The 72,089-nt window shown below is 25.4% G+C and overlaps 8 protein-coding genes across 13 annotated transcripts; 4 read left to right on the forward strand and 4 right to left on the reverse strand.

The window, feature by feature from the left end:
• Positions 1 to 596: 596 nt before the first annotated feature.
• Positions 597 to 6,263, reverse strand: Bm14755 (the record flags this gene model as incomplete). Of its 2 annotated transcripts, none has more annotated exons than XM_043076191.1 (14): positions 597 to 897; positions 1,178 to 1,283; positions 1,367 to 1,495; positions 1,655 to 1,834; positions 2,272 to 2,421; positions 2,520 to 2,673; positions 2,943 to 3,041; positions 3,231 to 3,335; positions 3,446 to 3,556; positions 4,129 to 4,232; positions 4,461 to 4,626; positions 4,912 to 5,110; positions 5,290 to 5,489; positions 6,198 to 6,263. In XM_043076191.1, 14 exons carry the CDS (start codon positions 6,261 to 6,263, stop codon positions 597 to 599), a joined length of 2,070 nt encoding a protein of 689 aa, XP_042932125.1. The 2 variants fall into 2 exon arrangements, with proteins under 2 accessions (XP_042932125.1, XP_042932124.1); XM_043076190.1 differs by having other exon boundaries at positions 4,437 to 4,626.
• Positions 6,264 to 8,873: 2,610 nt separating this feature from the next.
• On the forward strand, positions 8,874 to 20,309 carry Bma-cua-1 (E1-E2 ATPase family protein; the record flags this gene model as incomplete). The annotated part of the gene is made up of 23 exons (XM_043076192.1): positions 8,874 to 9,045; positions 9,631 to 9,795; positions 10,059 to 10,154; positions 10,557 to 10,778; positions 11,076 to 11,239; positions 11,839 to 12,000; positions 12,107 to 12,183; positions 12,447 to 12,621; positions 12,867 to 13,009; positions 13,470 to 13,677; positions 13,811 to 13,943; positions 14,413 to 14,537; positions 14,709 to 14,834; positions 15,338 to 15,523; positions 15,731 to 15,913; positions 16,033 to 16,219; positions 16,552 to 16,713; positions 16,914 to 17,125; positions 17,508 to 17,642; positions 17,872 to 17,989; positions 18,601 to 18,709; positions 18,969 to 19,181; positions 20,240 to 20,309. 23 exons carry the CDS (start codon positions 8,874 to 8,876, stop codon positions 20,307 to 20,309), a joined length of 3,543 nt encoding a protein of 1,180 aa, XP_042932126.1.
• Positions 20,310 to 22,325: 2,016 nt separating this feature from the next.
• On the reverse strand, positions 22,326 to 24,695 carry Bm9209 (Uncharacterized protein; the record flags this gene model as incomplete). 3 transcript variants are annotated; one of them, XM_043076193.1, is made up of 6 exons in its annotated part: positions 22,326 to 22,441; positions 22,669 to 22,817; positions 23,082 to 23,256; positions 23,868 to 23,993; positions 24,283 to 24,367; positions 24,651 to 24,695. In XM_043076193.1, the coding sequence occupies 6 exons, from the start codon at positions 24,693 to 24,695 to the stop codon at positions 22,326 to 22,328; spliced, it is 696 nt and encodes a 231-aa protein (XP_042932127.1). The 3 variants fall into 3 exon arrangements, with proteins under 3 accessions (XP_042932127.1, XP_042932128.1, XP_001891681.2); XM_043076194.1 differs by lacking the exon at positions 24,651 to 24,695 and having other exon boundaries at positions 24,283 to 24,292; XM_001891646.2 differs by lacking the exons at positions 24,283 to 24,367; positions 24,651 to 24,695 and having other exon boundaries at positions 23,868 to 23,985.
• Positions 24,696 to 27,126: 2,431 nt separating this feature from the next.
• On the forward strand, positions 27,127 to 32,969 carry Bma-mrg-1.2 (the record flags this gene model as incomplete). 2 transcript variants are annotated; one of them, XM_001891647.2, is made up of 11 exons in its annotated part: positions 27,127 to 27,171; positions 27,551 to 27,691; positions 27,909 to 28,001; positions 29,848 to 30,016; positions 30,376 to 30,461; positions 30,821 to 30,931; positions 31,414 to 31,536; positions 31,754 to 31,846; positions 32,135 to 32,189; positions 32,325 to 32,421; positions 32,813 to 32,969. In XM_001891647.2, the coding sequence occupies 11 exons, from the start codon at positions 27,127 to 27,129 to the stop codon at positions 32,967 to 32,969; spliced, it is 1,170 nt and encodes a 389-aa protein (XP_001891682.1). The 2 variants fall into 2 exon arrangements, with proteins under 2 accessions (XP_001891682.1, XP_042932129.1); XM_043076195.1 differs by lacking the exons at positions 27,127 to 27,171; positions 27,551 to 27,691; positions 27,909 to 28,001 and having other exon boundaries at positions 29,854 to 30,016.
• Positions 32,970 to 38,128: 5,159 nt separating this feature from the next.
• On the forward strand, positions 38,129 to 41,447 carry Bma-amph-1 (Variant SH3 domain containing protein; the record flags this gene model as incomplete). Its single annotated transcript, XM_043076196.1, has 7 exons — positions 38,129 to 38,185; positions 38,596 to 38,826; positions 39,264 to 39,446; positions 39,877 to 40,065; positions 40,388 to 40,651; positions 40,857 to 41,123; positions 41,253 to 41,447. The coding sequence occupies 7 exons, from the start codon at positions 38,129 to 38,131 to the stop codon at positions 41,445 to 41,447; spliced, it is 1,386 nt and encodes a 461-aa protein (XP_042932130.1).
• A 2,170-nt stretch (positions 41,448 to 43,617) lies between these two features.
• Bma-col-14 (Cuticle collagen 14, putative) lies at positions 43,618 to 44,936 on the forward strand (the record flags this gene model as incomplete). 2 transcript variants are annotated; one of them, XM_001891649.2, is made up of 3 exons in its annotated part: positions 43,618 to 43,782; positions 43,977 to 44,724; positions 44,881 to 44,936. In XM_001891649.2, the coding sequence occupies 3 exons, from the start codon at positions 43,618 to 43,620 to the stop codon at positions 44,934 to 44,936; spliced, it is 969 nt and encodes a 322-aa protein (XP_001891684.1). The 2 variants fall into 2 exon arrangements, with proteins under 2 accessions (XP_001891684.1, XP_042932131.1); XM_043076197.1 differs by having other exon boundaries at positions 43,977 to 44,652.
• A 1,918-nt stretch (positions 44,937 to 46,854) lies between these two features.
• On the reverse strand, positions 46,855 to 49,590 carry Bma-bbs-5 (MGC85231 protein, putative; the record flags this gene model as incomplete). The annotated part of the gene is made up of 8 exons (XM_043076198.1): positions 46,855 to 46,986; positions 47,324 to 47,413; positions 47,560 to 47,694; positions 47,987 to 48,145; positions 48,385 to 48,558; positions 48,828 to 48,963; positions 49,186 to 49,341; positions 49,535 to 49,590. 8 exons carry the CDS (start codon positions 49,588 to 49,590, stop codon positions 46,855 to 46,857), a joined length of 1,038 nt encoding a protein of 345 aa, XP_042932132.1.
• A 3,101-nt stretch (positions 49,591 to 52,691) lies between these two features.
• Positions 52,692 to 59,391, reverse strand: Bma-arrd-17 (Uncharacterized protein; the record flags this gene model as incomplete). Its single annotated transcript, XM_043076199.1, has 9 exons — positions 52,692 to 52,791; positions 53,474 to 53,634; positions 54,094 to 54,333; positions 54,889 to 55,075; positions 55,613 to 55,818; positions 56,563 to 56,763; positions 57,250 to 57,353; positions 57,851 to 57,941; positions 59,311 to 59,391. 9 exons carry the CDS (start codon positions 59,389 to 59,391, stop codon positions 52,692 to 52,694), a joined length of 1,371 nt encoding a protein of 456 aa, XP_042932133.1.
• Positions 59,392 to 72,089: the final 12,698 nt, after the last annotated feature.

Here is a 72,089-nt window from a genome sequence, read left to right on the forward strand (position 1 = left end):
TGACTACATAGCTATAAAACAAAAAATATTAAAATAGCATCATAGCAACTCTATATTTTTCAAAAAATATACATCAGAATAACTATGTACAAATAGCCCACAAAAATTATAATTCACCGTAAGAAAAAAAAAAAAAAGAAAGTGCGTACAAGAAAAAAAAAAAAAAATCCCAGCTAAGTTTGACATTTCAAGAGATAATGAAATCACAAAAAGGAAATAAGAGGTGAAATGATTATGAAAGGCAATGACAATGAAAAGCTCATAATTTTAATTCTTGAATCCTAATAATTTTTGAAATATTAATGAAAAATTCATTTTTTATTTGTCCAGTGATTTTTTTATTTCAAAATTCATGTAAAAAATGAAATTTCTTATTGCTTTCATCATGTTCAATTTCATAACATATTTTAAGAAATTGTTATAAATATAGAGAATATATAGCAAATTTTCAAAGATGGAAATAAGGAACATTTCAAAACTAACTATTGAAGTAAATTATTGCTAAAAAGACTTGGTACTTTCTTGGAATCCTAACTTCCCTTAAAGTGACTACATTTTTTGTAAATGAAGAAATTAAGGCACAGTATCAATCAAAATTATCTACGAGAGACGGATGATTGTTGCTGCGGCTGCATTGATGGAAATCGTCTGAACTCTTTCAAAAGATATTCTACTGTTTGTCCTTGCATAATCATATTATAGGCAAGATGCGAATTGCTTTGAACACCGGTTGGTTTTTCTTTTAATTTTTTATTAGTAGCTTTTCCTTTTTTCGAATTATTTCCTTTTTTGTTATCACTACTAATCTCGTTAGTGCCACTGCTGAAGAGAGATGGACCAAACATAATTGCTAAATTGTGAATTTCCATCCGATTTTTATCTGCATGATTTGCAACTCTAAAAATATCAAGATACTTTAAAAAAAAAACTTGAAATCAGTTATAATCTAATTAATGAATGATACAAATGCATAAATATTACAACTTCTGAGTGATTTCCTCAACGAGTGATCCCTGGTTAGTAAATAAAGTTTCAATACTCTAAAATGCATGCTACAACATAAATGATATGTAAAATGGTGTTAAACTCGTGCTATTGCAATTCAAGCATATTTTTAACTCAGGTAATACTATTTTAACTATACTTTGCTAAGAAAAGGAAAAGAAAATTGAATCACCGTATAAGATGTCCGAAAAGAACCTTGAGCGTTTCTCGATTAATCAACGGTAGTTTATTTAATAAATCATCAAATGCTTTTAATTTTCCTTCTCCTTTAGGTAGTCCTGAATTTCACATTTGAGTGAATCAGTAAAAGATGATGGTGGAAAGAAATATCTATAACTCATAACTGTAACAGATAACTTACGGTTGGCGTAAATGAAATCCTTAGCCAGATTAGATGGAAAAATTGGCTCTGATAATTCACGAAAGAACAGCTTTAAAGCTCCTGTTAAAACATGAACATCATCTTCTGCCAATAAAGCAACATATTTTTCTGAAATTTTAATGCTTAATGAATTATGCATTTTCATTAGGTCATTCTCTATCGAAATACTTAACTATGCAGAAATAACAATAAATAAGCAGTACTAAAACAATGTACGGCTTTTAAAAAGGATACGATAAAACTTATACTTCAATTTATAGCAATTACCTTGATCAACCTGACATCGAATCCTTTGAATTGATGAAAGATTACCACTAACTCGGTAAAGACCATCTGTATCGAGACCTTTCGATTCGACTACTTCTGTAACCAGTTGAATGAAACGTGGAACTGTCGTCTGTTCATGATGACAAATAGCAGCCAACGTACTTCCGAAAACAGGTTCCGCTATAAAATATAATACAAGAAGCTTTGGAACATTTATATCTAATTAAGCTTAAAATTTAGAGTGATTACATCTCTATAATATAAAGATTGAAGTACTGTTCCACAATATTTGGAGCATTATCCATCATTGTTATTATCATCACTTATATAAAGAGCTAAGTGAATGCTTAGAATATCATATGCCCCTTCCTCAACTTATATGGTCATTAAAAATTGATCAATGGTGAACGATTTAGTCTATCAAAGAAAAGGTCATCATAAAATTTAGTCCAGATTATTAGGTATATCACAAAGGATGAGTAGCTGTGTTTTAGCTGCTGTTATAATTTCAACAGTACATCACTGTTTGTAATATCAAATTCACCTACATATATATACAAAACATAAATTAAAAAAAAAAAAGTAAATAAATGATATAAATAGTAGAAAATACTAACGCTTATAAATGCCTTTCTCCTTCAAACTTTCTATGGATGGTCGTGATCGAAAAAACCGTTTTAATTTCTCAATGATAGATTCACGTGTTAGCCTTGCTTCTTCAATATCAATACGCTTTTTTTCATCACCTGTTACCGCAACCTCAGAACCTAAAATAACAGGATAAAATGGACAAAAAATATTTATATGTGTCTTTCAGGAAACTTTTTCAAAAAATTTCGATTTTTAGTATGCATCAAAATTTAACCTTTTCCTGAGATTTTTGATTTTTTAAAAGAACGTCGAGTTTGTCCGATACTAAGTGACCTTGAGGAATGTGACAAATTGCTTGGATTTCGTATTAAACCAGTGGAAGTTAAACCTCTCTCTAAAACCGGTGTTGGATACGCATCAGGAAGTGGCTAAAAAGTTAGCATCCCATTAATCATGAATGAAAGTCAACAATGAAAATTTTCAGCCACTATATATCTCATATATTTTTTAAATTCTATATTAAAACTAAAAGCAATCCACATAACATTTTTACTTCGGCAGGCATTTAGCAAGGCTCAACACAACGAAACTATAACTGATCAATTTAATTACTGTGCTAATATGACAGATATGGAAAATATTCAAGTGAAAAAAAGAAAAAAAAAGGCAATCCATTTTAGAAAAACTTTAGACGTACCAATTTTGATACGACTTGACGCATTGCATGGAACCATCCATTCACATCCTGCGTATCTGATGTACTGAAGTAATAAATCGTACCATCTGTTAGTCCAAGCTTTAATATCATACAGTTATTTGATTTGTGATATGTTGAAAATTCAAGTCGTACATGATGATAAATTGGCACCTCACTAAGACGAATGCATAAGAAGCAAGAAATCAATGTTCGTGAAATTGTTTTGTAAACTGCTCGAAAAATAAGGGGGAAATGGAAGCAGATGGCAACGAAAGCATATATACTTACTTGAAAAATGTGTTTCCTACGTTTATCTTTTTCATTCGCCCATTTTACGCATGCACCTCGAAGATCACACATACCCAATGGTGCCTCATAATGACGACCTGATTTCTATAAAATCATTTCAATGAAATCAATTCATGTTATGCAACAGTTTGTTCCAGACATTTATTTAGATGCCCGATTAAAAATTTTATATTTGCATAAACAAAAAAGCTTACTTCGGCACTTCGTTCATCTTTGTAAAATATAATATGAGCTGAAGAAAGAAAAAGATAACAGGATGTCCATTCTTTCTTTTTAAGTCGTATTCCTGCATCTGCTATTTTACACTGAAAAATTTACTGAGTTAATGTAAAATAAAAAAAGCATTTTGTAAATAGCACAAAGAGAGAAGGGAAAAAGAGAAGTAAAGAAAAAGGAATGAATTAAAGAATTTTAAGCGAATTGTTTCAAAAATCTCAGTGGTGAAATAGCAACATCTCATCAATTTCACTAGGTTATTGGTATCGAGAATAAATGATCTCTTAACTAATAATGATACTGCGACTGAATATAGGAAAAAAAAAAGTATTATCAAATGCAATAATCAGTTCATTTAATTTATTTATCAGTTCATTTAATTAATTTATTGTAAGTTGTAAATAAATTGAAAAATTTAATTTTTGCTACAAAGCAATACTTTTTCGACTTATTTAAAGTTTTTGGAAATATTTAGGTGTGCTTCATCTTATCAGTACTGTTCCTACATCAGCGACTAAATATGTGGATTAGGATTAGTAGGAATAAAATGCAAATTAAAACAAATAAGCATTAAGAAGGAACACAACTATTCTTAACATTGAAATAAAATTATTTATGTAGTTATGCAGTTGCCAACTCCAATTATCAATATAATATAAACCTTTTCCACTGTTCCACATCTGATCGATTTCTGCGCAATATTTCTGGAAGGCAGGCGATTAGGATAATTACTGGAACACGGTTCAGTGCCAAGACCTTTGGAAACTGCAAAATGGAAGTGATGTTTCATTTCGAAAATAAAATAAGCGCCAGGAATATAGCTTACACAGCAAATAGCGAAAGCAGCAACAAGATGTATCAGAAAATAATACTTAATTGTTTTAATTCGGAAGGAAAAAAAAAAAGTAATTTTTCAATTCGAATGTTGTCAACATAAAATTATTTCCAGATTTTTGAAGCGAAATTCACCTAAATGAATATTCTTATCAATACCAATTTCCTCGTTTGATTTATGTGAATATAAATGTCCAGTAGCTTGAAGTTCTTGAGCTATCGTTTGCACCGACATTCGTTTTTCCGTAATTTTGTTACGTAAACTTAATGTTGACCAAACTGCATTTGATTTACTATTCTCATCGCTATTAACATCGGGTTTTGCCTAAGCAACAAAAATTATATAAAATAATCTATTCTGATTATTACATGATTACAGTATTACAGTTAAAAACAAGTTCAAGAATTTTGTAAAAATAAAATAAAAAAATGCATAAACAGCACTTTTTGAGATTAAATTTATATAAAAATTTCGAGATTAACACACATTTACCAGAAGAATATAAAAGTTAATTAAATTAAACTAATCATGCAATAATGCAATTTTATGTTATTTACACTTAAAAATGACTAAGAATACATGATGTAACCTGTAATAGCAAGTACTCACAAAACAAACAGCAGATATAGTTGGATGAGATTCCAAGCATGATCCTGAAATATCTTCACAAGATTCTGCTTCACTATGAAGCGGAATATTTTGCTGATTACTCAAGCCATTTAGCGTATCAATAACTTCCAAAGGTGGTTTCAGAAAACGTGGTGGTTTCCAGTGACAATCACCTGTTTCATGATTGTAAAAATACGATCTGCAAGGAAACAATAAAAAGAATTTATAAAATTTTGTGAAATTTCATCCTAGATCTCAACATCACTTGTCGATATGCTTTTGATCTAACCAATAATGATATTTAGTTTGGTCTCAAGAAAACAATTTTATTCATAAAACTTTCAATCATTTCAAATACAATTTATGAGAATATCAAACCTTCCAGCATCTGTGAGATACTCATGCCAACCGCTCCCAACATTGCGAATTGCTTCATCAACAGAATCTGGAATTGGTGGCTGTCCTTGTCGGCGACTTTCTTCTTCCATTTCTTGAACATTTGCATAGATATGCTCATCATCATTTGCTGATCCTTCTTCGATGGTACTTCGTGAATCATTCATTTTTGTTTGGTCAAACTAAGAAGTACCATAATTATAAATCATAAAACTTCATATTATGTGAAAATAAATTTTTTCAAATGCCGGAAAAGAAATACAAATCTGGCCATTGTAGCAAAGAGTTCTAATTCTGATTCATTTATTCTATAATATGCAGAGATGCAATTACTGTATCTAATAGCAAAGAAGAAAAATACGCAACCTTAGTTATAATTCATCCGTTGACAAAGAGAAAATTAAGTTTATTCATAATATTTTGCTATGCAGCCTATCATAATTGTAATTCAATCAATATTATCCACCACACAATAACTACAACCATTACAAAAGAATTCACAACATAACCCACTCAGTAGCATCAAACTATGCAAATGATCGAACAATTGGATCATTCAGAAAATTTTTTTCCGATCAAAAATTACAAACACTATAATTTAATGTAACATCCGATCATAAATCATAAATCATTTGAAGTCCAATCAATTGTAATGACAATGATATGAATTCGTTGTGCTAAATTTTCTTATGTAATATATAACTTATTTTTTTCAAAAATTTCATTTGGCACATACTACAATTTTTTTTTTTTTTAATCCACAATACATAATTTAATGTGCGATTCATTTTTTTTCCTTTTTTTTTTTTTTTGAAAACAACAATTTAGATATAACATTTTCAATTTCAAAAAACAAAAAACAGAGAGAAAGAGAAAACAAGAAAACATACCTGATTGTTAACATTATCAAATAATAAATTCTGCTGCAAATTAACACTGTAAACACCACTTGTCATTCGGATATTTCAACTAATTTTATTTAGTCGATGATGAGTACAGCATTAATGCAATTCTCGACAAGAAAATATATCATCCTGAAATTTTCGGGGAAATAACCCATGCATTTACCCATAATTATTAGCTACAAATATTAAATGAAACATTTATGATTTGAGAAACTTCTTGCAAATAACTGAAATTAACAAACGCGGTCCGCCCAAAAATATAACAGAATTTTTGCGGCCGTTTTGAAAAATTTTTCCATATTTCAGTTTTATTATTTTTTTTTTTATTGAACCTGGGGATTTTTCTAGTTCTCATAATTGTTTAATTTATTAAATTTCTAATTAAAAATTCCATTTTTGAAGAAAAAAAGAACGGAAAAACTTTTTTTTTCTTCATTTCAATTTAGCTCTTTTTTTTATTCTTCTTTTTATTAACTTTTTTTTTTTTTTTTTGGAATCGATTGAGCTTTGAAATTATTTACAACCAAACATTTTGAGTTATCAATAATTTCCACACAATATAAGAGCATCCATTCTCAATTATGTATTGAATCCTTGAATAAATGAAAGACTACTTCTTTTCTGATAAGCGTAAAGGACTGAGAGAGAGAGAGAGAGAGAGAGGGAGAGAGGAAAAGAAAAGAACCTGAAAGAAGTATAAAAATTATTCTTTTTGTTTACTTCTATCATTTTATCTCCTTAATCAGAAAAATATTATTTACTTAAGATGCATTTTTTTTTCTTTTTTTTTTAGTTCTTGAAATAGCATTAGCATTCTTTTGATATATCGTAATAAGTATAACCGGTTTTATTCCATTAAAAAAAATACATTTCCTCTCTCACCCTCTCTCTCTCTCTCTTTCTTGACCAAAAAGAAGATAGAGAGAGAGAGAGAGATATTCTAAATTTTTTTTTTTTTTGAGAATAAAAATTTATTAAAGTACAGTAAAAGGCATCCATTATTTGCTAAAAATTTTCCTTCTTACAGCAATTTTATATAATTTACCACTTTAAATTGCTATAAAAAAACAATAATTTCATTTCATTTTTTTTTATCAGTGAAAGTGCTTTCTTTCTTTTTTTGTTGTTGTTGATGTCATTAATAAAGAAAAAAGAAAGGAAAGATTAGAACAATTGATGGTTTTTAGTAACATTCAAAAGTGCTTATATTCATCAGCATAGAATTTATTTACTTATAATTTAAAATAGATCGATATTTATAATTTGAAAGTAGTGATTACTCCATAAATTAAGTCATTGATTGCAGATAATTTAAAAGTGAGAAAATGTCGACTAACAATTATAATTTGAAATAACAATTATTTCAAATGAACCATAACTTACAATTTTTTTTTCCTTTTTTTTTTTTTTTTTTTTTTTTTTTTCTCGATATATTTAATTCAATGTGCTATTTATTTTCGTATGATTGTGGGAGAAAATTATGTAATTTCCACTGATAATATTTATTATTTCTTATTAGAAAGTATTTTCACATTTTCACTCTTTTTTTGTTCTATCAAATGTAAAAACTTGAAATTCAAGTATTCTCTCTCATTAATAGCAGACATTTTATTCAGGTTATATCTATATTCCATCTCAATTTTAATTAGCTATTTGAATTGTGCTATATATGAACTGGTTTTTAGCATTACTCACTTTCTGAAACTTTCACCACAAAATGATGGGTAAATTTTTGATTTTTGTCATTTTCAATGGTTTTTACCTGCATGTCATCAATAAAAACTATAAAAATTCATTTTTCTTTTTTTTTTCCTTTTGCTTTTTATTTTACATTAATATGCATTAATTTCTATTTTATATTTTATTGATATCATCATTTGTTCTTTCCTTCGTTCATATCACTAATCAATTTTCATGACTTTTATCAGTTTTCATTTCATTAAAATTATTTCAAATTTTCACTAAACTTGATAAGATTGTTGATAAGATTTAAAAAGACAAATAAATATGATTCATAAATAATTGATTGTAACAAAAGATTGTTGTAAAAGATTATGCAACTTTGTATAATGATTATTCTGTTTCAAATTTTCTTTTGTTCTCCTTTCTTCCTGCTCTAGTTTTTCTTTTCATTACAACTCATTTAGAACTTTTATCTCTCTGCTGATTCCTTTGTCAGTAATTCACAAAGAAATTGAAAAAAAAAAAAAAAAAATGCGATCAAAATTTGTAATTTTAAACTTTCCATTTTAAATTCTGTTCTTTTTAACCCTTTTCATGGTACTTTTTTGCTGTTTTTGAATCTATGAATAATTTATGTTTTGTTGAGATGGAATTTTTTTTTTTGATGTGAAATATCTTGTTGAATAAATCATTTTGGAATTTTTCCGATTATTTTTTATCCAATGATTTAAGATTGAAGTTAATAAAGAATCTGTTCCAATACACGTTTGGTATTACTTCCAAAACTTTTCACGTTAACTTACATGTTAGCTGTTTTTTTTTTTTTTTTTTTTTTTCATTGTGATAGGAACGTTTTTTTTTAAAGTCGAAACTGCTTCCATTTGTTTTTTTTTTTTCAAAAACTTACATACATAGCGTAAATGTTCACTTACTTTAAGTGGCTAATAAATAATTTCTAATTTTTTTTTTTTTTTTCAGATGGCCGATCATATGAAATTATTTAATTTTTTAAGTCAGCAAACAGATAAAGGAGTTGTGATAACTGATGCTGAAGGAATGTCATCTCATTCATCAGCGAATAATATTCAGGATAAAGTTTGTGAAGTGGAAGAAATCTGTCAAACAAATTTGTCAAACGATCACAAAAAAGGTTCTTATTGCATTCTGTTACGAAATTTCAATATTTCTTAAAGAGAATTTTAATTGAATCAAACTTTAATTCTATTGGTAGAACGGAATGTATACAGAGCTGAAATGCGTGTAAAAATACGTGAAATACTAATACTTGACACGTATATGTTCGGTAATACTAGTAGCATTATAGCATTATACGTAAAATCCTACATATTTGTTGGAAAATTTGTCCTAAGTTTAAATTCTGTAATTGCCCAATTAAATTCATCGAAATGAATTGTTAGTTGTATTGCGGAAATTTTAATATCTTATCCTATCATACAATAAAATGAATTATGGATGAGGTCAATGACACTTTTTTTATTTGATATTAAGTTGGCTCAAATTTTTTCTTCAATTTTATCTGGTAAATTTAAATCGAAGAATTATTATATACGAAGAATTTTATATATATATATATAAGTCATTTTTTTTTTTTTTTGACAGCCTTCTTTTTTTGTTTGGTTTCTTGATCTCATATTTTAAAGTTATGTTCTGTTTTTATATCAGTGACTAAATTTTTTTCTTTTTCCTTGAAAAATGTTCAAGTTTTCTCTTTCAGATAATGAAAAATATTTGAATAAGAATCCAATAACCTCGAAATTTCACGAAGCAATAATTGAAATCAAAGGGATGACATGTCATTCATGCGTAAATAATATCGAGGAGACTATTGGAAGAAACGACGGCATAAAATCAATTTCCGTTTCACTTAATAAATCTCAGGGTTATTCATTACAGTTTGTGATTTTCTAGATCGATATAAAAAATTTTTTGTAATAAGTAACTCAAAATAAGAACAGTCTAACTTCATTTAATTGCGGAAATTTAGAAAATGTTTGACAAGTGAAAATTTTGTATGCAAAAATGCTAAGCTAATCTTGAATGAAACATTTACTGCTTTTGCTTCTTTGCTTCACAATTAAATTTATTTGTTAAATTTTTTTTTTATTTCCTTTGATTCCAATTCAGTTTTTTAAATCATTTAAGGGCGAATTGTATATGACACTTCTAAATGGAACATTCAGATGGTTGTTGAATTGGTTACTGATATGGGCTTTGACGCTCAACTGCTACAAACTCAGGGTTTTCTTTCCTGTTTTTCAAATTTTTAACGTAAAATCCACGAACATAATTATCAAATTTTAAGTGGTGTAGTTGTTTACTATTTACTACTTGTTTTTTTTTTTGATATTACTAGGCAGAAAGCCAGTTTATGCAGAAAATTTCGAAAATCACAAAATATGGCATATTTTTTTCAGTATGCTATTATCTAGATGTATAAAATGTATACAGGAGCAGAAGAAAACTGAGAAACTCTTTTAAAATAATATAGATTCTCTGAAGTGTTAAAGTCTAGTTTATTCTTGAAAGGAATCAATGAGATTTTTATTCCAAAGATAGCTTATTTTTGAAATCTTCACTGAAAAGTCTGAAATTATGCTCTTCAAAATAGTCATGCTTTTTTATGCCAGCGTTATGTTTCAGATTATTCCGAAGAAAAGTTAACTGATCAATCTTCATCAGTTTTACTTAAAAATGATGATGGCATGTGTAAAAGTGAGGAATTCACGGTTAAAATTGGAAAAAAAAGGGCGAAATTTGGACCGACAAACGATGATTCCATCGAGAAACGAACATTTTCCGTGGAAGGAATGACATGTGCTTCATGTGTTGCATATATAGAACGGAATATTGGAAAATTGAAGGGTTTTATTATTTTTTTTGATATTGATAGTTAGGAAAATTGATTAAAAGGAAGCATTTCTAGTTCATAATTTTTATTTACTAAAAAAAATTACAGATTTAATTGTGTAATATAATATTTTATTGATTAATAGGCGAAAATTTCAAAAAAAAAAATTTTTTTTTTTTTCTTTGATTTCTTTTGCAGTCTTAATTTTAATCGAAAATTAACTCACACTTTTATGAATTTTCACATCAATTAAATAAGTTAGAGCTCAAAGATTGAAGAACAACAATTTTATGAGAAATATGAAATTGCAGGTGTGCATTCTGTGGTCGTAGCTTTGATGTCATCAAAAGCGGAAGTGGTATATGATTCATTGGTAATCGCTGCCGAACATATAGCTGATGAAATTAGTATGCTTGGTTATCGAGCTACGATAATCGATGATGGATTTAGAAATCATTCTGTGTTAAATTTGTTAGTAAGTATTATCTAAATACAATTATATTAGTTGATTATCTTAAATTTTTGCGCTGATCAATTTCAATTGCATCATATTTTCCATATTATTTTTCTTATTGAATTGTTTTGTTCCATGCAAAATTATTCAATTCGTGAGCTAATGGTTGGTACAGTGATCAGAAATCATTCAAGCCTTCTTAAGTGTATTTTAATCTGCTTTGTTATTATTAGAATCGTGATTCTAATAACATGGAGATGATAATCGAACTAAATTATAGTTTATAAAATAAACGATAGGTGTAGTAGGAAAAAAAAGTTATGAATTTTTCAGATTTTGTCCAGTTTTTATGCCTTAGTTCCTTATATTGTGTCATTTTTTCCATGTAACAACAAATTACTTTTAATTCATACCAAACCAATAGGAATATTTATAGCAAATTCAAGCACTATCAATTAAAATATTGCGTATGTTTCAGAGTGATGTCATTTTGTGTTTTGAAACAATATCTTAATAAGTGATAATTCTCCAGCGATTCATTGTTTTACACTTGTTTGAGTGATAAAAATTTTGATTCTGATTATGATCACTAATTGTTTAAATAAAGTTATTAATTTCAGATTACTGGTTTATCATCAGGAACCTGTGCGCAACGAATTGAATCACATGTCGTTGCAAGAAAAGGAGTTGAATCATGTTCTGTTTCATTAGCTGCATCCTCTGCAAAAATTGAATACACCCCTACATTTATAGGTCCACGTGATATTATCAAAATAATTGAGGTAAGAAGCACTGATCAAATTGATAAAGATTTACATAATAATCTAAATTAAATTCTTCTGCAATTTCATATCATTGCTTTTATAATTTATGACAAAATTTATTCAGGATTTGGGATATTCAGCAACAATTGCATGTCACGATGAACAATTAAAAAGACTCGATCATTCAGCTGAAGTAGCAAAGTATGTTAACTTTCAAACGAATGTGCAATACATAACTCAGTTATAATTTTACTACACTAGTAATTGACGATGTTTATTAATACTTTGTAAGTAAACCAATTTATGCCATAATCACACCTGAGCTGAATTTTTATTGCCTATTTATAGATAACTTTTCCAGTAATTTGGAAGGTAATATTGGTATTCCAAGTCTAGTTTAGATATATAAGTTGATTAAATGTAAGGTTACATGTAAATAATCATTCATTGAAATTCTGTTTCAGATGGAGGACTTCACTGTTAGTATCACTATTGTTTGGAATTCCGGTGATGGGTGTGATGGTTTATTTTCATTGGTTTCTCCATACACCAATGCATCCTGAAGTGCAGACACCAGTATTTACTCCTGCACTCAGTTTGGATAATCTCATTTTATTTGTTTTATGTACACCTGTGCAGGTACTAATTAACAATTTTAGCAAACATTTCTTTAGTTTATATTATGTTGTCAAAACTGCACCATTTGCAACATTTTCATACAATCACTAAAGTTTTATTCTTAATAAAATTAGTAATTATTAATTACATCTCAGTTTACTTTGATCCTTACTTTACTCAATCACTTAATATAATATTTATTTGGCAAGACACTTTAATATCTGTATAAATCCCATTGTCATTGGTACTTTTCGACTTTTTTTCAGTTATTTGGTGGGAAGTACTTTTATTTGCAAAGCTGGAGAGCTATGAAGCATCGTTCAGCGAATATGGATGTTTTAATTGTGCTTGCGACGACTACGTCATATTTGTATTCTGTAACAGTTATTGTGACAGCTATTATTTTAAGGTAAATATTTACAGAAGCTCAATAATTTCCGAAAAACGGAATGTTGTAATAGTCGAATTGCAATGTTATTAAAGTTGTATATTAATATAAATTCCATAAATGTTTTGAAATTCCAAGTGTGCCATAGTCGAAAAGAGTTTGTAGTAATCTTTCTGATTTACCGCTTTAACTTTTATTAAATTTAATCAAATAATCAAAATTTTTGGTGCGGAATGGATGATGTAAAATAACGGATTACTCTTGAACATTAGCTATACTGTTTAGATATCACATCGACATATGCATTTGTTTATATATGTATATATATTTACTTTTGTTTTTTTACACATATATATATATTTATACACTTTTATTTATTTTTTCATATATATATTTATTTATTTACTTGTTTTTATGTTTTTTTAATTAATATTTGCTTTTATTTTTTGTCATCTACATCTCAAATTTGTTCATATTTTAGGTGGCCAAGTAGTCCGATGACATTTTTCGATGTAACACCAATGCTTATAACTTTTGTGTCGTTAGGTCGATGGTTAGAGCATAAAGCAAAGGGTAAAACATCGGAAGCATTAACTAAACTGATGTCATTGCAAGCGAAAGAAGCGGTATTAGTTACTCGTGATGATGATGGACGTATTTTATCTGAGGAAAATATTGATGTCGAATTAGTTAGTTTAATTTAAATGTTCATTTTGACATATATTAAGTATATAGAAATACATAATGATGTCTATGTATATAATGAGTGGAAATAAATGAGAGTGATAATTTAATTTTTTAATTTTTCGAATTTTTTTTTAGGTTCAAAGAGGTGATCTATTAAAGGTTGTTCCTGGTGCAAAAATTCCAGCTGATGGAATTGTTGTAGATGGTAAAAGTGCATCAGATGAATCATTTGTAACTGGAGAATCGATGCCTGTAGTCAAGAGAGAAGGTAATTTCGTAACTCTTTCATTTTTGCTTTATTTATTTATTTATTTTTTTAATTTGCTATGGTAGTTTTCATATGATTAGTCAATCAGTTGCGAAATGCTGAGAAAACTTTCCTTTGTTCATCTTTCAACTAGGCATGATAAATGAAGAGAAGGGCAATGCAAAAGAGTAAAATTATGGAAATCCTTTATGTAGTCCTTTAAAAAATGCTTTAAAGTATTATTTAAATCTAAATTTAAAGCATATGGCATAGATACATGGACATGAAACGTCAATTTAATATAGGAAATATTAAACAGGAATGAAAAAATTCCACTTAGCAGTTGAATAATAAATACGTTGCTAATGCTATTGTTAAATCTCAAGCTCTGTTAAATTAAATCTCTGTTTAAATTTATTAATTATTGTTATTTGCGGATACAATAAGTATTATTTATTGTCACTCAAACAATATATGTCATTTATTTCAGGTAGTACAGTAATAGGTGGTTCAATTAATCAACATGGGACACTCTTAATACAGACAACTCATGTTGGTCAAGAAACAACATTAGCGCAAATTGTGCGTTTGGTTGAGGAAGCGCAAACTTCTAAAGTTCGTTTTTTATAGAGGAATATTTTATTCTCAATACTTAATAATAATGATTCTGGTTTTTTTGTTATGTTCAAAATGATTAATTTTACTATTTAAATCTTCCGTTATATTTCATACCACGTTTTTTTTTTCTCATTTTTTTTTTTTTTTTTTAGTTTTACTCTTTTGTAGGCGCCAATACAGCAAACAGCTGATCGAATAGCCGGCTTTTTTGTACCAATGGTAATTGGTTTAGCAATTTTAACACTTATTGTCCGGATTTTTGTTGGTTTCTATATTATGGATGCGGAATACACTGTATGATTCCTTTTCTTCTTTGTTTTAAAAAATATATGAAATGAATATCTCACTCTATTACGGTGAAATGTAATTATTATAAATTAGGTCTTTATAAGTTATGACATTTTTTTTTTTAATATTTTGAGCCGGAAATTTCCATATTAATTCGCCGGAGTTAATGTTATCATTGAAGTTCTAAATAGGTATTTAATTTCTGTATTTTTTTAGTTGTGTTAAACTGTCACATTGTTCATATGTTTGTGTCTTCATATCACTCAAACTTTTCTGTTCGTTGTAGAGAGAGTAGAAAGAGGCATGGGAGTTAATAATGTGTAAAATGTTATTTAAGTTTATTATTTTGAAAATGTTTTCTCGTAATACCATATATATTATTTATAAGATTGGGTATTAAATTTAAGCCTGGACACTATGCCTTAATTTCTGGCAGAAAGTTTAAAATATAGCTATGAGCTTAGAAATATTTGAAATTGTATGCTTTATTTTTTTTTTTTCTTTTTTAGGATAAAAGGACAAATATGGAAGTAATACTGAAGCGAGCTTTTGAAGCAGCTATTACAGTATTAGCAATAGCATGTCCTTGTTCATTAGGCTTAGCAACACCAACAGCAGTTATGGTTGGCACAGGTATCGGTGCTATAAATTGTATACTTATTAAAGGTGGTGAACCATTAGAAATGGCACATAAGGTAAACAGTTATTTCTGTTAAAATTTTTGTAAAAATTAGGCTTATTTGTGAATTGTATCTTGATAGTAGCCTTGAAATTTATATATATCTCATCTAATGACGAAATAAATTTCTGGAAACAGTTAGAATAATTCTTTTTAATGAAAACATTTTGCATTTCTTATTTCTAATTATTTTCAAATATTTCTATGAATTTATATGTTTTAGATTACAACAGTTGTTATGGATAAGACTGGTACTGTAACCAAAGGTCATCCACGAGTAGTAGTGATTCATACGTTAGTTTTGGAAAGTTCTTTATCGTTACTGAAATTGTTTGCAGCCGTTGGTTCAGCTGAATCAAACAGTGAGCATCCAATTGCAAATTCAATTACTTCTTTTGTTAAAGAAGTAAGTGATGCTTTTTTTTTCTGAAGAAAATTGTATCAAATTTTTAGTGAAATTTTTATAAATTTTTTTACAGGTCATCTTTTTTTTTTTTTTTGTAATTAGATATTTTTATTATAAAGTGGTTAAATACGAAAGAATGGGCTAGTGTACGACGATTTCATGCATCAGCTGGAAATGGAATTGTTTGTGAAGTGCGAAATATCAATAATATGTTATTAAGTACAACAGAAAAGAATGAACCCCAAATTGATTCGACAATTAAATTAAGCAATGGTGATGTCAAATTAATCAAAAATGGACATTACGGTAAGCTATAGAATATTATTTCCTTCAAATTCCTCGACGTAATAATTGCATTTTTTTTTTCTTTTAAGCATTCTTTCAGTAGTAACTTTTATACGTAACACTTTATCTTTCAGTATAATTTTCGATGGAATTCTTTAACATTTGTAATAAATGCTTTTATAATGCCATAGATTTTTTTAAATGTAAAGTTAGTTATGCGTATTATTCGTTTAATTGTCTTTCTCATTGACCGACAATATTTTACATTATTATTACCGTTTGAATTTTCTTATTTTAAATTTTGCTTAATGATCCTTGTTGGCAACATAAAGTAAATTATAGTCTTTATGTAGATATTCATGAACATATATTTGATGACAAGAAACCACTTCGAGTCGTAATCGGTAACGAACGATGGATGACCAAAAATGGAGTACCAGTTGATGAATATGTTGAGAATCTTATTAAAATGGAGCAAATAGCTGGACATATATCTGTTATGTGTGCAATAAATGGTGAGAAAATAATATTTGATAACAATTGAAATGAAGTTTTTTAACTATTGATCTGAAATAAGTAGTAGGATAAAAAAGACTAAATAATTAAGCAATTATCGGATAGAAATAAGTATCGAAGAGTACAGATAAACGACATTACGACTTTACATTAGTATTAAAATAATAACGATAAAGCATATAACTCTTTTATATTTCAGGTTATCTTGTTGCGATAATAAGTATAGCAGATGTAGTGAAGGATGAAAGTGCTCTTGCAGTTTGGGCTTTACAGCGTATGAATATCAGAGTAATACTTTTGACAGGTGATAATGCTCGTACTGCAGAAGCAACCGCTAGACAGGTTGGTATCCGCGAAGTATTTGCTGAAGTTTTGCCAAATCAGAAGCGAATTAAAATTGAACAATTGCAGGTATTTTCTTTATGCTTTACTAAGAAATAAATTTTAAATTAATGCTACTATTAATATGTAAATTTAAAATTTTAATGATAAATTTTATTCGTGTTAATATCTCTTAAAATAAAATTTTTTCTTCTGAATGTTGTTGTAAGCATTTTATTATATTGATTATTTCAGGAATTTAATTTTTGTCTTATTATAACTTAAAATCTTTCCTATTATTTAAGTACTTGCTCAAGCGCTTCATTTTGGCTTTCTGATGATTTTCTGATAAATTTTTTCATAGCTTTTCTGCTACTTTTTCTATTACATATCTCTAATAAAAAGAAAATAATAAACAAAAAAAGTATTTCACAAGGTAATATCAGTTAGTTTTTCGCATCGTCTATTTCAGGAAATGAAAGAGCGGGTGGCTATGGTTGGTGATGGAATAAATGATAGTCCAGCTTTAGCTAGTGCTGATGTTGGCATTGCTATTGCAGCTGGTTCAGATGTTGCAATTGAAAGTGCTGGTATTGTCTTAGTAAAAGTAAGTTTTAATATAATCTTGTTTTAAAACGAACTATCGACTATAGTTCATAATACTTAAATATATTTTCTACCAGCCATTATGATCTCTGACATAAATTGAATTAAGGAAAGTAAGTAATCATTTTTAGGTAAAATAACTATTTTCATGAAAGCATTATTTGAATATAAAAATAAATGGATTGATAAAAGCAAATATTAGAACTTATCAGTGTTGTTGCTCTATTCAGAATGATCTTATTGATGTGGTAGCAGCGATTGATTTGTCAAAAAGGACGACACGTCGTATACAGCTTAATTTTTTGTTTGCTATATTGTACAATGTTATTGGAATTCCTATTGCTGCCGGTTGGTTTTCTTTCTATAGGTTCAGTTTTTTTTTCTTTTTTTCCTTTTTCAGATCTTACTTAGTTTAGTTTATGATCTAATTGAAATAGCTTTCTTGAAGAATTGCAAAAAGTTACGATTTTTAGGAGTGAACAATTACAGAAAGGTAAGTATAGGTAAAGCGTGATGATTACGAGCCTGTGGCAAGTTTTTCTCTTTTTTTGATATAACTGAAAAAGCCATAAAAATATGATAAGGATGTGATAAGCAGAAGGGAAAAAAAAAAGAATAAAAGTAATAAGAATCATTTAAAAAATAAATTCAACAACTATTATTAGCTTAGTGGATCTGTTGTTAATTTGATGATTTTATCAGGCTTTAAGTTTGAAAACCAACAAATGTTTATTTGAAGCTCAATATCTATATTTAATTCCAATTGATCACCAAAACTAATTTTGAATTAATGAATTTCATCATATGTGGATAAATTTGATGTTTAAATCTGTATGGGTTTAATTATTTATATTATCTTGCTGTATAAAACAACAGTGTTAGCATAATAATGGTGACAATCGCTTATTAATGTTGATTATACTAGTTGATAAAATTTTGAAATAGAACTATCATTTTAGGTGTTTTCATGCCTTGGAATTTTACAATTCAACCATGGATGGCAGCAGCAGCAATGGCTTTATCATCAGTTAGTGTTGTCGCTTCATCCTTGCTACTAAAACTATACAGGTGAATTATTGATTTCATTATATTTCATAATTCATAATCTCTTAGTTTCTAAAACTTTTATAATGTCATAATGGATTTATAAGTTGAATGAAACAATCGCTTGATTTTTTTTTTTTTGAAATAAAACTATCATTTTAGGTATTTTAATTATTGTCTTCAAAGACAGGTTTTTGACTTCGGATTTCATCAGTTTTTTTTTTTTTTTAATTGATCAATTAATCATTTATTTCTGGCGTTTACTTTAAACTTTAATATTTAGGAAACCAACTCAGCAAAGTTTGGCTTGTGCAGAGTTTTATAAGCATCAAGCACGCTTAGCGATGGGTGATTGGCCGGTTGCTGTACATCGTGGTTTGGATGATTTTGTAGTGAGACGATCATTATCAAAACTATCATTCAGTTCAATTATTTCAACAATAACATCAATGTTTGATTCACAACAAAGTATAAATCGTATTACACCACTCGATAGGTCTGTCAGTTAATCTTAAAGTGATAAAAATATTTCATACATTTATTTTAATCTTTTGTGTACTAAGATATTTTAATTAAATTTATACATTTATTTTCTTCCCTTATCTGTTTTAAGGTGGTTTCATGAAAGTTTTTTGATTGAGCAATTTGTTGTTTCACAGAAAAAATTTACTGCAAAGTTTAATTTTTTGTGGAATTTTGATGATAATGTTGTGGTAATATCAATACAATTATTAATTGATAGATTTCTTCTTGCTTACTGAAGAACTTGTTTCGAAATTTGAGTGAGAATTAGTAAGGAGCTGATTAAGTTAAGGTAAGGACTTGGTTAATCTAGGAGAGCACAGCCCTTTAGCTTTCAAAGCTAAAGTTTTAAGTTGAGAGTGAATAAGTAAATAAGTAATTGCTTAGAAGTGGTAAATAATACCATTAATAATAAATTCTATTTCCTTACATATCGAGTAATTCACAAAGGTATTTTTGTGATAAAATCCTATTAGTTATGTGGGTAAAAGAATTGTTTTACATTTTACAATTATTTAATCATTTGGATATAAATTTGGTTTTAGAATGAAAGAATTTACATGTGAAATAAACGACAAAAATAGAACAAATTTTTTTGGATGAAGTACTTTGATTTAGATAAAAAGTTATAAGATTAATCCTGATTAGATAAACTTAAAGATTAGAAGTGAAGGTTATTTATTTTATTTATACATTCCCAAGCTTTATATACCTTTGTTGCTTTCAGATGTCCTTTGCTTCTTTCTTTTTTTTTTTTTTTTTCAGGTGATTTTAGCGTAACTTGCATGTTGTTTATGCCTCTTTAATATGAGTATTTCAAGAATATCATCCTTTATGAAATAATTAAGAGTAGTTGAAGATAAGTGATATTAGATATTTTCCGAATAAAAGCTATACCTATGAGATATATGTGATACTTTTAACACATTTATTTTGATACCTACTAGGTTTTTACACCATTAAGAAACTCTTTAATTTTATATTTGTTATTTGACAAAATGATGATAGATAATAGTTATGAATTATTTTTAGAAAATTTTTGCTTCAACGTAAACAAACCGCTGATTCACTGGATTCACCGAATACTGCACTTATTATTTAAAAATTTTTACCCTCACAACCTATGTTGTTTGCTTCTTTCTAATGGCTAATTCTCCTTCGTGAATTATATATTTTCCTCTTTTTTTTTTTTTCTTTTTTTTTCTGGATATGAAAGAAATATTAGAATGAAATCGATGAAAATTATCAGGAAATAATTTGACAATAGATCGTCGATCATTTTAGCTGCACTATACATTTTCCATTTTCATCCAAAAAAAAAAAGAAACTTAAATCGATTGAAATCCTAACAATATAAGTATATATATATATTATTCTACTCCTTTTCTGTACCATTTATTTCCGGTGATAATAAATAATCCGGAATTAGCTACCGCAAATTTCCAGTTCATTGCCATCTGAACTGTTACAGCATTAATTGAAAGTTCTGGTAAAACTACGTCAATTTATTTTATATTTTTGTAAATGAATATTTCTTACTCTGCCTTAATATCACTTCATTCCGTATATTTTCATATCGTGAAAGATTTATCAGATTAGAATTTATAAGAAATTTGAAATAGAACTGAAATATATTTGGAGAATGTTGGAATCTATCATAGTAATGGGATTGAAATTTCATATTTCATCTCTGTCTTAATTTGCATTTCACTTGTTTATATGTTGATATAGGGATTAATTTATGCTTTATTCCTTTTTTTTTTTTATCTTTTATTATCTTTCTGCTATCCAAACTTAATCAATTCATTGTTAATTTACTTAATTTAATATCATTTTTTTCGAGTTGCATTTGATAATTTTGTGTTAATTTTGTAGTCTTAACTTTCATTCCAAATTCTTCTATTTTCCATGCCCGAAATGGTCGACCAACTAAAAGTTGATAATTTTGAAATTTGGTGTATAATTTAGATTCTTCAAAATTTTTTAAAGATTAACCAAATTCTACAAATACTTATTCATATGGTGTCTTTTCTTTATTCGTCAATGTGCCATGTGTATATTTATTTATTTTCACTCATTATGTTTAGTAGTTCTCATTAATTGATTGTTTACGGGAAAAGGTTTAATTTAATCTGTTTAAATCCAGGTATAGATCTACCTATATACCATTTAGATCATAATAACCGGTCTACTTTTGCTTATTAGTCCAAAATTTGGAGGACTTTTGTAACAAAACTGATGAGTTTTTTGATTGAAATTTAAATAAGTCGACATAGCTTCATTTTAAAAAATGAAAAAAATTCGAAGTGGTGAATAAAATACGTTGATTAAATTTTGAAATTCTTGTAACGTATTGATTGAACTATCAGGTTGGAATGATTTGTGATTCTATTATTTCAATACTTTCGTTCGAAATTTCACTATGTTTTTTTATTAAGTGTCATTTCTTAGTTTCTCATTAAATAAAACTTTCCGTTGTCACTTTTGCAGTTCTTTTTGAATCTCATCAATTTGCATTTAGGGTTTGTTATAGATGATTAAATAATCATTTTCATTTTCTATTTCAATTCTTTAATGCGAATAAAGTGATGATTAAGAGTGATATCTTTCTTTTTCTCATAAGCATTTCTCTCTTTTAGCTTTTATATTAAATTTTCTGTGATATCTCTTTGCTTCGTTTTCATTGTATGAAAATTTCATGAAGTTATAATTTAATAATTTCACGTTTAAAACTTCATTTATTTGTAGTATTCCTACACATTGCAGTAAAATATAAAGTTACATAAGAATTTTGATCATAATTCGTTTTCCTTTTATAATTTTGGTTTTTGGTTAAAACTGATTAAAATGATGATAACCATCGTTGGAGAAGCTTACTAACGCAGACTTTTGTTAGGCTAATTAGACCATTTACGCTGTCGTTGATTTGTCAGCAGTGCTGATCGGTTATTATACGATTTTTTGTGTTGTTTCATTTGAAACTACTAATATTGTAGCCATTAAGATCGTTATTTTAAATTTTAACATAATCCATAACTTTAAATTTGCCGGAAAGGATTTCAGTTTTTTTTATCTTTTTCTGAATAATATAACAATATGTCCAGAATTTCTTCTAATATTATCTGCTATTATAATAATAATTTAATGCTGATAGGATGGAAAAAATAGTTTTCAAAAGCGCAGAAAACTGTGAACCGGGATGACATTTTCTTTGAGATATTATCATATCTCGAGCTGAAATTTCAAATTACTATAACTCAGAATAGTGGGAATTGTTCAAAATTTAAGATATACAAAGAGTTTTATGAAATGAACTGTTTTATTGGTTTAAAAAAAAAAAAGAAAATCCAAAATCATGAGATCAGCTCTGACTGACATTTCTATAAACGAGGAAGATATATCTTCAGTATTTCACATATAATCAAAAACCTTTACAAAGCGGAAGAAATAGATATGCTTACTTGAATTGTGAAAAACAGTCGTATGAACAGTGTAAGCAGTAGTGGTGCGTATGATTATCATTCCCGGTATTTCCGTAGTAGATGATAAAAATTTTTTCTCAGGTAATCCTTTGCTACAAATTGTTGTATTGGCGCAGGTTTTCATATCACTGTAAATGTGAAAAAAAAAAGGTACAAAATATTTTCGAAATAGTCAATTTAAAATTATATAACTTTGGGAATCCCAAAAAGAAAACAAAACAAATAAGGAAACTTTTACAATCTCCGAATTGCTTCCATCTATTTCATACAACTCTTACTTCTTTATTCTCCTCTTTTTCTTGAAACAAACAAATTTTAATTTTCCCATTAAACTATTGAAAGTCGACAAATGAAGAGAATAAAATGCGATAAAATTTGAAAAGTCAATTTACGCATTTCGATGACCATTGGTACAAATGCATGAATAGATATAACGCTTGCCACGTTGACAAGCAAATTTATTGTAGAAATCACAATTAAAATTCCGTGGATATTCATAAGCACTGTTACAAAAAATCGGACTAAACTCTTCACTTAATTCACTACAACGTCGAAATTCGTTAACATCTGCAAAAAAAGAGCACGAAAGCTCAATAATAATTTAAAATATCAATGAATGCAGTAAGAAGCGTCAAATTTTGACAAAATTAAAATTTCAAAAGTTAGTGAAAAAACTCCTATCCTGCGTAAGCCTATCTCTTGTAGATTGGTTACTTTAATGACAATATCAGACTAACAATTAACAACTCATCAAGTGACAAAACATAATAGTTGTATAATTGAAGCTTTAAACAAACTTGAAAACGTGTTCAGTAACACGTATTACTTATTATCTTGTCTACTATGTAATCAAACATACGTAATGTCTAACAAATAAATTAAAAAAAAGCTACCAATTAGTTCCTGAAGCAATAAGCTAAAAATGTGTTTTAGCAACATGTATCATTAACTATTTGTTATCAACTATGTAATCCAGCACTATTAATATTTAAGCAATGTCATAGGTTGTCACCTTTATTTTCAAACATCAGGTATTTCTCATAAAAACAAATATAATTTGAATCATTGACAATTTAGCTCGGTGAAAGGCAAGAAGAAGAATAGCTAATGTAAGTAATACTTAACTTTTAAACGTTATAATTAAAACATCAATCGATTATAATATTATTTAAACTAACATTCATATTTTTTGATGCAAATATAGCCGAATAAACATGGCTTCCACACTGTATTCCCATATAGCTCAAACGGTCGTTCATCACAAACTACAGCTTTACTATCATCTGCACATTTCATTTGTTCCCCTGAAATAAAAAATATTTTATAGGATATGAAAAAAAAAAAAAAATGGTTCTCATCAAAATTTCATTTTTTCTAATAAAACTGATTTAAGGAGCATTTTACATTTGCTAACATGATTACAATGACTTCATTTAAACAATTTTTCTCGTTTTTCTCTCACAACTTTATTTAAATTTTATTAAGAATTGGTTTTACTCAAAAAATTTCTTTTTTTTAAAAAAAAAAAAATCACTGATGAAATCTCATTAAAAAAAAAAAAAAAAAAATTGTGATAATGAGTAGATTTCTTACAATTTATCATTGTAACATCACCAAAACCGTTGAAATCATTATGATTTTGATATTCTAATCCTGCTGCTTTTTTGAAAATTTTTGACTGAAATCTTCCAAAAGTTGTACTGTTGATGATTAAATCTATTCAACAGATATCTTATTTCTTTTTTTTTTAAAAAATACTAGTTTTAATGATAAATAATTGATATGAATTTGCAAATTTTAAAAGAGATTTTTCTTGAAATATAATAAATGAGACTTAGAATTTTCGACGTACTTTAAATTCTTATTATATTTCAAATCTTAGCTAACTAAATTTCATATTTTAAAGCTAAAACAATTAATTTAAATAAAAAATCAGCGAAAGAATTCAAATAATAATTCACTGTAAAAAGAAAAAATAAAAACGATATGAAATAAACCGCTTCCATTTAGCTTTCAAACTTGGCAAATGTGCATGTATGTTTTTCTTTTCATCCTGTATTCAAATAAATGTTCCAAATAAAAATGTTTCTTTTAAGATTTAAATTCAAAACTAAATTCATCTTGGAAAATCTCTCAATTATCATTGCAAACTAAATTCCAACATTCATATGCGCATACATTTACATTTGTCATATAACATTCGATAAAATTTATACATCTTACGTCAATGATTCATATGCACTTCCACGTGTATCGCCAAAATTTATAATATTTCAATGAATTCTACATCTTTTTATTATAAAACATACATTATTCGTATTGCTGAAATAATGTTTAGTTTTTATATAAAAGTTTTTCTTTTTGTATAAAAAAAAAAAAAAAAAAATTGTATAAAAGTTTTAAAAATAAAATTGAGTCACAATTTTTAATCAAAAAAAAAGCGTGTAATTCAATTATTCTTGTCGAAAAACTCTTTAATTAATGAAAACTGTGAAATAAGTAAAACCGAAATTTCAGAATGAAATTTTGTAATAATTTAAACATCAATTAGTTCTCTCTCTCTCTTTTACTTTGTCAAACATAAAAAGCATTTCTGAAATTTGGAAGTAATATTTTGTGTGCCCACTAATTACTTCTCGACGAGCCGCACAATACCACTCACGTGTTTCTTGTTGGGATAAGCGTGATGTTGCGTGGTGGTAAACGTCTAGCTTCTGTGTGTTTCGTGTTTCGCTTTCATACGTTTCATATGTGATGACATTCACCAACGTGAAAGATAGTTGAAGTTTTCGCAAACTTTCTTAAACTACGAGAATGTTCATCACGTATCTTTCCGTTAAAAGTGATGAGTAAAATGCGGTTAGGTCTAGCTTCATGTAATGTAATAGGTGAAAATTGAATTTTGTGGTATTTTTTTTTTTTTTTTTGTGTAACAACCGGTTCCAGTTATGCGCAACTATTTCTAATACAGTGATTGTCATCCGTTTTCTTCTAGTTTTCTTTTTTCAAAATTTCATATACCATTGCTTTTTTTTTCTTGAAACTTTCCATTTGCATTTATTTTACATCATATACGTTCTTGATTCGAAGCAGTAAATGAAATTTTGTTCGAAATCTTGAAATAATGTCAAATGATCAGATGAATGATGAATTTTGTAATCTAGGATTTCTTTCTCGAAAAAAAAAGGACGAAGAATGTTTTTGTAAATGACAAAAGGATGAGGAACAGAATGAGCAAAACTGAAGAATGAAATAGAATAAAATGAAACAGAAATATTGTTATGTGAATGAAAAAGGGAAGTTGGAAAAAAGGTTTAATATAGATAGTCAACAAACATAAATCAATAGAGTGCCGTTTCCAGCTAATATTTTCAGTTTTCCAAGTAAATATTTTTGAATTAAAGAAAAGAATGAATTTATTTTACTAATATTTGGCATCGAAATTCTGAACTATTTTGTTGTATTTATCCTTTTGTAAACTTTATATTTGTATAATTTCACTTCATCATATCTTTTAGCTGTTTGATAAAAGGTTGTTTCGGTGTCAGTGATGCTTGTTTAAAATCTCTAATAACATTGTATGCATCCACCAATTTTCTAACTATCAAATAGGTGACATAACATTTATATTGTCTCTGAAATAACATTTATAACATCAATATTTTTATTTCTTTTTTTTTTTAATTTTTCTTCCATGTTCATATTTAGGAATTATTTCAAATGAATTTTTGAGTAACGAATTGTTCTTACTTTTTTATTCCTTGTTCCATTTTCATTTTTATTTGTTAGTGGTTTCATCTCAGAAATTTTCGAACATACATGCTCAAAACATGTTAAGACTAATTTTATCAGGAAAAGGTTCAGAAAGCATTTTGAATAGTCTTTTCTATTTTAAAATAATATTATTCAAGAGAAAAACACTATATATGCATCAATTATAAAGAATTTTTATCCAATGAATTGGTGTACTATACATCTCTTTAAAATCTTTTTATCTTAATTAAACAATTCATATTCTGATACGTAGATGTGCAGTGATTGAAAGTGATGTTTATTTTGTTGAAACTCAACTTATAAAGATGTTAATTTGAAACATTATCTTATAATTTTTCAGATAAATTTAGACGTCAATTTAAATAGTTTCCATATGAAGGAAGTTGAGATATGTCTATACACTGCTTTTTCTCGTACAGATTTCAATAAAGTTATTAAGTTTACTTCAATTTGAAGATAAATAAATGCTTGCTAAACAAAGAAGGAGTTACTCTGTTGTCATAAATTATTCGTTTTCAAAACTAATTGTTTTCTATTCCATTTTCGAATTTGGTAAAATTTCAATTTATTTGGAATGATCAGCAATTTATTTTTTTGCAGGAGCTACTTGGATTTATTGGTGGTTTTTTCTTTTGTGTCATTCTTCCGTCACGAAGCTTAAAGATGCCTCCGAAAAAGGAAAGCGCCGCTACCAAAGACGCAGCTAAAGTTGGACTTTTTTTGCTTTCTATTCGTAATATTTGAAATGCATTTAAGCTTTGTTGCAGTAATGCTTAATTTCTTGAGAAATACCCGTGAAGTTCTCAGTGTAGTAAACATGGTATTACTTTATGCAAAGGTTAAGATATGAATGCTTCTCTGTTATCTATTCTGACTGGTTTATAATAAGAATAACTTGCAATATGCTTCTACAATTTAATTTTGGTTATATACTGCTTAACGTTACATATAGCAGTCACTTCTGTTATGTAGCTGAATGTAACAGCTTTCAGTGTTGTTCTGTACAATTAGTACATTTAAAAATTTTCATTATGTTCACTTTTTAATATCTAAAAAACATTGGTTAAATGTAGAATTTGTTTTACAGGAAGTTCCAAAACCCTCGGATGTTTACGAATTACATGCCAAAGTACTCTGTCAGCACTTGGATAATCTTTATTATGAAGCGAAAATTATCAATGTGGAACATGGCCTTGATGGTGAACCCATTTATACTGTTCATTATCAGGTATGATTTTGATCTTTTCTGCTGATTATGTAAACAGTTTTAGCGTTAAGTAGTATTGAATATTGGATATATTAGATAAGTACCAGATATTAGAGGATATTATTGACATGCAATTGTACATTAGGTATAATTAATTATTCCAGTTATATGTATCAAGTATGTTTCTAGGATTTATCTTATCCCCATTAATCTGTCTATTCTATCTAAATTTTTTTAGGGTTGGAATCAACGACATGACGAAAAAATTAAGCATAGCAGCACACGTAGTCGTTTTCTAGAATATACAACGGCTAATGTGGAACGAGCAAAGGTTTCTTCAAACGTTTCAATTAGTAATTTTAATCAATGAAAAATTTTTCTTGAATTTTTAAAAGACAATTACGTTAAGCATTATAAAAGACAATTACGTTAAGCATTATCAATTATATGCTCGAGTTCGTATTTGTTATGTTGAAGTATATATATTTCTGTTGGACATAATATCCTAGATTCTTAGTCTCATACTAGAAGTTAATGGCGTTATATGGAAAGTAGTCCACTGTAAAGGGATAAGACAATTCTGCCGAACGAATTTAGAAATTTCTTATTTTCTCATAAAATATTCGTGAGTGAATATTGTACTGTAAGAGTAATTCCTAACACACTACTATGGAAATTAAAATTAGTCATTTATTTATAGCATAATATTTGTAATTGTGATCATTAGTATGATCATTAATTACGATTGTAAAAGGACGATTTCGTAATCCTGCTTAGAGCCGTTGTCTATAAAGTTCTTTTTGAAATACTTTCCTTTTTACTGTCACATTACTCACAAATGCATTTCTTTTATAAACTAATTTACATTATAACTATTAATTTCATAAATTTTGTTACTAAATTCCACTATTTTAATTGTAAGCCAAATGTCTAACGCGAAGAAATCAGACGGAGGTGTATTTTCGCATTATTAAGGAAAGAAGGTAGGAGAAAGAAAGAAGGCAGAAAATCAAGATGAAGTCATGAATCTGAAATTAGCATGAAACTTGCAGATTTTCTAAAAAATATGATAATTAAGCTAAGAAAAATATAATGGTATGAGTTCAAGTCTTTTCTTATACTATATTTAATTTGTTTCGTACACATTTCAATTTTCTAACTGGACTGCTGTATGATACTAATTTTAGATCTCATTCGTCAAATATATAGTGCAAATAATCTTATGGACAGGTTGAATATTTGGTACTATTTTTTAGATCTATTTCATGATGAAGATAAATTTTTTAAGCATGAATTTTCTACTACTCTAAAAATTCTTGAATTGCATTTTCAGATATTAATTTCAATTATTAAAGTCTGTGATAGTTTTACTGTGTCATTAATGGAGGAAAATGAGGAAATATTTGGATAATATAATAGAAAATTGCATTGTTAAGATTTCGAATACTTGAAAGTTTGTTGCACTGCAGTTTTTTTCATATGGCTCTATTGCGAGATCGTATAGGATAGGCGTGGGTAAAGTCCACTGATGAATCAATGAAAGTTTGATATGAAGGGAAGGAATCAAGTGTTTAGTCTGTCTTATTATTAGAAAAAGATTACCAAAAAGGTTAGGAAGGAAAAGATTAGCAAGACTAGTATATACTTGATTTTTATGAGTTTTTTTTTAAGTAAATAATTATTCATCAGCGGCTAGCTAAACTAAACTAAATAAGTCAGTTAATTATTGATGTTTAAAATCATTTTTCACTGTTGGTCGTAATATTATAGACCATATGAACTAATGTTTTAGAATAATGAGAATACGATTACACGGAAAAAAAAAATAAGTGACGGCAATAATTGTTCTTATTCTGTATGAAAGTAAATTTAGTAACAAATGAGAGATTAACAAAAAAGAAAAAAAATGTGTAAGTGATCTGTTTAAAAATATATAGGCAATCATATCTTGTTAAAATGTTTTCATCATTTTTGTTCTTACGAAATTCCATGAAGATTAATTAACAAAATAGGCAGTTAGCTATCTTTTTTTATAACTGAATTAATTGATGTTCCATCATTTTGTAAAGGGCAAAGAAAAAAAAATGCCTCAGAATGAAACCGATGAATCCCAAATAACTTAATGAAAAAATTGGTGGCCGATTAAAATTGATGCAAAAAATTTTGTAGTTCTTTAGGCGGAAATGAGAGATGCTCAGGCTCGGTTAGCGCAAAACAAACGGCGTAGTCGGAAATCAAATGTTTTGGATGAGAAACGTAGCGGTGGAGCTGATAGCCGAGGGAGTACACCATCGGATAAACGTGGGACATCGACAAGTCGAGCTGCTAGCATTGTATCAGATAAAGGTTATATCAGTTTTGGAAATGTTGAAGATGTAGGAAATATTTAATGTTAGATTTGATAAAATGTGCATTGCTTAGTAGGAGATTAGAATTAAATAGTCACTCTGAGATAATTTTCATCTATGCCAACTAGCAGATTTATATCTAGTCTTTTTTATTGCTTTGCTGTTATTCATTCTGCTTGATTTCTGAGGAGCAGTTGTGTATCTTAAAGTGCTATCCACAAATTGCTTATTCTTATCGAGATATGTTGCTTTTTAAAAAAATCAATGAAATTGAAATTTAAGCAGTGTAATGATTCATTTTTAAAATGGATAATTTATTTAATTGAAAACAAATCAAAAGCATGAAGTTTTCTTTAGGAACTGTACGAAAGCGTAAACCAGGTACACAACTGGAGAGCGAGCCGGTTTCGGATTTTATCCGGAAGAATGAAATTAAAATTGATGTGAGTGTTTATCCTCACCTTATTTTTTAATCCATCTATTGGTATGGATTCCAGCATTTCTGGTAACAACCAGATAATGGATGAAATCTTTTTTCGTTTCTTTAAATAGAGAAAGAACGAATTTTCTCGGAAATATTTGAAATATCATTTCTTATTTTTTAGGTTCAGTGAAAAATGATGCATATAATTGGAAGATGTAGTTTAATGCTGATCATCAAATGTTGCTGGTGATTTGAATTAGCGGAATAATATGGGAGAATATTGTAATCAATAGTCAAATTATGTCTTAGAATTATTTTAAGTTCATCGGAAGATGTTTTGTGATATTTCTAATTATATGGATTAGGTTTTAATTTTAGATACCATCAGTATTGAAAGACATTCTGGTCGATGATCACGATATGATTAATCGTCAGATGTATCTTCCACGACTTCCGGCACGTCACACGGTAGCTGGCATTGTTCGTCAGGTAAGATCGAATTTAACTTATGAAGGTTGAAAGAGGAAAAGTTATCAGGATTGAAATGGTATTTCTCCAAAATTACTTTAATTCTCATTGTTATAAATCAATACCTTGTAGTTCTAAAGGGCAGTGGTTCTATCCTTCGATAGATGATACCTACATTATCTTAACTTTGTATGGAATTAATAAGCATATCTTTGCTATTATCCTCTTTCGATAATCGAATGGTTACTAATAATTGTAATAATTAGCTCCACTCTTAAGTTCGGAAAAAATAAATCAAAGACTGGCTGAATCAGTCTGTTGGTCAGCAGAATAGGCTAAAAGAGAGATGGGGCATTTTTTCTTTTTTTGCATCTTATAAACTCAACAGAAGGAATAGCTAATTTGATTAGTGAATGATCGATTCAGTCAATATTTGGATTTTGAATTGATATTCAAGTGTGTGAGCTAATACTCCAATATCCAAAATATTTCTGTTGTTGTAGTATGCAGATTATATGGGTACATGTGTGGAAGCGAAAGATACTTTGACATTTGAATTTGGAAGCGATGATACGCAGCTGAATTCGATGGTAGTTACTCTGGTTGAAAGCAGCTACGGTATACAGGTGACTTAGTTTTACTTTTCACTGTTTGTTCTACTGTTTGCATCTCAAATGAATGGATTTTGAACTTTAAAAAAAAAAAAAGAAACAAGCGCTTTAAAAACCGAACTGAACTGTTTGAAGGTCATATTGGTTTATGAGCGAGATACTGTTTCCATTGTTTTCATGTCTTTCATGAAATGTTTAATGTGTTTCATTTTTTTTTCTAAATATCTTTTAGGATTATTTTAACAGTTCATTGGGATTACAACTGTTGTACAAATTTGAGCGACCTCAGTATGCCGATCTCCTTGCTCAACATAAGGATAAACAGGTACAATTTTTTTATTTGATGCGATGATGCAATTAAAATATTTCTTTCTTCCGGAGCTACGCGCACATTTATTTTCATTCCATATGTTTGCCAATCCAGAATCCAGCAAAATACTATTCCTTTACATATTTTTATTCTCACAACAATACATTCATCGATTACATCTCGTTTTATATTCATTCAAGCAGCCTGCAGGCATATAATAAATTCAAGTATGCTAGAAAAAAATTCTGTGGAAGTGACGTTTTTGCCCTTGTTAATCAAATTCTTATCTTTGTTAACTTTAAGGAAGGAACAAAAGATGCGAAGAAAAAACGTAGCAATGACGCAGCTGATGGTGACGGTAGGTATTAACCTAGAGTTATAATTTAAGCAACCAACTTATGTTTTACGTACGGTTCTAAATGTATGAAAAATTGATGAATTTGAGTATCTCGAAATTATTCATATATTTTTATTTACTGATTTTCCTTTGTAGATTCACCTACAGACGATTATGACAAGTTTAAGCCTTCGGAATACTATGGTTTCATTCATCTTCTTCGTCTCTTTGTTCGTTTCGGGCATATGTTGGGGTGAGTTTTTTCACATTAATGTCAACTTTAATTTGAGTTCAATTTCGTACTAGAATTTACTGATCGTATCTATTTCAAATTAAGTAACATAGAGAGGAGGAGCAGAGAAGGATGTGGTAGCAATCAACGTTTCCGACTGTGATTGGAGATCAACATTAAGTTTTCTCATTTCAGTGTCCTGTCGCTGTTATTGAAAAAGATTTTTTTCTTACCAAAAATGCAGTTCGTTTGACATTCAACAAATTTGTGTAGTTATGGTTGATATTGCAGTAACAGAGTGTTTATGCTAATTTCTAGATTTAAAACATGTTTCGCACTATATGAGTAGTTTCAACTGAAATGTAAGCTTTTGGAAGAGAATTTGTGACACTGAAGTGTTTTCGCATTTCAGGCTTACAAATTGGAGTGAACGAACAATTGAAACTATTGTGAACCAAGTGCACAATTTTTTGAAATTCCTTGAAGTTAATCGTCATAAATTTTTTGATATTGAAACAGATTACGAAGTCGCACCACCAGAATATCAACGACGGGTTTGGAGCTCATAGAAATGTCCTTCATAATATCCTTATACATTTTTTTCTTTTAATGTTCGTTCATTTTATAATCATTATAATCATATAATGCAAATTTGATAAAAATCTCTTAATTCCTTGGATTTTTATAATGTTAAATGCAAATCATGTTGATTGATTCATTAACTTATCTGCAATCTGCAACCGTTTTCCATTAAAACTCAAAACTTTTATTTTTTCTTCTTTTCTTCATGGTTTATAACATTGTGGTTATGGATGGCAACATTATCATAGTGTTTCGATAAGTTCTTGAACTTCTGTTCAGAATATAATAATCCTCTTTATGTTTTGCAGTTTTTGAGCTCATATAATTCATAAGTTTTGATATGTCGATGTTTGGTTTAAATATTAGCTATGTTTAGACACATAACATTATTCAACATTTTGATTTAATATTTTTATCGTGCGGTGTTAAACGCTCATTTTTGTTACTAATCCATACCATTATTCATTTCATTTATTACTTTGGCAAGTTTTTTTTTTTTTTTTTTTAATCCATTTTATCACTGTATATTAATTAGCAGCCGCAATTTCAGTTCCCTATTGGCAAATCTTTAATTTTGCAAACATTGCATGTTCTGGTAGTTTTTTTTTTTTTTTTTTTTTTGAAGATTTTATTTTGAAAAATGTCATCAGCTACTGTCTGCATTTATTTTTCGACCAAATATTTCTGTTATTTACGGCCATCGCCGTTTCGTTTTATTTTACACTTTTTGATACTATCTACACTATCACTTTTTTATTTCTATCAAACTTAGTGCCACATATGCCTTGCTTATTTTTTTTTTTTGAGGCTGATTTGGTATTTAAGTTTGAATCTATTTCAAATAGTGGATTTTCAGAAGTATGAACAGTTAGCAGATTGGGGATGTTCATTTTTTGTTACTTTTATTGATACTCATCAGTAGAAACTACCCGATTTCATAAATGAAATGTAATATTATTATTTAATAATTGTTTCATTTGAATACCAACTTTATCAGTTCTTTGCTACTATACATTGTTTCAAGTTTTACAAGAAATTATCATTATTGCTTGCAGATTTTCTGCCCATTTTTTTTTTTCTGTTAAATATATGAGAAATTGAAAATTTGAAATGATTTTACTATATGGCATCATTTTTGTTCGGTATTATTTTGGGAACTTTTACCTCGCATATAATATAAAAGATCATACATTTCTATTCTTGCGTTTAGATCGTTTAAATATTTGTGCGTATAAAAACGCATCGTTTTAGCAAACGATTATTAATAATAATTTATTCTCATAGCTAACTATAATAGTTCTCTTTCAGTCTATCTGTAACACGTCGACGATTGCAAAATTCAATTATATTTATCCTATGGTATATTTATTTTTCGTAGTATTCGTACTGTTTTTTGTATTTCTAGAAAAATTTAAGTTATGAGAATAGTTTTCTGCTCTGTCAGATGATGGTTGCTTTGCTGCAGAATGTCCTCATTGGATGAGATAGTAAATTTTTTCAATAGAATTAGTGGAATTTAAAAACCGATTCTTCCATGTGGCTTAAATATTTCCTTAGAATTTAAGAGAGAGATTGATTCCATTTACTATATAAACTATATTGACGTTACATTGCATTTGAAGAAAAAGGAAAATAAGAGTTTCTTTGTATTTATTTCTATGGAGAGAGTTAAAATGACCTTGAAGGATGGTAGAGATGGAAATTTAGAAAATTAGTGCCGACTCTGTAAAAAAAACTCACTTCTTTTCGTAACATTTTCTTCGTAATTTTATACTGTAATTGCTACCTTTCATTATTCACTTCATAATTTCAGTAGTCCATTTAATTTATCGTAAGATAATTTCTTGCTAATCAACGATAAATATAGCAATCTATGATTAGGTATGATATGAAGCTTAAAGCTAACATTTGTTACCTGCAAAGTCTGTGATATCGATTCTACATAAGATTCATAATATTTAACTTTTTAGTTATGTAAATGTTCAAGGAAGGAGAGCAAACACATCAGGTGACATTTGAGAAGTGACAACTGGTATAAATTCATTAAAATTCGATAGTCCATAGATTAAATGCTTATCAGTAAAGTATGTATGCATAGTTAGAAAGTAGTGTTTCATTTCCATCATGAATGATACTTTATATTTCTAATTTCTGATGGTTAAAATTTCCAGATTTATTGATTGAAGTATTATTAAGGTGGGATTAAATAAATGGCAAGGTTAAATTAAGAAAAGGAAGGAAGTAATGTCATTACTGGATAGACGCGTATGTATCTGTGTATTCATAAATATGCCGATGAGTCAATTAATAAATTAATTATAGGTTCGGCAAATTTGTGATGTTTATCGATTCTAGATATGTTTCGTAATATGTATGTCACTCCTTGATAAGGTTTATGATGTTTGTTGGTACTAAGTAAAATTCGTGACGTTTATCAATTCTAGATATGTTTCGCAAATACATTCATTGATTATATCAAAGCATTTTCATAAAATATTTCGTTATTGACAGCGAATAGATATCATAATTTTCTTTTCTTAGGTTTTCCCTTTTTCTAATATTTGAAATGATAGTATTAGTTTTTTGAAGTAGTAAACTTTCTTTTTTTATACCATTATAACTCTTTAGTGAGATAAGAGTTTGTTATAATGCAGAAGCTCGATAAAGCATATGTTTTTTTCTTTTTTTTTTTTTTGGAAATGCCCGAGCAAAGTGGAAAGGCTATTAAATTCATTGATGCTAATAGCGATAATAGCGGGTGATTTGAGCTAGTAACGTTGCTGAAGACTAGCATCTCAAATTAATTTTTTAAGATTGATAAGTAGTTTTTCACAGATAAGCAATGGTTGATTTAATTATCCTGAACGGTTCTTGATAATTTACAAACTTATTAATAGTAAGAATGCACGATATGCTACTTTAAGGTTAAGCTTAAAAAAAAATTGGACGCACATCATTAGCTGTTTTTTGTAAACCATTTGTTGATGAATGAGTTATGATGACTTTTTGCTGATTAAATGTCTGCATATGTAGTGATTTGAATCATATTGTATAATCTGTGCTCTTCGATGAATGTTCCCTGTAGAAAAGAAAATGTTGGGATAGAAATGTAAATGAATGTTATGTCAGAAAAAGTTTTGTCGCTTATTTTTGCAGTTTCTTTATGTCAAAAAAAAAAAAAACGATGTAATTCTCATATTAAATTAAATAAAAGATCGTACGATTCAATAGGTTGTAAAATTTGCGAAAAGCTTGATATGGATAAGGTAGTTAAGAAAGTAATTAAATTTCTGTGTAATGAGAGAGTCTGATACGGTCAAGCAAATAGATTAACGATTCATTTGTTCAGGTTATCCATTTGTACAGGAATTGGTTTATCATTAATTTTCAGGTAATTGTATGCGAGAAAAAAAAAAAAAAAAAGGAACAGATTATCGGTTTATTTTAAATAGATGAGAAGATAGAGAAGCGAGAAAAGAAATTTAACAAAATTTATGATTCCATAAAATTATCTTCATTTAGAAAATTTTAGAATTTTTGCATTTTTTTTTTTTTTTTCTCTTACAAGTATTGCTGCATAATTTTGACAATATATTTTGGTGTCACATTTAATTCATAACATTATATAAATTTATACAATGCTTGTATTTCATCCCATTACAAGTTTTTGCTTTCTTATTTTTCTTTCTGAAAAAGAGACTTAAATCTCATTTATGTTTCTTATTCTTTTCCTTCTCGTAATTATGTTATTTTTTGCAGCATAAAGGACAAGGCATGATTGGTTGTACTAACATGAAATTGTTCTTAGAATTAAGCAGTTCTAGGTTTCTATAATCAGTTCTATAATTTTTTTTTTTTTTTATTTTCATATAATAAATAGATCCTAACTTCATGGTTTGCAAAATTTCAGTTCCTGTAGGTGGTAGGTGTGAAATATGGGAGAGAAAATTAATTAATCTTGGATCTTAGAGTTTGTTATTTTAAATGAGCATAGTTTAAGCGATTTATTGGTCATTTTTCTTGCTTATGTCTTGAGATTCACTATAATATTCTGATATTTGATTTTATAGTCATAGCTGCTTGATTGATATTCTATTGCTAATTTTATAGCTAGAATAGCTATAAAATTAGTAATAGTGGAAATCAGGCCTTAGCTGAAAGGAGTTTCTGCTAAATGCTATAAAATTCGGATAGTGGTAATAATTGAAAAGATGATTATGATTTTTTTTAGAGCTAAAAAAAAGTGAGTGTATTGTTAAGTGCTCGAATTTGTCAAGTTTGAAATGAGTCTATTTAATATTAGCTTACAATTCGAAGTGTATAATGGAAAGCAAATTGCAACATTTATTATTGAATGATTGAATTTTTAATTTTTTTTTTTTTTTTGTTAAGTGAGAAATTGATTATTTGAAAAATTATTCTCAGGCAGATGAATCAAGCACTAATATTATTATTATTATTTTTCTGCTTTTATGAATGTATCACCGTTATTATTATTATTAATATTTATGGTTAGTTTCACTGCAGAAATATTTGCCGATATTATGAAGAAATTTTCGTAATGAAACTGTTTCGTGTATGTATACAGTGACAGACAGTTACGATAGAAAAATGTTTGTTGAGAAGAATGAGGTGTAGTGACAGTGGCATTTAATGTTTAACTTGTTAAGTGATCAGTGTTTAGTAGTGTGAACTAGTTTAGGGTAAGTAGCTTAAGATATGTGTGAAATTCCTGAAAGTAGCAATAATAATATTAGTTTGTGCTATGTGACATTTCGTGATAGTTGATTGATAATTGAAATCTTAGAAAATAGTTTTGTTAGTTGCTGCTTCCTTGACACATTATTCATTTTATTCATTTACATTGGTTCATTTCATTTCATTGAATTGTACATAAATTGATATATTTGTGTCTATTCGACCTTTCAGTTTATGATTACTTTAAAAAAAGCAAAAAATAAAAAATAAAAACGATGAAGAAAAATGGTATAAGTATAAGGAGACGAATGAGAAAGAAATGTTTTCTTTCGATTCTCATTAAGATCGATTTTTCTTCTTTGTATTTCTCTTACTTTTTTCGTATGTAATTTTAGTTTTCAAGCACTCAAAATCGACAGATGTGTTTGGCTGTCCAGTTTGGAGAAAGATGAGTGATTTGTTCAGTAAGCAACTTAAAAAACAAACAGCACGAGCAAAAGAAAAGGTTTAGTTTTTTTCTAGCCTTTTTTTTTCCTCTTGTTTTAAAGAAAAATATTAAGTATGCTTTTTATCAAATATATTTTTAATATTTGACGATTAGAATTCCTTATTCATTTAATGATGAATGATAGCCATAGAAGGAATTAAAATAAACCTAAAAACTAAATAACTAATTTTGTTTGCTGATTATTAAGTTAGCTGACTGAATGGATAGGCGAAGTTTTTTAATGACTTACATTGTAAACTTTATCATGGATGTCAAATAATTTTGTGTCATATCTGGAAGATATGATCAGATTATCCAAAAAAAAGAAAAAATTACAAAATTCATGTTATATATTTAGTCTTTAACTTCAACAGTCTAAATTAGATGAAATCATTGTTGTAGAAAGGACTAATTCCTTTTGTCTTTAGTTATTAGAAGGACTTGGTAAAGCAAAAGCAACACAAGATGATGTGTTTGACCAACATGCTGCCAATTTGGTAAAACAAAGCAAAGCATGTGAAAGATTATATCGTGATTTGAAAGCCTATAGTGCAGCATTGCGAACAATGGTTCAAGCACAGAAAACATTTCGGGAAACAATACGAGAACTTTATGAAACGGATTGGCCGGATCGTGAACATTTGTGTGCTATTACACAAGTAATTTTATTGTTCATATTAAAAACTTTTCTTTAGTATTATATTTAATAATGTAGTTCTAAAAAAAAAAAAAAAAAGATATCATGAATGCCAAATGCTTTTTCTCTTCAGTACATTTTATTGAATTACTAGAAGTAAAACTGTTCAAATATTATTCTGAAATGTTTCGATAATGCATATCATATGGATTAACTTCACATTTTCAAATTAACTTCAAGTGTAAATAATTTGGACTATATTTTTTTCCACATAATATTGTACATTTCTTCCAGAGAACTGGACAGTAGTTTATTAGTTTAACATTGATATATAATTGAATAATGTTAAAACACAAGATGATATATTGCTGGAGATGTGAAGTAAGCAAAGATTATGCTATTTGTATGCATAGAATAACTTAGCAGAACTAATTTGCTATTGATTTGATCATTTTGCAGTCAATGGATCTTCAATGGGATGAATTCGAAAAAATTATCAGTGATCGAGTGATGGGTTCGGTAAATGCATATATGGCGCAATTTTCCGAATTAAAAGCTAAAGTAGCGAAACGAGGAAGGAAACTTGTTGATTTTGATGGTGCACGAAATAATTATGCAACCGTGAAAGCTAGTTCCAAAAAAGTTAATCTTTCACTTGTTATAGATTAGATAGTTAAATGAGCTCGACCCTATATAAACAGAGTACTGATATTTTGAGTTTTATTTTCATAATAGATGCATTTCATAAATTAAGTAAATATAGTAAATGTGGTGGATTACACCAGGTAAATAAAGAAAAATCTGCATAGATTCTTCTTTATTTACCAATCCTATTAAACCTACTAAAATGTAATGTAATGAAGATTTCTGCTGTTCAAATTTCGTGATTTTGACCATTCACACATACTATCTTATTGACTTTGAATGGATTTTAATCTTTGGTCTGCCTTTCTTTAACATCGCTTAGCCGTTGCTGCAATATTTTAAACATGATAAATGGCTTTATGACGACACCAGTTGTTATCATCCTTGTTATCATTAATGACTTTTTAAGCATTTTTCTGGTTTCCAGGGCGATGATGATCCAAAAGTAGTGAAAGCACTGGCAGATCTACAGCAAGCCGAAACCCTATATAGAGAATTGAATAAAGAACTTGTTGATACATTACCTGCCACATACGATAGCCGAATAACATTTTTTGTTGATACACTTCAAACAATTTTCAATGCTGAAAGTACTAATCATGCAGAATGTGGAAAGGTTTGTTGTTGAAAATTAAAGCTTTCTGAAAAGTAATCTACATGTCCGACATGTTATGTAGTCTTATCTATATTTTGTCTAGTACTTTATTATTCATAGTGAATCTTCTTTATGTATGAACTAGTATCAGAAGCTTAACAAACAAAAAAAGTGTACTTGAAAGTTTTTCTGGTTGAAACATTTTAGAAATTCCATTGCTATCAAACAGATAAAGGTAAACATAAAGTAGAATTGGATTTTTGGGATCAGACTGAGATTTATTTAATGCTTATCACATCATTGTACACATATTTCCCAAAATTTTCGTTTATTTTTACTATAGAACAACAAAACTTTGGTTACCTTATTGGATAATTTGGGAAACTCATTCGATTCTCTTCGTGTTCCACGAAATGCATCAGATCAATCGGTAGTACATACTCCAATTGATGAACAATCAATTCCAACTGAAGGTTTACCATCACAAAAATCGGACATGCCAATACGAGAGCCTCAACCAATATGTCCTCATGTTTCAACCGAAGCAATCCTGACCAGACCTGATTCTGAGCGTAATGATGAAAATGCGGAAAAAAAAGTATATCCGGCAAGTTCAAATTTGTCAAATTTATTAGTTAATATATAATAGTATTATTAATTGCTACCAAAAAGTGGAATTTTTCGTAGAATTATTTGGAAATGTTTTACTATTGTTCGAGTTTTTTGTAAAATATCCTATTACTATATTTTTTCTTTTCTAACTTTTTTGAGATTAAATTAAATTCTACTGATAATGGTTATTATTTTTTCAGAGTTTGACTGACGAACCACCTGCTGCAGTTGTCGGTAATGGTGGTAATAGTGAGGAGAGAAATGATAAAAAATCATCGGAGAAATCAACTGTTGGTAATGGCACTGGTGAAAAGGGTTCGAAAGCCTCACTAAATCCATTTGATGACGATGATGATGATGATACAAAAAATCCGTTCAATGAAAATAATCACGGGAATGAACCGCATCCAGAGCCACGTTCACCACAGAAAGGTGACACTCGTCAAGAAGTGAATGCTGATCGAAAGGTATTCTTATATAACGATATATCTAGCAAAATTATTGTTAAATTACTAGATTATTATCATGTAAAGTGAGAAAAAAGAGAGAAAAAAAAAAGACTGTACGACAAAATAGGATTGAATTAAATATTTCAGATTTTGTACAAAGTTCGGGCAACACATCGCTATACTGCAGAAGACACCGATGAACTTACGTTTGATGCGGGTGAAGTGATAACAGTGCTAGAAGCTCGTGAAGATGATCTTCTGGATGATGGATGGTTGTTTGGCGTAAAGCAATCTGATGGAGTTCATGGTGTATTCCCCGCAAATTTTACAAAATCTTTGTGAAATATTTCATTTTTTTAGATCTCGGATGCATGAACAACTGTTTGGAAGTTTAAAGGTTATCCTGTTATTCAAAATTCCATAATTTATCAAAATTATGATTACTTTATCAACTTTATTTGCAACATAGAGAGTGGAAATTCTTATCTTCTATTCTCTTTAAATATGATTTTAGAGAGTTTTAACTGCATTAAATAAATCATGAGATCAGTGAATGATAATGATATAAGATGGGTTAGTCTCAAAAAGAAATAAGTTATTGGAAGGTTGACAACTTTTCCGTCTCGGATTTTTGAAGTTTTATGACTTTAAAACCGTTTACTTCAATTAAGGAGGTTATTTTTTTAAATCTTTGTGTTTAAATGCTATCTATCATTTGCTGCACAAAGCAGTTCACTTCTACATAAAGCAAATGTTTTATATATGCTTCTAGTATTCATTTATCTTTCTTCAGAAGCATCCGTTTACAGCTTCGAGTTTGCTTATTCCTACTTTTTTCCTGTATTTTATTTTGTTATTGTTATTTAGATTTGGCATATTTGATAATTTTTGATTACCATATAGGCATTTGATATTCAAATTTTTCATCGTTTATGTTTTTTGTAGTCTTTAATATTTTAAATTTCATATTTATAATCTTGCAGAAGTTATTGTAGTATAACATTTCACACATTGCGTACTTTTTGTTTCTTTTTGTCTCATCTGACATACTTAGTTTATCCTTTTAATTTATAAGAGGTTGTGATAGTTTTATCATTCTAGCTTTATTATTAGTATAGTGTGCCTTCGTTTACTGTTTTTTATTCCTGTTCAAGATATCCAGAACTTTTGCTATAAATATTATGCTTCAAAAAAAAGATTTTTTTTTTTTTTGAAAAAAAAAATAGGGATCTATGGACTAATGTGTGATTTTACTACAGAACAAAATAGCAGCGTAATGATAATGGAGTGATAAGGGATAATATGTGGTATCAAAAAGGGTAAATCATTAAAAATTAAAATTTAAGATTTGTTATATTGTTATTTCCTGGTATTGTCTCAAAGGAATGATGAGCAATGCCCATAACTTTTCTCGATCAATTTGATAGAAGGATAACTTATCGCAACAATAATCATGGTAATAATAATAGATGACAAACTGAAGAAGATAAAAGATTCACCGTAGTAGTGGTATCAAATGTCCAATCATCATTTTAAATGATCTGATATGGCATCTGTTATAATTAATATAAATTAATAATGGTAATGATTAAAATGACACTGAAATAGTAGTTATTTTATTCTTACTATTGTTATTAGTTATCATTATTATTATTATTAGTTATTATTGATATCGTTATTAGTATTATTATTATTATTACTTATTAAATTAGTTATCAATCTTTCCAATTTTATTTCATACTGGAGTGATTATAATTTACTTTGTTTATTTCATTTTAGAATGATTCTAGTTTAACATGAGTTAATAATGTAAATGACTACATTATGATAAATTTCTTGGTTAAGCTAAGGAAAAGTTTAAATAATAATATCAATTTTTCTTAAATGAATAGGAATAAATAAATTACATGCAATTTTAATGTTGAAATTATCAACTTCTTTATTATTTCGAGATTTGAAAATGAATTATAAAAAAAAAACTAATATCTAAACATAAAGAAAAAATAGTCAATAAGCAAAAAAAAAGTTTTGAAATGTTTACATATATGTTTGTTCAGCAATGTATATATGTATATTGGCTGGTTTTATTGATTATTATTGATCGATTGATTGGATTAATCATAGATTAAGAAAAGATTGTAAAAATTGCCGATAGGCATAACGTTCAAATGACTGGAACGACTTGAAAATTGATGATAAATGAACGATGCGATAACAAATATCCAATTATGTATTCTTATTTCTTTCTCACTTGCATCCTCTTCATTCTACTTTATCATTAAATCATTATCCAAACTGATCCGGTTATTTTCCAGTAGTGTCACCCTTTTTGTCTCCTTTTTTCTTCTCTCTCTCTTTCTCTCTCTCTCTCTTTCCTTCCTTTTAATTCTTGTTTAGTATAAAAGGTCTTCTTTATTATCTTTAGGTGGTTTATTTTTATGGTGGATATTGTACAATCGAAGCAGTGCTGTTATTGTCATTATCATTCACTATCAGTACTGCATTTATTATAATGGAGGATAAGAAGAATAATTGTCAAAGTTTGAAACCAATTGCTTTCTTATCAGTTGTTTTTAGTACTTTTGCTATATGTTCTGTTTTGATAACATTTCCATTAATTATCAGTTATGTTCAAACACTGGAATCATCCGTTCAAATTGATCTGGATTTTTGTCGCGTATGTTTTCTATTTATTATTCATTCTTTTTTTTTTTTTTTTATGTTTAAAATTTTGAAGTTCTAATATTTTTTTTTTTTTTGTGAAATAAAAAAAAAAACAATTTCATATATTGAATAATTAAAATACGAAATATTAAAATAATTATGAACTTTTTAATGGAGTAATGATTTATTTAATTATTAAAACTATAGGCTCGAGCTCGAGATATGTGGAAGGAAATTTTGGATATTAAGACTAATGGGCGCCATGATTCCGAAAAATTGGCACCTATAGTGATGGCACATCGAGAAGTAAAACGTGACACAATGGCAGATTTCTGGGCGCGAAGATTACATGATCAAGAGCTTCGTGATGAACCATATCAAAAGCCGGAATCATTTACGGAAAGCTATGCAAGTGGGGACTGTTGCACATGCTCACGAGGACCACCTGGTCCGATGGGACCACCAGGTCGTGATGGCGCACCTGGAATAGACGGTGAAATTGGCCAACTTGGACCACCTGGACCACCTGCACCTTTTGACGCTGAACTTCAAAGCCAATTTCCACCGCAATGCCCGTGCGATTCACCACCTGGTGAGCCTGGTCCTAAGGGACCACCTGGACCTGATGGTCCACCAGGACCACCGGGTCAGGATGGCGAAGATGGTAGACCGGGAGATCAAGGACCAAGAGGTCCACCAGGACAACCAGGTCAACCAGGACAGCCTGGAAGAAGTGGACCACCCGGGGAACCAGGAATGTATAGAACAGAAGTTGGACCGCCAGGACGACCAGGTGCTCCAGGACGTCCTGGACCACCGGGACCTATGGGACCACCAGGTACAAACGGTGACGATGGTCCACCTGGCGCAGCAGGTCCACCTGGTCCTCCTGGACAATCGGGACAGCCAGGTCCAAGCGGACGACCGGGACCTGTTGGACCACCTGGAGAACCTGGTATGCTTTTTAATTCCATCAAGTGCTAATATTAAAACTTAATTTAGAAACATCCGTTCTGATACATTTTTAAATCATTTTTTCCTTAATTCTAATTTTAGAATTACTCTTTTGAACTACTTATATTCAATAGTAAGCATTCATTTTCTATTTGAGGTGCACCTGGAAGTTGTGACCATTGTCCACCAGCTCGTCTTGCTCCTGGCTACTAAATTAGATGCGATAATCTATGCAAAGCAGAGAAGGAAGCAAGGAATTGTCATATTAAATCGAAATTGCACTAAAATTTTTATTGAAAAGTTAAAAATAAAAACATCATTTCATTATGTTATCATTGTAACATTTTCCAACGATTACCTAATTTCACGATTTCTCGGGAAATTTTCAACATTTTTACCTGTTTGTTCACATTAATTCTTCCAACTATTAGAATATACATAGTTGCACTTTTCTTATCTGATTTTTTTTTTCTCAAATTAACAAATTAATGAGTATTTCAAATGACCTAAAAATAAAATCCAGATGTTCTTTAATAAAAAAATGATGGATATCGTATAGTCTATAAAATGTAATATTGCATAAATAGAAAGATGAAGAAAAAAATGTGGAAAATTGAATAAAAAAGAAACGAAAAACGAATAAATTTTTTTCACTCCCTTTAATCAATTTTTAAAAATGTAAAAAAAAAAAAAAAAAAAGTAAAAATGTATTTAAAAAAGTAATTCATCCATCAATGTTTTTGTAAATTTTTGTTTCAGTTTCTTACATTTTTATAGATTTTTTCAGCGAATGAAATTTGATAAATTGTTGCAAAAAAAAAAAAAAAAAAAAAAATTAAAAATAAAAATGTATTTTAAGATAAATCACATTTTCGGCAAATTAATCTGTCAATGTTTCGTAAAATTTATTTCAGATTTCTCAAATTTTTTTGCCGAATTTTTTCACAAATAAAATTCGATAATTTATTGCAAAATAATAATAATAATAATAAAAAAGAAAAGAATATCTGATCAATACATAACGCTATCATTTTTTCCATTTTTTCCTAAAAATAAATTTAAAAAAAAAAAAAAAAAAAAGGCAAACATAAAATGGCAGTGCAAACTTTTGCTTTTCCAACTGAAGAAAGAAAAAATTAAAAGAACAATCAATAAATAAAAATAGAAATTATTTATAAGAAAATTTTCTCACTGAAAATTTTGCTTTATATATTATCATTATTGCTGATAAAAATTTTGGTATTAATAAGAACTTTGATAGTGATAAAATTCTTATAGATAAAACTTTGATTAGATTTGTGTTAAATACTGATAAGATTTTTCTTTTCTTAAAAAATTTCTATAATTATTAATGAAGAAAGAGAAAAAAAAAATTTTTTTTTTTGATTATTTATCATTAATCAATTATCAGTGATTAATTTTAATCATCTAATATAGGAGAAGAAAGCATTTATGAATTTTATATGATAATTCATTATTATTCGTATTACAATAGCTAAAATGCAATTATGTATTTCAGTAATAACGAATAATTTTAATTTGTAAAATATCAAAAATTTTCAGTTAAAATATAAATTTGTAAAATTTTACACTGACAAAATATTTGTCAAAAAAAAAAAAGAAAAAAAAAATCGGAAATATAGAAGTTTAGAAATGCTATCCGGAATTACTGAAATTACTAATGGTGTGCATTAAGAAAGTATAATTTACTTCTTGAATAAAAGAAATTGGCGGAGAAATATTGCTTTAGTATTACTACAAAATGTGATTCAATTGATTTCCACTAAATTTAAACAATGAAATTTAAAGAAATAGTTAAAGTTTTATTTGCTTCCGCTTAATTATGCAATCATTTTGTTCAGTTATTTGAAAAAAACGCCAGGCGCAAATGTATTAATCTTCTGAAGTTAACATCGTTCTAAAATTTTGCATTAATATGATGTTATTAAAAATTTTTAAATGTGAATATAAAATGAAATTAATTTAAAATAACATATTTAGATGAATTGAAGAGGAAAATGAAGAAAAAAAATGCTTTATTTTTAAATTAGTACAAATATTTGTCGTCAATAACCATTTTGTTTTGGATGACATTTTTAAACTTTTATAAATTTCGAATTTTCTTTTTTCTTTAATCAACATGAATTTTCCACAGATCAGTAAGAGTGAATCCTGGTTTAAGTTCTTCAACTGCTACGCCAAGTTCTTCCGAGTAAACTGGTGGTCGAATTTGTCCACTAACAATGCCATCCGAAAAATAAGCCTGTAAAATTATCATTTGCATATTTGTTTGTATTAATTAAAATTGACTTAAAAGAAGTATTAATATTAATTCGATACTAAATTTAATTTTTGATATTAAAATTAAAATTATAAGCAAGTTTTAATTATTTGCATATTTGTTTGTATTAATTAAAATTGACTTAAAGGAAGTATTATTATCAATTCGATATTAAATTTAATTTTTGATATTAAAATTATACAGCAAGTTTTAATTATTTGCATATTTGTTTGTATTAATTAAAATTGACTTAAAAGAAGAAGTATTATTATCAATTCGATATTAAATTTAATTTTTGATATTAAAATTAAACTTATACAGCATATGGATCAGATCGAAGTGGTCGATCATCAAGTTCTACATCTTCATCCATTAATTTCATCACATCAGTTGTATCTTGAGAATTAGTCTGTAATTTTTTTTTTTTTTTTTTTTTTTACTAATTTCAAAAATAATCTTTTATTATTTTCACTTTTCATTCTTCAATACGTATAAGTATGAAATTTGGAGAATTTTTAAAATAATAATAGTTGAAATTTGCATAAATAATTCTACCGGTTTTTCTCGAATGTATTGCACACCAAAAATAGGTTTTATTACATAAGCTTTTTGAAGTGCACATATTGTTTGATGAATACTTTTCAGTTGTTCTTCTGGATCAGTACGAAAACCAAGCACATATTCTCGATTCTATAAAAAACGAGTACAATTCATGTTCACAATCTGATTTGGCAATTTTTTTTCATCAGTTTTGATAGAAAAAAAAAGAAAAAAAAAAAAAAACCAGAAAAATAATCCGGAAAATATTGAAAGTAATAATATTGTTTAAGATAATAATAAAGTCTTAGAAATTACACCTAAACTAAGAGTAAGTATTACTAAAATTTCTAATTAGAATTTTTAATTAGAATAAATTATATAAAAATATATTTGAATAAACTATTTTGTAAATAAAACCAGTAACTTCTTCTTTCAAACTTACAACAGCTGAAGTTTCAATGACCAAAACAAGACCAAAACGTGAATGACGTATACGACAATCCTGCACTTGTAAATATGGTATACTTACGTTATACATTGTATTTGTTGCTGCAAACCATACAATACGAATATTAGTAAGTATCATAATACCAAGTGTTCCCTAAATGAATAAATTATAAATAAACAAATAAACAAAAAAAAAAAAAAAAAAAGAAACATTCATCAAATTTATACAACAAGAAAACAATCATACAAAAATTTCTATAATTTTCTATGATAATAAAAATATATGTGTCAATGTTTTTTTTTTTTTTTTTCTTTAAAAAATTTTTCAATAATTAAAATATAACTTTATTTTTTCTAATAAATTAAATTAAATTATAACTAAATACCATTTACCTGATCACTACCTAAATTCCATACACCATCAAAACGATCACATTGCTGTTCATCTGGTAAAATTCGAAGTTTCTCATCATCATTCACTAATGCACCACGCATTTTTAACTCTCGATAAAGCTTCGAAGTTTCATATGCTCGATGAATTGATATTACTGTTGTAAAATGTTTTGTCTAAGATATTAAATGATATTTGTTGATGATTACTTGTAAGTAAGTTAAATGAAAAAGAGCAAATTAATTATTTATAAAATAATGAATAAAAAACAAAAAAAAAAAAAAAAACAAAAGATTATTTTTTAGAAAAAATTTGCACCAACAATTTTAAATAATAAAAAAATAAAAAAAAATAAAAACTAAAAAAAATAATAATAAAAAAAAATAAATTAAATTAAATAACAAAAAAAAGTTAAATAAATAAAAAAAAAAACACACACACACACTTGTGAAGGATTAATGCAGGTGAAGATGAATTCAAATCGAGCATTTGCATGATGCGCTAAAATGTAAAGTGATTCAGTCTGTCCACGAAGTCTTGATTTTGTAAATCTTGTTGTTACACCATTTATTGTATTATATCTAAAAAAAATAATAAGTGCTAATTTATGACAAAGAATTTAAGTTTAATTATCATATATTATTTTTATTATATATTTTTATAAAAATTTTTTTATTTAATTTTATTAAATATTTGATAATATAAATCTGATAAATGTATAATAAGTTAATCAATTTGTTTAATAGAAGAAAGAAGAAAAATTGATTCATTAATGCAAATAATGAATGTTTATTGAGATTTACCCGAGACTTAAATTAATACGTGGTATAGCGGTTGCATGCCATGTAAGTCTTAAATTTGTTATTCGAAGAATACCCTTATCACCACAATTTCCTTTCGTATCTTCAACACCATCAATACGTTCCACAAGATGTTCACCAGAAATTAGTTGTAATAATCTATAATCATTACTATTTTCTTTTTTTTTCTAATAGTTATTTATCAAAATTTTAGGTTTTTTAGTTTATTAGATTATCAAAATGATAAGATTACTGATAATAATAATTAGATTATATTACTTATCAATGAACTCTTCTTGATTTGATAAAAAGTAAATAAAATTAAATTAGTCAAGCAATAATTAATCAATACCGTGGATTTATATCGAATCGTATGTCACGATCTTGCCTAATGCTAATCAATGGCATTTTTAATTTTCAATTCATTACCACATTTGCATCCTATAAATAGAATAAATTTCCGTGAATTATTATTATTATTTTTTGGAATGGCTAAATGATAATTTTATCAAATTTAAATAGATCAATTAAACGTATACAACTTTTAAAAGTTATCTTTAACAAGCAGCCAAGTTTTTTTTTTTTTTTATTTTTTTAATTTTTACTTAATTTCATTTTACTCAATCTCATAATTATAAGCGCAATATCCGCAAGACTATTGCGCTTAACAATGAATAAATATAACTTTATCTATAACAATCGTTATTTTATAATTATCAACAAATTATATACTTTATGAAAGGTAGTAACAGCTAAAGTAAGAGTGACTATTGATAGTTCACCATGGCAACGGGTCGCATAATGTCGCAGAAAGGAGTCGCGCATATTGCGAGTGCTACTCGCAAGAAAAGCGCTATTGACTTGATTAGTTAAGGAATTTGCATGATAATGTCTCCTTCAAATTTCGCTTTTCTCTTTCTTTTTTCCTTACTAAAAACTAAACATAATTTTTTCTATCATTGAAAAGTAAAAATGTTTTTTTAATTTTAATTAATTGTCAATTTACTTTAGTTTAGCTTGAAATTTAATGGCAAACTGAATTAAATTATTTTATTTACATTCATTTTAAAATTATACATTTACTAATTTTTTTATTCAAAAGTGACTCAGATGTTTTGATTTTTTTTTTTTTTTTTTGAAAAAGTGTGCTTCTTTTTTTTTTTTTTTCATATGGAAAAATGAAAGAAAAAGTAAATAACACAAATTTTCAGCATAAATTTGTAAAATTCTTAGTGCAAGCAAAATTCTAAAATTAAATATTTTATTTAATTATTATTGATTTCTTTAAAATTGAATGCATTAATGATTTAATCATTTTGATACTTTCGTTATTTTCCCTTTACTCAGATAATAATATCGTATTGTAAGTTAAAGGATTGATATATTTTCAATGTTTCAACAAAAATCAGAAATAATAAAAATTAAACTCCATTATTAATTAATATCAAACATAAGAAATTTAATTAAAATTATACGCATATATTTGTGCTGAGCTGTGAAACATTTAAACTAAACTTTATTTTTGTTATTCAAAATTTGAAACAATTTTTTTTTTCTTTAAAGTAAAATCAAAAAACAAAAATTTTATATCAAACATTTCAAAATTTAATGCAAAACAAAATCAAAAAACGATTATGGTAATGCATTTATAAAATTTATTTTCTTATATAATTGATTTCAAATTGATTTCAAATGTTTGTAAAAATTAACTTTTACTGCAGTAACTGCATAGATATTCTCATTTGATTTATTAAATTTAATAAATTTGATTTAACAATGAAATAAGCAAAGGAAGCTTTTACTGCATTTCTTGATACGAATCAGGAAAACTGATTTACTAAATTATTGATTTGTTTACGGAATTAGTAATTTTCACTGGCTTAATTAAGTAATAATATCATAACTACACCTAAAAGATAAAATTACTGCTCAAATTTCATTAACTTTTAAAATTTATTCATTTTTTTTATGAATAAAAAATAACGGAAATTTATGAATACTAATTTTTATTAATTAATATTAATTAACAGCAAAGCAATTGTAAAAAAAAAAAATGATAATTGCAAAGTAACAAATATTTATTTTCTTGTTTATCTTTCATTTCGATTAATGTTTTCGTTAATTTTTATTTCAGCAAGTAAATCTAAATTTGATATTGAAAATATATTTAATATTCTGAATTTAAAAAAAAAAAAGATTCACTGAAATTATACAACAATTAAAAACCAATGCTAAATAATTTTTGCTGCTTTAATAAATTAAATGAAAAAAAAAAAATGAAAAAGAAGAAATCCAAAGGATTTTCTATTAATAACAAAGATAAAAATTAAATCATTTGATGCCTATTTGAAATAATTTGAAAGAAATTTTTATAAAATCAAAATGAAAATTAGAATTTCTATTATCAAATGAAAATAAAAATTAAAAATTATTAAAAATTAAATTAAAAATTAATAAAGAATTTATGAAAAGTAGGAGGCAAAAGAATTAATTTTTTTTTTCCAGCATATTTTTAAATTTTTTAGACAAAATTTAGACATTAATGGTGACACTTTGAAATGACAATTTAAACGCATAGCTTCACAAATTAACATAGCAATAACAGTAGGCATTTTTGATTGATGGCATAATTATAATTAAACAATTTTTAAATTACCAAAAAAAAAAAAAAAATTACTACAAAATATGAGTTTCAGTTTTTTGTAACTTTTTTATAATTAAATTCCTAGTAAATAACAAATAATTCATTGAGCAATTGAGCAAAGAAAAGAATTTTTTTAAGTTAAAAAAAAAAAAAAAGAAAAATGAAATGAATTTGAAAATTTTTTGGGAATAAAAAAAAAAAAAGTTTTCTAAATATTTGAAATGTTACAAAAAAAATTATTTTTCACATTAATGAATTAATTTAGTTAAATTTGAAATTAGGATTAGTAAGAAATAATTGAAATTATTGCATATGATCGTAATAATATTAGAGCATAAAATTGTATGAATACGAAATGTGCAACAAAATGACATAATAATTAATCCGGTAAGATTATTTATTATTCTTCCGGAAATTATTTTCATATTTATTCAAAAATAAAGAATGGAATTTTTTTTTTTTGAAACATAAAATTTTTCTTTCTTCTCTCTTTTTTTTATCTTTATATTCAATCAAAATGGAATAATAAAATCAATTTGTAATATTTTTGTCATAGAAAATTTTTTCTTTCTTTTTGTTAGAATTTTATTTTTTTTTTTTTAAAAAAAAAAAAGAAAAATTTTGGTTTTTTTTTTTGCCGAAATGTTAAAATTTAAATTTTGAAAGAAAAAAAAGAATGAAAAATTACATTATGAAAAAGGAAAATGCTATTAAAATTTCATCTAATTCAACTATTTCTTCTTATCATATGAACATATTAATAGTATAAATTAAAAAAAAAAAAATTTTAATTTACCAAATAATTTGAAATAGACAAAAAGTAAGAATAAAAAAAAAAAAAGAAAAACAAAGTAATAATTTTAATTTAATCCGTATAAAATGGATATTTAGGAGCAAATTTAGTATCACCATACTGTACATGTTCTTGATCTTCTGATATGTCCACTTCACCAAAAAGTGATTGTCTGCAATTTATTGCTAAACTGTAATTAAATTTATTTAAATTACAAAGTTCCAAGTAAATTTCTATCATAATTATCAACTAAAATTTATGTGCAATAATCATTTCAAAAAAAAAAAAAACAGAATTCTATCATTTCATGGTAAAATTAGAATGTCATTTTAAAAAAATAAATAAATAATTGCAATAAATCAGTAACGTTATCAAAAAAAAAATGTTATCAAAAAAAAATAATGTTATCAAAAAAAAAAAAAAATTATTATTATTATTTGCAAATAATTTGCAGAAATAATTTTTTGAATTTCTTAATATTTTATTTCGTTTGAATAAATTAATTGATTTGATCATTTTAAAACAATAAATAAAATGTTGGAAAGTTGGAAAATAGCATAAATTAAAAAAAAAAAAGATCAAATTAATCATGTTTTAAAAAAAACAAAAATGATGGAAATTATTGATAATTGAATTTCAATAAACATTCAGATTTCTTAAACAAACATTCAATTTTATAAATAAAAAAGATAAATAGAAAACAAAAAACAAATTCTAAGCAAATATTTTTTTCTTCTTAAAATTTAACTTAATTTATTCACTTTATTAAAAGAAAAAAAATAAAAGTGTATTTTGTTAAATTCATTAAAATGAAAGTATTTAAAGAATAAAAATATTGCAAAAATTAAATTAACCTGTAATATGGATTTGGAAGTTTTGGGTAAAGTTCACTGAGAATGGAACTTGGTATACGTACACGTTTCTTGGACAATAACATTAGCTCCATGTCTGGGCTTAATTCATCAGTTTCACTTGTATTATCCAATGTTTGGCCATTTTCAGTTGTTATTGTAACCTAGCAGAAAAGAAAAAATTATTTTTTTAAATTTTAATTTTTTTTTTTTTAGCTTAAGAATCATTACTACTCAAAGAGTATTAGCTAGCAATAAAAATAAATATTAAAAGAAAAAATAAATAAGAAACAATAATAATAGTAATAATAATTAATTTTGAAAAGCAGCAATTAATTTTGAAGTGCTATTATTAATATTATTATTAATTATCAGTGCTAATGTTAGCAAAAAAAGTTATAAATAAATGCTCAGAAAATATTAAATAAAAATTAAAAAAATTCAAATAAAAATTATCACATAATGAAAATAATTAATTGATTTATAGCATTATTTATGGTTTGAAAAATTATATTAAAATAATTATTACTATACTTTTAATCTATGAAAGTATTAAAATCACATATTATTGAACAAAAAAAAAAAGTTTTTTTCTTTTTTTTTAAAAATTTTTTAACTGTAACCTGTATCTTTGGTTTATTACTTGGAAGCATCGATGATGATTCACTAATTTTAATATCACCATTTATTCTACTCTTTCCATCGTTATCATTATTATCATCATCATTATCATCATCATCATCATCATCAGCATCATCGTCATCAATTTCTTTTTTACCATTTAAATTTCGTTGAAATAATGCAGCTAAACATGGTATTGTGCCTATTTGTATTGGTATTACAGTTGCAACATTACCATCAACCTAAAATTTAAACAAAAGAAAAAAATTCAAAATTGAAATTAAAAAATTCTTTTATAGATTTTTGAAAATGAAGAATGCATTCAATAAGAGATTTTTCAAATTTTTGCATTATAATTCATCAATAGTTTAATCATAATTTTTTTTTTTTTTTTTAAAAAAGGAATATATGGTATATTTAGATCTATTATTGAAGCAATACTATATATATATGTATTTGTTTTTCAACTTTTTTTTTTTTTCAACTTAGGAGAATGTTTCAAATCAACTAATTAATTCATTGTTAATTATAAAAAATCTGAAATTTAAAAGCTGGAACTTTCTTAAAATTTAACGAAAAGATGTAAATGAAAGCATACATTTAATTTAGTCATATAAATATTTTCTGTAATTTAATTCTATATAAATTTTAATTATATATAAATTTTGTGTAATTAATTATATATATATATATAATTATATATAGATTTAAAATTATATATAGATTTAAAATTTAGAAACTAAAAGTTTCTTTAAAAAAAGAAAAAATAACAAAAAGATATAAAATGAAAAGCATACATCTAATTCAATCATATAATTATTTTGTATAATTTTACACCGCGATAACCTCGGTGGAACAGGTGGCACATCAATTGTTTCATTTGTCCATGCAAATGTCGAATGTGACGCAATGTCACCTTTCTCTTTCTTTGCAATTAACCGATTTGCTTGTTTCATTTCTTCATTGCCAGCAAATGTTTTAGCCCTGTAATAGTAATTTCTAATTAAATTTTTTTGCATTTTTTTTTTTTAAATTTAAACAAATAAAATTTTAAATTTTAACTTTAGACTAATATTTTCTCCATAAATTACATAAATTAGCATAAATTAAAAGCATAGAATACAGAATTTGAAAATTTGTTTCTTTAATCAATTTCTAAGTTTTATTCCAACAATAATGATTAGTAGTAAATTTTTTTTTTTTTATTTTATTATATTTTTTAATTTATTGTTGGTACTTAAATATTAATAATTAAAATTGTATTTTTAAGTGAAAAAAATGATATTAAACAACTATTCATCACTGTTCAAAATAATTTTTCCCAGAAAAAAAATCAAAAATATTATCTGAAATAATTTATTAGTGTAAAAGAATTTAAATTCATTAATTAATTAAATACAAATAAAAAGCACTTGTTAGCATTTTTTTTTAACATTTTTAAATAAACAATGGTAATAATTTTCACAGAAATTAGCATAATTTAAATTTAAATTAAAAAAAAAAAAAAGAGATTTAAATTACCTGTAATCAATATATTGCTTCATTTTTAATGTTAAACATCGAATCATTTTGGTGCTATCATTAGTTATCAATGCATTTACTTGAATTTTTTCACCAGGTGTGAATCCAGTTCGATCAACCGACATTTTAACTGCTATAGAACCTTGCTTTTGACAGCAAAGTTTCACCGATGAAATGCATTCTGTTTCACAAACTGGCTCCATTGCCTAATAAAATTTATTATTTTATAATTTCAATACGCAAATATTATTTTAAATTCTTATCTAAAATTCTTTTTTAAAAATTAATTCATTAATTTTTCCCATTAATTTAGTAAATTAATTTTGAAGATGTAAGGAACAAAAGAAAAAAGACAAAAAAATTATTTCCTAAATTTAAAATTTATATAATTTGATTTAAATATATATATATATATATATATATATATATATAATTTCTAATATATTAATTTTAAAAATATATATATTAAGTTATAAATGCTGATATATTAACTTATAAAACTTAAAAATTTGGTAAAATTATTTTGAGAATGAAAGAAACAACAAAGAAAAAAGACTATGGTTGATTAAATTAAAGGATATAATAATTTATTAAATTTGAAATATATAATTAAATGATATGATTAATTTATTAAAAAAATGAAATATAATTTGTGTAACCGATGATGCATCAACCTACAAAAAAAATATTTCAATACTAATTAAGTTACAAAAATATAATTTAAATAATTTAAACCTCGGGATCTTGATTGATATCTTATAATTTAAATAATTTAAACCTCGGGATCTTGATTGATATCTTATAATTTAAATAACTTAAACCTCGGGATCTTGATTGATATCTTATAATTTAAATAACTTAAACCTCGGGATCTTGATTGATATCTTATAATTTAAATAACTTAAACCTCGGGATCTTGATTGATATCTTATAATTTAAATAACTTAAACCTCGGGATCTTGATTGATATCTTCAATACCGATAACAGTAAATGCTCGTTTTGATATAATATCAACATCCCAGGGTCGTTCACATATTGCTTTACATGTATAACGAATAAAGCCAAATTCTCCTTCAAATGATGTTGGCAAAGTTTTTGGTAAAGTGAAAGAAAATGGTATTTCATGCCTTCCATCTGGTAAAATTCTTTCCTAAAAAAGAAAAATTACATTAAATTTAATTAAATTCGAAAAATTAAAAAACAATTCAAAAAAAAAAAATTTATCATTTGCTTTTTTATTTCAAAAATTTTTATTTTAAAATACTAATTAAATTCGAAATTATTAATTAAATTTTATTCTAAAATATAATAACAATTCGTGTAATTAAAATCAGAAAAGTCAAATGTCAAAAAGATATTTGATAGCAATTCATTATATAACAATAAAATTTAAATTGTGAATTATTTGTTTAAATATAATATTCATCTAAAATATAACAATTTACTTATATTATATAAATTAAATTCAAAAAAAAAAAAAAAAATCAAATCAAAAATATTTGATAACAATAAAAGTTAGATTATGAATTATTTGTTTTGAGGTAATAATATTTATAAAAAAATAACATTTTTTTTTTGTTTTTTAAAATCAGAGTAAATTATTTTGGAGTGAAAAAAAAAAAAAAAAATGGATGACTTTTTGATTATCTGAAGTAGTTTGAGTAAATTGATGAGTATAGCAAGTATTGAATTGTTCACAAAAATATGGCTCTGCTTGACTGCAATGCATTCTTGATTTGCCTAAAACAGCAAAAAAAAAAAAAAATTGAAATTCGAAAATTAAAAAAATACACAAAAATTTTAAAAAAATAAAAAAAATTAAGACAAAAAGTTCTAAAAAAAGAGCAAAAAAAATGGAAATTAAATAAAATATGTAAAATGAAATAAAAATTTAATTTGAAATATCATAGAAGTAAAAAAAAATAAATAAATAAATAGATAAAATGAAAGATTATTAGGAAATGTTAATTGAAATGAAAGATTATTAGAAAATATTTATTCAATAATTTTTTTTTTTTTTTCAACAGTAATTAGAGGAAAAATATTTTACACTGAATTTGCTTTTTCATTTGCCATAAATAAGACATTTTGTTAAGATTTTAATTAATTAATTAGTTAATTAATTGATTGATTTTGGTGCATTTTGCTTCATTGCATTTCATAATGTTTATTTTTAATAAATCATTTTTTAATTGATAGAAGAAAAAAGAAAATTATTGTTATCATAAATATTTTACCTGAATGCTTTGTCCAATATGTTTTAGCTCGTCCTTTAAGTTCCAATAATATTTCATTTATCTTTTTTGGTTCAGTATTTTCGATTACAACCTAAAATAATAATATATTCTTACTTATTAAAGTAATATTTTTACTCTCCAAAAATAAATTCATTCATTTGCATTAAATGATTTAAAAATTATTATATGAAAATGAATTAAAAAAATTTCAAAAGTTTGCTAATTTTTCTAGCATAAAAAAAAAATAATTTTTGTGCTACTCAGTTATATTATTGAATTAATTCGTATATTATTCAAATATCCATCTATTTCTTCTATTTTTCTTTTTTTTTTTTTTGCTAGTAATTTTTAATTATTTTAATGGTTTAATAAAAAGTAAACAAGAAGAAAATTTTTTGTTTATAGATGAAAAATACAGCATGATTCAAAAAAGAAAAAAATTTGATTTCAAAGAAAAAACAGTAACTAGTTATTAATGATTACAAAAATAATTAGAGATTTAAATTAAATAAAAACCACCAACCGATAAAACAATCACTGTTAGCAACTTTTTTTTAATGCTTAATTATTTCTTAATTAAAATATAAGTTGAAAAAAAAATTTTTCTTTTCTAATTAAAAGTAGTACTTTCCAAAATGAATTTTTAGTAACAAAAAGAGATATTCTAATTAACTATTACAGTTATTTAAATCTTATCAACGCATTTAAAAGTGTACTGGGCAAATTGATAAAAATATCTCGACATCAATATTCATCTCAAAATTTAACTTATTTTAATTAATTTGAAATGACTCAGTTCTTCTTTATAACATGTTATCATATCATTTTATCTTATAACTGCTTTCACCATCATCTAACTTTTTCAATTATTTCGATTGATTTTCTGCAAAGAATAAATAGCTTTCAATTTACAAAATTTATCATTTTTCAAATTCATAGATTTTTTGTTAATACAAATGAGCAAAATTAATTTTTTGGGTGAAAAAATTGTATCACTTAATTATTGCTTCCTTATAATAATTAACATGATTATATTTCAGCTTGTATTTATAATCATTTCAAATTTTAAGCGTGATATCACTAATTGAAATATATTTTAAAATAAAGGACATTTCAATTGATTTACAATCAGTCCTTTTTTTTTTTGTTTCCAACCCTAATTTTTTTGTGTTAAAACTTTTAAAAAAAAAAATAAATTGCTTAACTCAGTGCAAATTAAAATTTACCTAATTTAATGTAAAATACTTAATTCTTTGCATTACTTATGTAGTATTACGAATATATTTTCATTATTGAATTATGATACTAAAATGTAAATTTTACGTCAGAACTTTTTTATTTCTTGAAAAGTTTTTTTAAGTTAAATTTAATTAAAATTCTAAGATCAAAATATAATGATATATGTAGTATAATTTATTAATTAAAATAACATTGCAAAATGAATAATCGATGAATTTTACCTTTCCAGATACTTCTTGTCCAGCAAAATAGGCACTTTCTGCATTATTAAATTCAATATCAAATTTAAGCAATTTAACCATCTTTAATTCATTCTATAAAAAGTAAAATTAATATCACATAATAAAATAACACATAATACATACATTTCCATAGAAATAATTTTTTAACGTACAGTATTCCAAAAATTTTTTGACGTACAGCACACAATTTTTAACATACAGTATTCAAAAATTTTTTAACGTACAGTATTCCAAAAATTTTTTGACGTACAGTATACAATTTTTAACATACAGTATTCAAAGTTTTTTAACGTACAGTATTCCAGAAATTTTGATGTACAGTATTCAAAATTATTCATTTTTATTAAGCGTTTAAATTTTGCTTTTATTGTAATATTTTAATTATTGTCTAACAATGCATTATGTAAATATTATATAAAAATTATTATTAAATAATCATAAATTTGTCAATATTTGATATAATTTACAACTATGAGCTAATGAATTACAATTTATTGATTAATATTATAAATTCATTCGTAAATATGAAATTATTTATTTATTTATCCAATAGCAATTATATCATTACTTACTTTCTCATTTCCTATTTCTGATTAAGTCTTTCAGTTCTCTCCTTTCTTCCTTTTCTCTTTGTTCCTCAACTTTTTTTTTAACAAAAAATTTATACTAAAAATAAAATAAAAGATAAATCTTCTGTCAGAAAACTTTATTTGCTCATTTATTTTTTTAAATTTGAAACTACTAAAAAAATTTTGGTAAATGATTAGAAATGCAGAAAGAGAGAGAGAGAGAGAGAGAGAAAAAACAAGAAATAGAAAAGCAAATAAAGAATGTAAGAACGAATTTCACTTGCGTAATGAATTATTTGATCACAAATAACTCCCAATTAATTATTTCTTCCTCATTTATTGAGGTAAGAAAAAAAAAGTGAATTACGTAATATTTTATTTTAGGTTTACTTCTTACTTTCAAACTTTTCATTTCATTTGTGAAAAAAAAAATTGAGTATTAATAGAAATAATTAATTTCAAACTAAGAATATGACTTAAAGAAAGACAGGAAAAAAATATATGCATGAAAGTAAAAATAAAATAAAATTGTTAATTGTTAATTTAATTTTAAATTTATGAATCAAGAAGTAATTCGTTGTCAAATCAAAGGAATAATTCATTTCTTTATCAATTAATATGCGTTTGTCAAAATTTTACCAACAAAAATTACGATTTTTTTTTCAGTTTAAAAAATTATGATTAATAACGTTTTGATAAATTAATAATTTAAACAAAGTGAGAAGAAAAATTTTCAAAGTATCATTGAGAAAAAAAAAAATAGAAAATTAGTAAATAAGTTGTCAAAAATGAAATATTAGCAACTGAAATGGCAAATGAAATATTTTCAGTGCAAATTATTTTTGTATTACAATAATAATTAAAGGAGGTATTTAAATAATTTATCAACAAATTCCATTCATTTTATCATAATTAATTGTTAATGTTTTAGCAACAATAATTTCAATGCTAATTAACAATTAACACATGTGCTAATAAGCATATTAATAGTTCCTGAACAACAAACATGGGTGATATTAACAATGTATTATTCATTAATTTAATAGTTACAATTAACATTAATAATAATTGTGACAACAGATTCTAGAATTACAATAACAAATGTTATTGTAATTGTATTTTACTGATGCAATTAGAATATATAATTATTTTATAGATACTAAAAAAACTGCAATTTATTGATTGACTGCTTTATTTTATACAAATATAAAAAGTGAATTATTAGTGTTTGCTGCTCCTCAATACTATAAAGCTAATAATAATTGTTAAATAATTATTAAATATAATTAATTAATAATTAATATATATATATAATCATGTCAATATAATAAAGCAAATTTTATGTTAGCATTATATTCCTAACAAAATTACAATAAAATATTTGAAATATTCGAATCAAAAGAAAATTTGCTCCATTCCAAAAAATGAATGACTATTCTGGGAAATGAAATTGAAATTGAAATTATAATTCGGAGCAAATGGTATGGTTGAGAATTATTTGCCAGTAGCCGGAAAAAAAAAATGATAAGAAAAAATGAAATTTGAAATCATTTAAATCTTTTCAATATTTTGATTTAACTTTACGATGTGATATATACATACACATGCAGCAACTTTGTGTATTTTAAAATCTTTTAAATAAAAAAAAGAGAGAAATCTTAAAAGAATTGAAAAAATAATTGAGGATGAAAATTTTTATGACTATAAGAGATGGAATAAAGTTTCAAAATAATTTAGAAAATGAAAATTAAAATTGCAATAAAAGAGTCAAAATTAAAAAATGGTAGAAATAATTGTTATCACAATGACTCTTTCATAATGTCTTAATTTTTTTCATAATTTTTGATAGCAATATAAAACGATAAAAAAAAAAAAATTGAAAGAAGAAAAATGAAAAAAAAAAAAAGAAAAGAAATTATAAATCGAATTACGATTTCAAGAAAATGTGCAAAAATAAACTTTGTATTCTCTAATACAAATTCAATTTTACTAAAAAAAAAAAAAAAAAAAAAGCTAATATTCTTCTCTGTTTATAAAGTATAAATTAATTTGTCGGTACAAGTTTTCACGTCATTTTCAACGCATTTTCAACGTAAGTAAGCATAATTAGCATGATATAATTAAAAAATTATGTCGAAATAATTGAAAAGTCCTATGCGATATTGATTTCCGATATATTCCAATCATTGATTATTCCCTTTAAATGATATCATCATTTCATTTAAAATAATAATAATATTTTTTCTTTTTTGCTTTAAAGAGGGAAACAAAAGAAAAAAGAAAAATGCCCGACATTTAAAGCTGAAATGTTAAAAAAAAAAAAAAGAATGAAATTCTGTAAATTTTTGCCAAATAGAAATTTGAAAATGTAAAATAAATTTTTAATGTATGGCATAAAAAATGAAACTAATACTGGATGATATATTTGTTTTTATCAAAAAAAAAACAGAGAGCAAAAAACAATCAAAAAAATGAAAAATATTACTTTTAGGAAAAAAAAAAAAATGGACGAAAATAGCAAAATAAAAAAGCAACAAAACAAATAGAAAAAAAAAAAAAAAATGTTATTTCATCAAAAATTTCGAATTATTCGGAAGCTTTCGATGAAGTAGCAATAAAATGATAATAAAAAGTTTAATTTAATTTACTTTAATTTAAAATTAAATAAAGTGGTTAGAGTAAAAAATAAGAATAGTTGTGTTTTATCGCATAAAAAATACGAAACAAATTTAATATAATTAATTAAATGACAAAAAAAAAAAAAAAGGCTGACAAATTTGAAATGAAAAGAAAAAAAGAAAGAATATTTGAAAATTGTGTTTAAATTTAAAAAGGAAAAAAGAAAAACTTAGTTTTACATCTATAATTTTCTTCCTCTCATTAAAGCATTTAATTAGAAATTTTGAATTTGAGAGGAGAGAAAGTATCGATAAAATTGAGCAATTAATTACACAATCGAATAGAAAATAAATTCCTCATTTCAACGAAATGTAAAATTGTAATTAATAAATTGAAAAAATTTTATTGAAATAATCTAATCTTATATTAATTTATTTATTTTTATTAAATAAATTAACACAAATTAATTGAATGTTTATAAAAAATAAGTTGCATACATTTCTATATTATTAATTGTGATTAATAACAAAAAAAAAAAGTGGTAATGCACATTAATAATAGTTTATTTGTTTATTTTTTTTTTACTAAAAAATTATTTAAAAAATAAAATTGGGAAGAAAAGAAAAAATGGGCAATTTCTTGGGCAATTTCATATGATATATTAGTCAATTACATCAATATTTACAAATTGATAAATATTAATATGCTAATATACTGATAGTGAATCTTTTTTTTTCCACTTTTCTCAATAACTAAAATATTTCTAACATTAAAAAATAATTTATTTATTTTTTCATATTTTTATTTATTTAAATAAACATATTACTGCGTTGAAAATTTTCCACTGATAACAATAGATAGTGTTTTTTTTTTTCTTTTTGTATATAAATAAGTAAACATTTAATCATTTCAAATGTATTATTAAGAATGAAAAAAAAAAAGAATTAACAGAATTAATTAAAAAAGGACCAAATTGACCTTTCCAATTAATTAATTTGAAAACAAAGAAAAAAAAATAAGCTTTGCCTTTTTTTTCTTTTTCTAATCTTAAGCTCAGCTGTGAAATAAAAGAAAAAAAATTGTAAAAGTTAATATAAAATTATTGCTAACTAATTTATATATAATTAATATATATTACAAATTAAATAAAACAAACTGATAAATTAATAAAAATCAGAAATTAAATAAAATAAGCTGGTCAATTAATAAGTATCAAGAATTAAAGGAAACAAGCTAATTAATTAATAAGTATCAGAAATTAAGTAAGCTAATCAATTAATAAGTAACAAAAATTACATTTAGTTTTATTTTGAATATTACAGATACATAGAAACATTTTCTATACTATTTTATCACTTTGTTATCATCGATAATTGTATAAAAAAGAAATTATCATCACAGATCACTGTTTGGAGAAATTTCTTTTTTTTTTTTATCAGATCTAAAATATTGAAGAAACATCAATAGCTTAGTTATTAATCTTATCATTCGATAAAATATTTCTCATAGAATTATCATCAATTTCATCTCATCTCATCCCTTATCTTTTATCAATCATCCGATCTTTTTTTTTTTTTTCATATCTTTTTATTGAACATGTTTTATAACGCTTTTTTTATCATTTATTTTCCTATTTTCTACTATTTTTTTTTTTTTTTTTGTACTATCTTGCCATCTTCTTATTACTTCATTATAAATCATTTATTATCTTATCACTTAATCAATCAATTAAATGATTAATTAATCACAATGTTCGATTTTATCATGAAAATGATTGTTTGCAAGTGTCTATTTTAAATTATTATAAAATGAAACTATGACATTATTTTTAGTCGTTCCCATTTGCATTCTTTCATTTCTAAATCAGTTTTCATTTTTATGAATTTTTTATTCTAATTAAATTTCAGTGCAATCACTCATTTCTTTTCACAGAGTGATACTAATTAAAAAAGTCTTATTTCTTCTTTCTTTTCTTTTTTTTTTTCAAAAAAAAATAATATATCTTTGCTTATTTGCTCATAACAACAAGTAATTTAAAAAAAAAAAAAAAATAATAATACTTGAAAAAAAAAAGTAACTTATTATTGATTTTAAAGCTAATTATGAAATTTGAAGTCTTGAAGATATGATAAAATTTCTTTCCAAATTTTTGCAATATTTACTAATTAAATTGAATGACAAAAAAATTAATTGCATTTTCTATTTTGCAAAAAAGAAAAATAAAATAAAATAAGAAATGAATGATATAAAAAAAAAAAAGCATTTCTATTAAATTTAATAAAAAAGCTAAAACGCTAAAGCTTTCTTTTTTTTTTCACTTTTTTCTGATTAAATGTGTTAAGCAGAATTTTAAAAAAAAAAAAAAAAAAGAAAGAAAAATTAACCAAATAATATAAGCAATAGTAAAATAAATAGCTATTTGAAGGTGATTAAATCTAAAGTGATTAGATATGATGATAACATAATGATAACGGCAAGATAATAAACTAATAAATTAGTATAAGGTGATAAAACGAAGGAAAAAAAAATAATGGTAGATAATGAAATAATAATGATAAGTTAATAATATACATTCGATAAATTTGATCTAATAAAAAAATTAGTGAAATTCTCAAATTGTTTACTACAAATAATGCGAATTATTCAATTATAATATAAAAAATATTTTGCGTTAATTTCAAACTTTTAAAGTAAATTGGTGATTATTTTTAAAGAGTAAATGTAATTAATATTAATATGAATAGGAAATGTTTGATTGATCAAAATTTGAGAAATATTTTTAAACATATCACATATGTGAATATAAATAATTTGAAATATAAATAATCTCTAATATAAATAATTTGCATAAATATCTAATATAAATAATTTGAAATTTTTTTTTTTTTTTTTTAATTGCTTCAATTTTTTGTCTTTCATTTAATTTCTTCTTTTATCTATTTCAATTGCTTACATAAATAAATGAATAAATAATCATTTTACTGTTTAAATTTTTTTTTTCTTTCTTTGAGAAAAAAAAAAGAAGAAATAAATAAAACAAAAAATGAAGCAAAAAAAAGAAAAAAGTTTCCGCCTTTTATATAAATTTAAAAAAAAAAAGAAAATTTATTGCCATTTTAATCATTTTATTTTTATTTTTTAGTTTTTTTTTTTCAAAAAAAACGACAAATAAGCAATGTTGCGATAAATTTTGAAAAATGAAAAAGATTCTAAAAGTTTTTTCCTTTTTTGCAATTTTCGGTTGAAACACTTTTTGTTTACAAAATTTTCGGCATAATTTTGTTTGTTTATACCTTATTAAATTATATCATCAAAAATTATATTATATTAAATATAAAATTGTGTCGTATTAAATATAAAATTATACTATATTAAATATAAAATTATATCATTTAAATCACATATACACTTATCGCACTAATTTTTGCTCAAAGGAAATTATAAATTGGTTATTAATTTAAATAAATATGTGATTAAAAAAAAAAAAAACAAATTTTGAAAAAATCCTAATGAAATGTTCGAAAAATTTAACTTTGAGCAATGATTGTATAATATCTAATTTTTCTTTCTTTTTTTTTTTAAATAACAGCAGAATTATTTATTCTGAATTCATTTTTTTTTTAACTAATAATTATGTTTTTTTTTTTTCAAAAAAAAGAAAAAGGAATGTTTTTGTTCTTTTTTTTCTGATATTTTTTTTTTAAATTTTCCTCAAAATAAGTGAAATATATAGTGAAATACTAAATTTGAATTGCAGATATACGAATTTTTTTTTTTTTTTTTGTTTTTTTTAGAAAAAATTAACAATCAAAATAACAGACACTAATCAATATTATAAATTGTGCCACGCATAAATCAGACTATTTATTTTTTTTCCTATCCAAAAAAAAAAAAAATTTTTTTCCTAACCTTTTTTTCAACTATTCGAAAAATTTTTGATTGAAAAAAAAAAAAAACAGTTGAGATAAGAATGCTAATCGAAAATGGCATGAAAAAAAAAGGAGGAAGAATGGAAAGACAAATTTAACGAAATGATAAATAAAGAAGTGAACAATTCTTTTCCAATTTTTTTAAAATAAAATTTTTAAAAAAAAGAAAACAAAGATAGTATTAAACGCATTTACTCAATTATTGAATATAAAATGAACCTAGCAGCTTATCAAATTTATCACTTATCTATTATTATTTGCTAAAATTTAGCCTACAGAAGGAAATTATTAAATATTTATGTGTATGTATGTTTTTTTTTTTTTTTTTTCCCTATCATTTACTATTTATCTTTTGATTCAATTGTAATAATTTTAATTTGATCTTATTATAATATCAATAAATCCATATGGATAACAGTATCAGATCAATCTTAATTTAGCATAAAAATCAATTCGAAATAATTTAATCTCGAATGAAATATTTCAAATATTTTCAAAATTTTATTTTGCTCATAAATTTTTCTTAGCAATGCTCAATTAAAAAAAGAGAGGAAGAAAGGAAGGTTAAAAAAAAAGAAAAATAGAAAACAATTAACAAAAGGAAAATTTGCAAAATAAAAAAAAGAATTTTTCTTTTTTTTTTTGATTTTAATTATTCTAAAAATATTATTGGAAAATTAAAATAACTTCTCACATTTCTATCTTTTTCTTTTCTTTCTTCATTCATAAAGTAATGAAAATAACTTAATTGCTTAATTTTTTCTTTCCTTTAATAAGTTAAACTTTTATAATAAAAGTTATTAGTGAAAGATGTAGAATAAAAGAAGGAAGAAGGAAAACAAAAAAAAAAAAAAAAAAAAACGTTTAAAGCTTTTATATGGTTTGAAGCCGTTAGTTTTTAAAGCTTAAAGAATTCTCAAGGCATGTCACTCATTTACAGGGCCTTTCTTCCCTCTTTTGCTCTTCTTCCTCTCTCCTTTCTCTCTCTCTCTCTCTCTCTCCTTTTTTTTTTTTTTTTGAAAAGCTTAAATTTCTAGTCTTTTTAACTTCATTCTCCGCCTTTTTAACCAATATTTAAAGTGATAATATAGCAAAGTTCATGTTAGCTTCTTCTCTTTTTTTTTTTTTTTTTTTTTTGGTTCATTTTTGGACACTTCTAGAAAAATAAACGAAAAAATTTTAAAAAAAACAAAAAAGAGAAAAAAAAAACAATGAATGATTGATACATTATTAGTGCATAAGAAAATTGATAGAAGAATGAAAAAAAAAAAAGAAAAGAAAAAGAAAGAAAGAAAGAAAAGAAAGGAATGAAATAAATGTAAACAAATGTTTTGACAATAAAATAAACAAACAATAAATAATAAACAATAACATATGTTTAATAATAATGCTAATAAAAGATAATAATTAATAAAGATAATAAAATAATAATTACAACTATCACACCTTACCTTCTTCCATCCTTCCACTCAATCACAACAATCACGTAAAATCACGTAAACACGTAAGAAAAGTCTAAGATTTGATTGAAATCACGTGTGAAACCATCTAACTTTATAACTTCACACTTGTTTACAAACGAAATTTCTGAAATGCTGCACAAATGTTGTATAAGTGTGTGTGTGCATGTATGTATGTATGTGTGTATGTGTATGTGTGTGTATGTATGTGTGTATGTGTATGTTTGTATGTGTATGCGTATGCGCGTATGTGTATGTATATATGTATGTGTGTATGTATGTATGTGTATGTTTGTATGTGTATGTGTATACATGTGTATATGTTGATGTATTGATGTTAACAGTGATCTGTTATGCTTATGCCGGAAATGATAGGATATTATCCAACAGTAAGTGATAGGATGTAAAAGAATTGAGAAATAGTACATATTATAGATGGATAATATTAGTATGGAAAATGTTTAAGAGAAAGAAAGAAAGAAGAAAGAAACGTGAAAAGAAGAGAGGGAAGAAAATAGAAATGAGAAAAAAGATAAGCGAACGAATGATAACAATGATAAAATGACAATCAATTTTCATTTGAAAGATTAATTAGTTAATTTTTTCTTTAAAATTTAAATTTAATCATTGATATTATAAAATTTTATTAAAATTGTAATTTGAAGCAATAAATCATATTTTTTGCAAGAATTTCTTTTTTATCAAATTTGTTTGCATTATTTCATTGGATAGAAAATGAAGAAGTATTAATTAATAATTTTCGATAAGAAAAAAGCATTTGTTAAAAGAGAGAAAAAGAAGAAAGACAGAGAGAGAGAGAGAGAGAGGGAGAGGGAGAGGGAGAGGGAGGGAGAAAAGAGTGAAAATTGAAGATTTAAATTGAAGTGGATTTCATTGTAAGACATTATCATTTGAAATAATCTTATTTTGTTGATTGAAATGATTGGCATATTAGATGGCTTTTGAAAAAAAAAGACATTAAAAAAATTTCTATTGCTAAAAAGCTTCTTGTGACCAAAATTAAAATGATAAAAATTATTAATTCCTAATAAAAATATGAGAAATTTTGCAAATTTTACGATATATATATAATAATTAGCTGTAGTAAAATTATACTATCATCAGATGGACACTGGTCAATGATTATTTTAATTGTTATCAAAGTTATCACTTCCATAGAAAATATTATCTTTACCCATTTTGCGTTCCTTTTTTTTTCTTTTTACATCAAATTTGTTAATTATATTATTTGTTTTTTTTTTTTTTTCTAACAGCAATAATTTTAGTGAATATGAAAAAAAGAATTAGTGTAAATTGATTTTTACTAAAAATTTCTTTTTAAATTTTATTTCATGTTATGGAAAAGCTAAAGGAAAAGCTAAAGTAAACTAGAATAGGAAGTGGTAATTTCGGAAATAATCGCTAACAATTTTGATAAAAAAAAAAAGTGAAATTTAGGGATGTAAATGAAATGACATTTGCAAAAGATTTTTGAACTTTTAAAGTTTCAACAAATAAATTTAAATAAATTTAAAAATATAATACAAAAAAAAAACATATAATTGAAATGATCTTTTCACATCAAAGAAAGACCATTTCAAATAAATTTGTTTCCTTTTTTATTGTTTATTCATTTCTAAAGTGAAATAATTGTAGCAAAAAAAAAAAAAGAAAATAGCTCATTTTTTTTTTCAAAATTATATTTGAAACAATAAAGTGTAATTTGTTTTTCGTTTTCATTTTTGTCCTTTCATTTTTCCGTTTGCTTTTTTCTCTTTTTTCTTTCTTTCTTCCTTTTTTTTTTTTTTTTTTTTTTGTTTCATTAAATTGGAACAAGAAAAAAAAGTAAAGAACATTTGCTAGAATGTTATAAAGATTTAAAAAAAATTTTTTTTTAAAAAAAAAGGAAGAATTGATCAATAAAAAAAAATATATATGTTAAAATATACTTACGGGCAAATTGCATATAAAACTGGGATGCTAATCGAAGAAAACGTATTATTAAGCTTTGCTCAGTTATTCAATCAATTTTTTTACTATCGTAATTTTCAAATATCTAAAAAATAAAGTATGTTCTGATCATATCAGTATTGATATTTAAACTTGAATACTACTATCAGTATTGATATTTAAACTTGAATACTACTATCAGTATTGATATTCAAACTTGAATACTACTATCAGTATTAATATTCAAACTTGAATACTACTATCAGTATTGATATTTAAACTTGAATACTACTAACAGTATTGATATTTAAACTTGAATACTACTACCAGTATTGATATTCAAACTTGAATACTACTATCAGTATTGATATTCAAACTTGAATACTACTATCAGTAAAATATAAAAGTTAAACTATATGCTTTAAAAAAGGAGAGAGAAAAAAAGAATTTTGTTAATTGATAGAAACTTAGCTCTATCATTTTTTTTTTCTCAAAATTAGGTTAAGCATAAAATTTTCTTTGCAAATAAGTCTATTCGATCCAAAATGAAATATTTAATAAATTTAAAATTAAATAATTGTTTTTGCATTTTTTTTTTCACCTTTTAAAATTTTTATAAGAATAATATTAAAGCTAATTGGCAAAATTATGCCATTTATGAAAATTTTTTTTTTATTGCTAATATATTAAAACATTTATGATTAATATTATAACATTTAAAAGAGAAAAAAAAAATTTACAACCAATAAATTTTATTTAATCAAAATTGTTAAACTTTTTTTTTTTTTTTACATCCTTATAAAATAAAATCATCGGAATATATTGATAACATTGTGCAATAATTTAAAGTAAACTAAAATTATTTTATGGTTTTGTTGAATACATAAAAGTAAATAAATATGATTATTGAATTTTTTGAAAAATGAAAAAAAAAAAAAAATGACAAAAATCGTTTAAGTTTAAATAATTTTTGCAAAAAGAAAATGACAGTATTATTTGTTACAAAGATTTTTTTTTTCTCCTTTCTTATTTACAAACATATGCAATAAAACATCAAAAATAACAACAACAACAATACATGCAAAAACAACAAACAATTAAAAACAAACAATAAAAACACATGCGGCAACAATAAACAATAACGGTAAAAAAATTTCTTTTTTGCAAAATTTTACAAAAAAACGTTTCATTTCAAGAATCAAACTCCTAGATAGATTATGTTGACACGAATTAGGTATGTCAACAGTAATAACACTAAGATTTTCAATCTAAATTTGAATTCAATTTTAATAGCTAATCATTGAAGATTTAGAAAATGAATTTTTATTTAAAATAATTTTAATGTTTGGTTGTAAATGAAAAATGTTTTAAAATGCAAATGCAACAAACTTTTTTTAACCAAAATAAAGTACATTTTATGAAAATTTTCTTGACAAATTTCTTAATAAGAAACCTTTTGAAGAATTTTCTTTTTCTTTTTTTTTTTTTTATTTTGATGAGAAAGAAAAAAAAATAACGAATTTTTTGATAATAATTTGAGGAATAGAAAAATGAATTATAATAGCTTGAAGGAATGAAGTAAAATTAATTGAAACTTTCAATGTAATATTTATAAGATATGTAATTTAATATTAACAAAACGTGTACTTTAGCATATATAACTTTTTTACTCAATTTTTATTCTCATTCATAAGTAAAAAGAAAATAAACAAACAAACAAACAAAACAAAAACAAAAACTAAAAACAATGATTTTGCCTTAGCTTAAAAATTTATTAATAATTTAGCATTTTCTATTAAAAGTGCTATATACTATCATTCGCAATAAATTTAAATTTTATTTTCAATTCATTTTATATTTATAATTGCATAAATGTTAGCTCTTACTGCTACACTTTTCATTTATAATGATAAAAATTTCAATTTAAAATGTTTATTTAAATAACTAATTATATCTATGATAAGTATTTTACTTCTTTTACACTTATTCCTTATATTCTTAATCTTAAAAATTTATTAATACTTTCATTATTTTATATTTCTAATCAATTTTCAAATCAATAGGTGATAAATTTTCAAATTAGTATACGTAATGAAATATGAAAGTAAAGTAAAAAGTAAAAAGTTGACGTATTATTTTTTAACGTAATGTTAAACTTTAACATATATATATATATAATATTATGAATGAAATTTGAAAATTATTTTACGCATAAAATATAAAAAGGATAA

Source organism: Brugia malayi, assembly GCF_000002995.4.
Source record: "Brugia malayi strain FR3 genome assembly, contig: Bm_v4_Chr1_scaffold_001, whole genome shotgun sequence".
In the NCBI taxonomy this organism is placed as follows: domain Eukaryota; kingdom Metazoa; phylum Nematoda; class Chromadorea; order Rhabditida; family Onchocercidae; genus Brugia; species Brugia malayi.